At 41.7% G+C, this 72089-nt stretch overlaps 1 pseudogene; it reads left to right on the top strand.

Annotated features, from left to right (window-relative positions):
* Window positions 1-32727: 32727 nt before the first annotated feature.
* Window positions 32728-50046, top strand: LOC131924128 (zinc finger protein 780B-like; annotated as a pseudogene).
* Window positions 50047-72089: the final 22043 nt, after the last annotated feature.

Here is a 72089-nt window from a genome sequence, read left to right as displayed (position 1 = left end):
CAATCATCTGAGCAGTTTCATGTCTTGGGAAAAGGCCTCTTCCATCAGAGAACATATCTATAAATACTAAAAGATATTTGTAACCATAACCATATTTGCCAGGTTTTACCTCAGTGAAGTCCATCTCCCAGTGGGAACTGGGTTTGGTGCCTCTTAGTCTGGTTCCAGGATTTTTAGGTTGGTTTTCTGCATTGGTGAGTCAGCAAGCCAGGCATTTTCAGCTATTTGTTTGATATTTTGCCAAAGGTCAAAGATTTTTAAATGGGACTGCCTGATCAGGTCTTCTGTTTTTCAGGTGCCGAGGTGGGTAGAGCCATCAATGTGATGAAGGAGGGCTTCAGCCAGCTTCCCTGGCATGATGAGTTTCCACTGCTGGTCATCCATCAGCTCTCCTGCCATTGGGGCTGCCATGCCCATGGTAAGCACTGTATCATGTACAAGTTGTCAGGGGTATAGGATAGATTCCCAGGGAGGTCAGGATTCCCAGTAGTGTCAGGGCCAAGACATCTGTCATCTGCTCTGAGTCTTCCTTTGCTGCCCAATCTGCCCTCTGGTTCCCTCTAGCTGTTGTGATATCAGTTTTTTGATGCCCAGGACAATGGATAATGGTCAATTTGGTTGGCAGCCATAAGGCTGCCAGCAGGTCTAAAATCCCCTGTTTGTTTTTGATGTCTTTCTTTCAGTAGTAATGAGCCCGAACTCTTGTTAGATGGCCCTGTTAGATGGGCTGTGGCAAAGGCACAGCAGCTGTCCCTGTACATGTTTAGCCTCTTTCCTTTTGCCATCTCCAGCACTTTAGTCAAGGTTATTAGTTCAGTTCTCTGGGAGGACATCCCAGATGGGAGGGCTGTTGCCCAAACAGTGTCCTCCTGTCAGCACAGCTGCCCCTGCATACATTTGGCCATCTTGTATAAAGCTGCCCCATCTATATACCAGGTGAGCTTGGCATCCAGCAAGGGCTGGTCTCATATGTCTTTTCTCAGTCCATGTACCTGGCTCAGGATTCCTACACAGTTATGTAGTGGGGTGTCCAGATCTGGATTGGGGAGCAGGGATGTAGGATTGAAGGCAATACTTGGAAGAAATCAGATGCAAGGGGGGTTAAGGAGGAGGCTTTGGTAGTGAGCCTTGTGAGCATTACTCAGCCATTGATCAAGTGGTTGTTTGGGCATTCCTTCAATGGTGTGATGGGTGGCTCTGAGGAGCTCTTGGCCCAAAGTTAACTTATCAGCATCTTTAACCAACAGGACAGTGGCTGCAATGATCCTTAGGCATGGGGGGCCACCCGTCTGCTGCTAGGTCAAGTCTCTTTGACAGGTAGGCCAATGGCCTGCTCCAAGGCCCTAAAGTCTGAGTCAGGACCCCTTTGGCTATGTCTTTCCTTTCATCTACATAGAGATGAAAGGGTTTGGTGATAACTGGCAATCCCAGTTATTATTAAAGTCTCATTAAAGTCCTTGTCCTCAGCCTCAGTTCATTGAATCCGCTGGCTTTCTTTGTTTGCCTCATACAGTGACTTAGCCAGCTCAGCAAATCCGGGGATCCAGAGGCAACAGAAGCCAGCTGACCCAAGGAGTTCTCTAACTTCCCTCCTGGAATTTTGAGCACAGTCTCTTTACGGGTTTCAGAGTGCCAACGCTGTCCCCACCTTGAGTATATATCCCAGATAAGTCACTTTAGTTTGGCAAATTTGGACCTTTTTAGCTGATGCACGGTACTCTAGGGTTCCCAAGGCAGTAAGCAAATTGCCAGTGCTTACCTTGCAGTCTTCGTCAATGTCCGCTGCTATCAGGAGATTGTCCATATACTGTAGGGGAGTGACCTGTGATGTCCCCTTTGGTACTATCTGAGGTCCTCATGTAGGGCCTCGTCAAAGATGGTTGGGGAGTTTTTGAACCCTTGGGGCAACCTAGTCCAAGTCAGTTGTCCATTGTATCTTTTTACATGGTCATGCCATTCAAAGACAAACAAGGACTGGGTATTTGGAGCTAAGGGCAGGCTGAAGAAAGCATCTTTGAGATCCAATACCATATACCAGGCCTGGATGGGAGGAAGTGAGCTCAAAAGGGTGTAAGGATTTGGCATGGTGGGATGAACATCCATAACCCTGCGATTGACCTCCCTGAGGTCCTGCATGGGCTGGTAATCATTTGAGTTTGGCTTTTTAATAGGGAGCATGGGAGTATTCCAGGTTGACGGGTAAGGGACCAAAATTCCTAGTTCCATGAGGTACCTTTTGTGAGGGGTGATTCCTTCTTTGCCTCCCAGGACATGGGTTATTGCCACACCCAGGCGGGGTGGCATCAGGCTTGAGCTCAGTGAGCACTGGAGCTCAATGTTTCACCAAGCCCATTCCCCCAGTCTCTGAAAATGCCTCTGGATACTGGGCTAGCCATGTGGCCATGTCCTGAGGGGCAGGTGACAACTCCTGGTGTAATCTCTATTCATCTTCAAGCTGGAGGGTGAGGATTTGGATCAGCTGTCCTTCTTAATTTGTAATTTAGACTTCATTCTTAATGAATGTGATCTGACCTCCAATCTTAGTGAATAATTCTCTTCCTAATAAGGGGTAGGGGCAGTGAGGTATGAACAGGAATGAGTGGGATACCCAGCCCATTCTGAGATCCATTGTTCTTTGGGTAGTCCATGAATATTGGCTCATACCTGTGGCTCTGTGCACCGAGGACTTTTTCTGAGAGAGGTTCCCTTGGGGTTTGGTTAAGATAGAATGTTGAACTCCAGCATCTACTATGAAATCTGTAAGCTTCCTGTCCACTCTGAGAGTTACCCTGGGCTCGAGGAGGGAGTCTGAACCCAGTCTCCCCTAGTTACTGAGGTTGCCTGATTCTGCAACCAACACATATTATGAAATGTGTCCTGGATCATAGTACTTTTGTTTAGACTTTCTGGGGCCCAATGGCCTACTTCCTTGCAATAAGCACACTGGTCATTCTGCAGCCTGGGGTGCTCCCTTGAGCGGGGGCCCTTACCTTGGCATCTGGCTAGGTGTCTCAGTGTGCACTTCTTTTCATCTGGATCTAGATTACGAAGTGGAGCAGGGTAAATTACAAAATGAAAAAATTGAGGAGAAAATGAGCACCAGGAAGTGGATAAACAGATTAAGAAATGAAATAAAGGGAGTGGTGACCTCAGGGTAAGATCCTGACCAGCTGTTTCCAACTTGTGAAAAGGAACTAAAGACAAGCTTAGAGCCCATTGTGATAGGGGCACACCTTTAATCCCAGCATTGGGAAGGCAGAGGCTGACAGATCTGAGTTTGAGGCCAGCCTTGTCTACAGAGCAAGTTCAAGGACAGCCAAGTTGAGGTAGTGAAGGAAAACAGAAATCTGGTGAAGATGCAATTAAACAAGGGGGCCATGTTGCAGCCCCAGGAAACAATAGAACTTGGCAGCTTTGGCCATGTGGTTCTGGATTTAGAGTTAAAGACAGAAAAGGAGTTATGGAATAAAGATGCTGAGGCCAGGCATGTGTCAGGGTGTCCCTGAATGGAGGCCTAGTAAAGAGGCCATTTTGTGAAGATGTTAAGTTAAAGCCTGGATTGCCTTGGAGAATTCAAGATGGTGGAGATGCCAGAGCCATGGGATACCTGCTGAGGAAAGCTGCTAAAAGGGAGTAGAACCAGGCCAAGAAAAGGAAGTGTGTTGTAGTCAACAAAGCTGAACAGAGTTGGAGATAGGGAGAGCACTTTGACATCAGACATGGAGCTGCAGTGTTTTGAGTTTGTCCAGCTGGTTTTCATTCTTGTTTTTGTCCAGTATTTCCTCACTATGCTCCCTTCCCTGCATTTTGGAATGGTAATGTATATCCTGTACTATTATATGTTAGAAGTATGTGATCTGCTTTTTGATTTTGATTTTTACAGGGAGATTACAGTGAATAGATTGTCATATGTCTCAGAAGAAACATTGAACTTTGTACTCTGAAACAATTTTGAGAGTGTGACAGGCTATTGTAGTGGGTAGCCATTCCAGCTTTGACCTGGAAGCTCCAACCCCCATTGAGGCTCCAGTAATGGTCATGCCTACAAGGCAGGGCTGAGAGAGGATGCTGAAGACCCGGGTTCCAGATGCTTGGGCTCTCTTAGTGCCTGGACCCTGGGCGCTGAAGGTAGACCGAGCAGAGTTCTCCAGAGAACACCACTGGACTGTGCCATGCCTTTCCCAGACTCTGTAAACTATCCATTCACACAAAATAAACCTCCCTTTTAACTATGTGGAGTGGCCTTAATAATTTCACCAATATCTGGCGCTCATGTGGGGCAAATTCCAAAGGCCTGGGTGGCTCCCACCCTCAGCTTCCTCCCCGGCTGGTGGGTACCTGAAGCTGCAGGGTACTACAGCTTCTTAAAACCAGGAAAAACCTACATGGTTTCATTCCTGAAAAGGAGCTAATCCGGTCTCAGTTCTACATCAAGTTTAGCCCCCATACCAGCCAAACCCCAGAGTGAGGCATTCCCCCTCCTCCCTGAGTGCTGGCTCCCCACTCTAGCCTGAGTCTTCCACAGTTTCACCTAGTTAAAATAGACAAGCACCCTACTTAGGCACAGAGAGGGCTTGGAGCCGTGCCTGCTGGCAGACCTCCTATCTGCAGAGGCAGAGAGGGGCTTAGAGCGGCCTGGAACTTTCCACGCCCTGAAGCTCCAGGGAATCATCAAAACAACTGCCTAACCCCAGCCCCCTGCCTGTGCTCACTCTGCGGCCAGCCAAGGCATTCAACAGGACCTGCTTTGGAGCTATACCAATGCCTCCTGCTGACTGAAAAGTGCTACTATACTGTCCGGTCCTGTGGGCCAGGTTATTTGATGAGACCCGAGGAGGCACCTCCTGAAAGATCAATGGGGGCGAGAGAGAAAGGAGACCAGGCGCATAAAGGAAGACAAAGTCAGTCTGAGTTGCGTCAAGGTCTCGTTTATTGACTGGGTGTTGAGGCTTATAAACAGGGCTTCAGGCAGGGTGGGGGAGCAGGGGAAGCACGGAGAGAAGAATGGAAAATTCCTAAGGGAGGGTGAGGTCGCTTTGGTCCCAGGCCCCTGCAGCTGGCTGATTAGCACGTACTCCAGGAAGTTGTATAGCCCGCGGTTAGGCCAGGAACTTCCTGCTTTTGTAAGGCTTGATAAAATTCAGGACACAGCTGTCCGGAGTTGGTCCCCAACACTATACCCCCCAAAACCACGGAAAGGTAAGATAGGCAAACAAGCATCTTATCAAGTAAAAGTACTTGATAATTTTACACCTTAAATTTGACTAACAAATTTTGAGTAATTCTTGTAATATGGCCGACAACATTACCTCACAAGAATTTAAAAACCCTTTGCAGTATGATGAATGACATTTTCCTGGAACTATATGACCTTCCTAAGGCATATCTGGCCTGTACTATTTTGGCATTCATTGTAATAATTCACACAGTGTTCAAACACTGGTTTAATAATAAGAACAAAGATGAGTCATTATTGGGACTGATACAGGCTTTAAAAGATAGCAATGAAGGCTTACATAAAAAGATTCTCTCTCTGGAATCTGCTAACCAGGATTTACATAAAAATATTCTTTCTCTGGAATCTGCTAACCAGAATTTACAAAACAGGCTTGTACCAAAAATTGATTTTATTGATAATAAATATGAATATTTAATGGATAGAACACTAACTCTCCAGAGTGAAGTTGTGGCTACTCAGACACTATATAAGGAAGAAAGATTATCATTAATTGATAAGATAAGGTCCATGGAATCATGTGTTTCAGAAGAACATAAAAACTTCCATGATTCCATGAGAAATCTGGAATCCCTTGCAAGAGAGGAGGTTTACTCCCTAGAATAGACTCTAGGTGCTCATTTGCAAGCCCTGGAGGAAACTCTCAATAAACATGACAAGGGACCTAATAAGCAGAAGGGCAAGACCATAGAGGTTGTAACATCTCCAAATGGCTTTCATACAATGGCTTATCCTGTTATCACCCATGAGAAGCCAGCAGATGACACACACCTGGAGCCATATATGACATATACATTACAACCTATTTCAATAAGGGACTTTAAAAATATAAAGGAAGCAGTAGTTACATATGGGATACACTCCACATACGTAAGACAGATGTTAAATTCGTGGCCTACCTCACATAGAGTCATTCCAGATGACTGGCATCAGTTAATTTCAGCTGTTCTAGAATATAGCCAGTAGTTACAGTGGAAAAGCTGGTTGAGAGAAGAGGCAAAAAAATTTAGAACAACAAGGTAAACTCAGAGGTTTTGTGATCTCCCAAGATCAAATACTTGGTGAAGGATGTTTCACTGACAGGAATGTACAAGCCACTTATGATGAGCATACAATATCCCTATGCCATACAGCAGCTCTAAATGCTTGGGGAAAAAATCCAGAACCTGGAAAACCAACTGAGGTATACACAAAGATATTTCAGGGACCTCACGAACCCTTCACCGATTTTTTACAAAGGCTGAACACAGCTATAACAAAAGCTGTGTCAGATAAAGAATTAAGAAAAGTATTAATTGAGTCCTTGGCATTCGACAATGCTAATGCAGAATGCAAAAGAATACTTACACCATTAAAGATCAGATCAGCTCCTTTGGAAGAATGGATTCAATATACTAATGGTGTTGAGCCTCTTAACTACAGTAATGAGGCTTAGATAGGAGAGACAAATCCCAGAGGTGAAAGAAGGCCCCGTGGTACCAAATGTTTTAAATGTGGTACACCAGGTCATATAAGTAAAAACTGTACATGGGGGTACTTCTAGAAGTAATACTCCTAGGAATAGCCTAAACAGGAGACTCCATCCACCTCCTGGATTATGTAGAAGATGTGGCAAAGGCCAACATTGGACCAGTGAGTGCAGATCAAAAATAGATATACGAGGCAACCCTTTATTGGTGGGAAACGCCTCAGGGGGCCTCTTGCAGGCCCCCAAATCAAACGTGGTACAAACATTCCCAACCACTGTGGAAGAAATTCCTCTCCAGGACAACTGAATAAACCAATGCCTAATGTAAAAACCGATACTGCAATGGATGACAAAAGAGCTCTGATAGATGAATCACAGTTTACAAAGAACACAATAAAGCAAATATTTTGGCAGACTTCCATAAATGAACAAAGACCAAAGCTTAGAATTCGAATGAATGGCCTGGTTCTGGAAGGCCTGGTAGACACAGGTGCAGATGTGACTATAATTACACCAAAATCATGGCATCCAAATTGGCCTCTTCAAGAGGTAGATGTCCAACTTTTAGGGATTGGCACCCTATCTCAGATAAAACGGAGTTCGAGATGGGTTAAATGCATAGGGCCAGAAGGACAGAGAGGAAGGCTAAAGCCATATGTAGCAAATGTAGCAGTAAATCTTTGGGGCCGAGATCTATTACAACAGTGGAATACCCAGATTAAAATTCCTACACTCTCAAAAAAGGAATACAGATCAATGCATGTTTCTAGGAATAATATCATAACATGCTATAAAAAACAGTCACCAACCACTCAGGCTGTACACAAGCAGAGCACAATTACTGTTGAACTCTCAGAAGTACCAACTGCCTTACCTTTAAAATGGCTAACTAATAAACCTGTCTGGGTTGGACAATGGCCTTTGACAAAAAGGAAGCTACAAGCTTTAGAACAGCTGGTTCAAGAACAGTTAAATGCTCAACACATTGAAGAATCTACCAGCCCTTGGAATTCTCCTGTATTTGTTATTTAAAAAAAGTCTGGTAATTGGAGAATGCTGACAGATCTAAGAGCTATTAATAAAGTAATTCAGCTGATGGGCTCCCTACAGACTGGAATGCCCTTGCCCTCTCTACTACCCAAAGAATGGCCTATAATAGTTACTGACTTAAAAGACTGTTTCTTTACTATAGCCTTACAAGAAAATGATAGAGAAAAATTTGCCTTCACAGTACCTAATTATAACAATTTCCAGCCAGCCAAGAGATATCAATGGAAGGTCCTCCCACAGGGAATGTTAAACAGCCCTACCTTGTGCCAATACTTTGTGCAAAAACCATTGGAGATAATTCGTGTAAAGTTCCCACAATCCATAATTTATCACTATATGGATGATATCCTATTAGCTGATCCAAAGTCAGACACATTAGAAAGCATGTTTGAAGAAGTAAAAAAAGTTTTGCCACACTGGAGACTGCAAATTGCTCCTGAAAAAATACAAAGAGGAGATTCTATTAACTACTTAGGATATAAGATAGAGCTATAAAAAATTAGACCCCAAAAGGTACAACTAAGGAGAGATTGATTGAAGACTCTTAATGATTTTCAAAAGTTGTTAGGAAGCATTTCCAACTTACTGGGTATCATGGGAATACCCAAAGATGCACTGCAAAATTTGGCTAATACTCTAGAAGGGGACAAAGAATTAAATAGGCCAAGAGAATTATCAGCCGAAGCAGAGAAGGAATTGGCTCTAGTAGAAAAGACAATTCAATAAGCACATGTGGATCATGTGGATCCACAACTTAAATGCATTCTTGTCATATTCCCCTCCATACATTCCCCCACAGGTATTTTGATGCAGAGGGAAGATATTATATTGGAATGGATATTCCTACCACGTAAACCAAATAAGAAATTAAAGACTCATATAGAAAAGATCTCTGATTTGATTCAAAAAGGAAAATTAAGACTTTGCCAGTTGACAGGAATAGACCCAGTAGAAACTGTAGTATCTTTAACTAATGAGGAAACTTCATCATTATGGAAAGATAATGAATACTGGCAGAGAGCCTGCAGTAACTTTTTGGGAAAGATTAATAACCATTATCCCAAAAGCAAAAGAATAGAATTCATAAAGAAGACTGAATGGGTCCTTCCTCACATTGTATGACAAAAGCCAATTTCTGGAGTCCTCACATTCTATACTGATACAAATAAATCAGGGAAAGCAGGATACAAATCAGGAGACTTAAGTAAAGTGGTACAAAGTCCATACAGCTCTGTACAAAAGATAGAACTGTATGCCATTCTAATGGTACTGATGGACTTCACAGAACCCCTCAATATAGTCATTGACTCTCAATATGCAGATAGAGTTGTTTTACATATTGAAACTGCTGAATTTATTCCTGATAATACAGAATTAACTTCATTATTCATACAATTGCAGGAAATCATCAGAAAAAGGGAACATCCTATATATATAACACATATCAGATCCCATACAGGTCTGCCAGGACCTCTAGCACAAGGTAATGATGAAACTGATCAGTTACTAATAGGTAATGTGCTAGAAGCCTCAGAATTTCATAAGAAACACCATGTAAATAACAAAGGTTTGAAGAAGGATTTCTCCATCACTTGGCAACAAGCTAAGGATATTGTGAAAAAAATGTCCTACTTGTTCCTTCTATAACCAAACTCCATTACCTGCAAGGAGCAATCCAAAAGGTATACAAAGAAATGAAATTTGGCAGATGGATGTGTTTCATTTTGCAGAATTTGGAAGATTAAAGTATGTACACCATACCATTGACACCTATTCAGGATTTCAGTGGGCAACTCCTATGAGTTCTGAAAAGGCTGATTCTGTGATTACCCATCTATTAGAAGTTATGGCCATCATGAGAATACCTGTACAAATTAAGACAGACAATGCCCCAGCACATGTCTCCAACAAAATGAGACAGTTCTTTGCTTATTACAATATAAAGCATGTTACAGGTATACCACACAATCCCACAGGCCAAGCAGTCATAGAAAGATCCAATCGAACTTTAAAGGATATGCTAAATAAACAGCATCAGGTAACAATGACTCCTAGAAATATATTGCATGGTGCTTTATTAACCTTGAATTTTCTCAGTGCTGATGAGAAAGGAACAACAGCTGCAGAGAGATATTGGACGACAGACAAAACTCCTGAGCTAAACCAACCAGTTTATTTCAAGGATGTGCTGACCTCAGAATGGAAACCTGGATATGTCCTACATTGGGGAAGGGTTTTGCTTTTGTTTCTGCAGGAGAATAAAAGCTCTGGATACCAACAAAATTAATAAAAATTCGATTCAAACAGGAGAAACCCCTTGATGAGGAGAAGTAAAATCTCATCCACCAATGTGACATCTCTACAAGTTGTAAGAAAAATTTAATAATCAAAGTTTGGGGTAGGGTTCTGTTTTTGTCTTTCCAGGATAATGGAAATACCCTTCTTCCAGAAATCATAAGGCCTTGGATATCCGGATGTTTACAGCAGTAAGAAAGAGTCTATTGTTACCAATCTACACAGGGTAAAATCTCACTGTCTAACATCTATATCTCTATCAATCTAGAAAAGTTGTGGTTCCAATTCAATTATAAACCAAGCTGGCTTTGGAGATGGAATTGGCTCATTCCTTCTCTAAACCCAAGCATACTGCTAAAAGAAAAAGTTGAGAGATTCTTCAGTCCCATATCACAAGAGCCCTCTGGTGTGGGACAGAAGGAAACCAATAAAAAGGGACCATTGTCTTCAAGATCCTAATTCTCTCCATGCTTACTCTTGAATTCTTGGAATCCTTTCTTACATGTTATGTCATCTTTAAATCCAACTTTTCCATTTTGATAAAAAATAAGTTTTTCCAATAGCAATCTTCAAAGTCTCCAGAAGGAAGATGGGGCCCCAACAACAACTCTATCCAATCCAGAATGATGTCATAGTAATCATCATCATACTACACTTCTTGCCAGAATTTCAGACAATCTTACCCATTACTCTGAGACTTGCTGCGGAATCTACAGTTAGTCTAATTGAGATTTAACTATCTGAGCTTTCTTACAGTACCCAACAGAGACATCATCATCCCCAAAACAGCAGGAAGCAGTTCTAAGAAAACGACGCCCCTTCTCCCTTAGGTTTCATAATTCTCAGGGTTATGGATGATAGTTATAGGGTTAGGGGAGGAAGAAACTATTAAACTCAGTATTCTCCTTAAGAAAAGAAAAAATGTCTCAAAAAAAGAGGAAAAGAAGAAATGGAATTGATAGGTATAAGATATTATGGTAGATTAGTGTATACACTAGTAAACAAATTTAGTAAAATAGCAGCCTTAGATAATTTGCATTGTAATTTGCACTGTTATGAATTCTTATATGTTGATACAAATATAAACTATTTTTATATTCCTGTTTAAGATAATTTGTATATTGATACAAAGACAGAACTATATTTGTTATGATGTACACATATTTTTACTCTTATTTGAAATACTTGTATATTGATACAAATGTAAATTTATATCTGTCATACTGTATGTATGTTCTACTTCTGTTTAAGATATTCTGTATACTGATATATTTAAGATTATTGTCATATTGCATATTGCACTATACATTCCTACCTCTGTTATAAATATCTTGTGTATTGTCACAATTTTGAAGTCATCATCCTTTACCGTACATTCACTTATAGACTGTTTACCTTGTTTACATGAAGCCTTAGTCCTTAGGTTATTTAGGTAGATAAGACTTATAGATTTATAGTTACCTATGCTTGTCATCTCTATAGTTATGCTAGTAAGGTTATCCAGATTTACAGATACATAGGTCAGATGGACAGGTTATCTTCAAACACTTCATAGACCTAGAGAATATGGCATTTAAATAACTTAGAATTCTGTTGACGTGAGACACAATTGCTCCTGGCAGCACCAATTTGATCCTGACAAAAAGTTGGGCTTCTAAGACATTTCCATTTTGAAGTTTGTCTTCTTGATACAAAATGGCCTATTGGGCAAAGAACTGCCTTTGCCTCAACTCCTGACAATATGAGTGCTATCCTTCTGGACAAGCAGGACACAAAGAAAAGTGACTTCTGAACTCTGCCAAGACAGGTAAGATGATCTTTCAGAATTCCTGCTTCTGAAAGTGGTCTGTCATATACTCTAGGCCTGTAGCCAATTTGAATGCACCAACAATGCTGAGAAACATTAGGTGACTGTCCAGGCTGCCAGCTGTCTCTGTCTACTCTTGTAAGATTCCTGAAAGTTGCTTGTATCCATCTTCCATTTCTCAGGTACCATTATATTCCTTCTCAGGTCTTTGATGAGACTGAAGACTAGCAGTTATAGTTACAACTTAGTGTATATATATATATATATATATATATATATATATATATATATATATTATCTTAGATAGAATATATTAAGTATTAGATTAAGGTTCTTTAGGATAGGACACCTTTTGGAATGATCTTTGTAACATGCCATTTACCCATGCTCTAGACTTGCCTGGATTTTAGTATGTGTTTCTTGCTTGATATTGTTTGCATTGATTGTAGTTCCATCTTATCTAGGTCATTATCCCTTATTATTCCTGGACAATATTTCATAACCATTCCTTTGTATATAGTCTTGTATTAGGTTAGAACTTTCTTATTTAGACAAAAGGGGGAGATGTAGTGGGTAGCCATTCCAGCTTTGACCTGGAAGCTCTAACTCCCATTGAGGCTTTGGTAATGGTCACGCCTACAAGACAGGGCTGAGAGAGGATGCTGAAGACCCAAGTTCTAGATGCTTGGGCTCTCTTAGTGCCTGGACCCTGGACGCTGGAGGTAGACCGAGCAGAGTTCTCCAGAGAACACCACTGGACTGTGCCACGCTTTTCCCAGACTGTGTAAACTATCCATTTACTTGTAAGTTACCCCACAAAATAAACCTCCCTTTTAACTACGTGGAGTGGCATTAATAATTTCACCAATAGGCTATGGGAACTTTTGAAGTTGGACTGAATGCATTTTTTGCAAATATTATGTGACCATATAATATTGGGGCCCAGAGAGTTAAATGTAGTGGTTTGATAGAATATGGCCCCCTAGACAGGGAGTGGCATTTTTAGGAGGTGTGTGCCACTGTGAAGAAAGTGTGTCACTGTGGGGGTGAGCTTTGAAGTCTTTTTTGCTCAAGCTTCCCTCAGTGTGACAGTCAGTCAACTTCTTGTCACCTGCAGATATAGGACTTTCAGCTATTCCAGCACCATGTCTTCCTGCATGCCACCAAGGTCCCTGACATGATGATAATGGACTGAACCTCTGAAACTGTAAGTGAGCCACCCCAATTAAATGTTTTCTTTATACGAGTTGCCATGGTCATGGTGTCTCTTCCCAGCAATAAAAACCTTAGCTAAAAACTGTTATAGATATAAATGGGAGAGTTATGAGATCACTTTGCTTGGGTTCATGGAAATAAAACTGATAACGTAAATGAAAAAAAAAAAACCTTAGCTAAGACAGGATGTTACATTGATCTGAATCAGAATTGACAATAACATGACATTCCCAGAGCATGGACTACAAGGGATCTTCACAAATGTCCTTGACATTTTCATTCTTGACATTCATCGAACTTTTACATATAAGTGAATGACAAGTCTTATTGAAATCTAGCTGAGGCTCAGCATTCATCGACATCTGGGGCATATTTCCACACTTTCTGCAGCATCATCCAGGAAAGGGCCAACAGAAGCAAAAGATCTTAATATTTATTTTAGATATTCTGGGCCTGGGATATGGCTCAGCAGCTAAAGAGTATGGCTGCCATACCTGACTACCTGAGTTGGATCCCCAGCCCCACCTGGTGGAAGAAAAGCTGTGACTCCCACAAGCTGTCTTCTGATAGCCAAATGCATATCATGGTGTATACAAGCCACACATACAAATAAACATAATAAAATAATTAAGATATTCTGTGCACCAGCCCTACAATTATTCCTATATGTTTTGAGTTCAAGGCAGACAAGTCTCAATATGGAGAAGGGTAATGGACTAACCAATGAACTATCTGTAATTGATACCTGCTGCCAAAGGAAAAATTAATTTTCTCCAGTGTAGTCTTACCGGGTATATCAACCTTGTATCACAGCAGGCCACATTCCTAGGAGTAGCTGGCCCAAACAAAATGAATTCAATAATATTTTTGTGAATTTTTGTTTCATTTTGCAATGTTTTGGCATTTCTTTTGACTGGTCTTCTGTTTGTGTACAGCTGCATGCACACCACTCCCCACACATATGCAAACATACACACTACACACCTATGAAAATGAAAAAGAAGAAGGCCCACAGAGAAAACCTTGTCTCTAAAACATACCAAACCAACCAACCAACCAACCAAAAAACAAACAAACAAACAAAACCCCCAAAACCAAAAACAAACCCACATAAGATCCATAGAAAAGAATGGAAGTCAGTCTTCATTGTGGAGAGGGGTGGCTCACTCACTCACACAAAATGGATCTAGAAGAGGGTGGCTGTGAAGTGTGGATCCATACAGAAGGTGGGAGGGGGGCAGGAGGCATTTCTCAACACATGGTTACAACCTCCCTTCATGACTACAGGTTCCATCTACCCAGAGTCTGACATAAGTGACTTTATTTTGGTCTGACAATGCTCACAGGTGTGATTTTATCCTTTGGAGTATAAAATAAAATTATATTCCCCAAAGGGATGATGCAAACATTATATAATTTCAGTTATCTTAGTACTCACAGATTTTCAAGTTTCTAGTATTTTAGATAATGCGTTTGTGATATTTTCAACTTTGCAGGACCTAGAATCACCTAGAAGATGAGCCTCTAGCCGTGACTATGAGGGATCACTGAGATAATTTAACCTCTAGCCATGACTGTGAGGGATCCTTGAGATAAGATAACCTTAGCCATGGCTGGGAGGGATCACTGTGATAAGTTAGTCTCTGAACATGTCTATAAGGGCTTATCTATGGAAGGTTAATTTAGATGAGGAGACATATCTTGAAAGTCGGATTCTAGACTACATAAAAACTAGAAAGCTAGTTGAAAATGAGCATGTTACCCTCTTGCTACTGCAGATGCAGTGTGACCAGCAGCCCCAAGCTCCCATCACAACGACTTCCTTTTGCTGTGATGGGGTGAACCCTAGAACCCAGAGAAAAACAAAAAATTTCTTCCTTCAGTTGTTATTTTCAGCTATTTTGTGGTAGGAACAAGAGAATTAGTGCAGGGAGCCTCAAGTAGAGGCTTTGTGGTACAGTGCAGGCAGGGGCCAGCAGGGGCCTCAAGTAGCTTAGAGCATGCCTGAGCCGGGTGGGGGCTGGTGGAGAACTGCCCCTCCAGGGTCACAGTTGAGGAGTAGTAGTAGCCTATAGGTCCCAGGGCCCAGCCTCTCTTATGTACTTGAGAATCTGGGTTTAATAACAATCTTTTGTCTCTATGCTGTTAGGTCCTCTTCCATCTCCCATGATGATGGGCGGGGCTCCTAAGACCTGCCCTGGGTCTAAAACCTGATCAAGGTTTGGTTCCAAGAACAGAATGGAATGTCACTGCCTATGATTGCTAAGCTACCACAGCTATGTTATAAGGCTAACCAACAGTTTCTTGTCTGTGGTACAGTGCTGATGTACATTTAGAGTTATTCTTGTAATGGTATATGCATGTATTTCTAGTCTCCTTGCCTTTTCTAAATTTGTTAAGTTTAAGCTATTTAATCTAGATATTTTGTTTTGGTTTCTTTACTGAACCCATATTAGATACCAGAAAAGCTTCAATTTAAAAATAATTGTTTTTAAGGCTGCTTATTGTAGACTGTTAAAGAACATTAAATAGTCAGTCATAAATAATAAAGTTTTTTAATTGTAGTCAGGCTAAGTACTGATGTAATTAATTAAAGGGATAAGATTTACTCAGTCCCTTGCATATGTTTTCAGAGTTGAGCTTAAAATAAGTAACTAGAAATAAAATTTGTCTATTTGGATATACCTGCACAGCCCTCATACTTCAGAGATCTGTAGAATATGGCATTTAAATGTTGATCTAAAAGCTTATTATAATACACAGACTTCCAGATCCTAGCAGTGACCCAAGGTCTCCAAAGATTACATACAAGACACCACAACGTCTCTGCTTGGACTATGGCAATGCTGACCACAGGGTAAGATGCTCCAATGCAATGCCTGCAGCCAGGACCCAGTCCAGACTGTGGACAAGCAGCAGGACACTGGAATTGATTGCACCCTTTTGCCTGGACAAAGTAAGATCAGTCTTCCATGTCCCTATTCCACAGGAAAAAACTCTGCCGTATGGGCCTGATGTTGGAAGAAGATGATGCTGTTCTGACTGGTGCCTCCAATGCTATGAGACCTGGGAATGGACTGATCCCTGTCATTTGTAGAACTGGAAGCTGCTTGGTCTGCACTCAGATATAGTTTATCCTTCTCAGATCTCTGATAGTACTGATAGCTTGGCTAGCTATAACTTTGTCAGCTTGGCAGCTTCAGACAACCAGATCTTTCTGCAAGGCTATTATAGCCAGCTGGTTAGCTCATTTTTAAGAGAATGTTCTAAGATACAAAAATTTAGATAAATCATAAAAACTTAACTATGGGTCTAAGAAAGGTCTGAGGATATGAAATCTTATAAGCTTTGAGGATCTCAAAAATTATTTAGATTATGAAAAATGATTCAGATTGCTCTCCCTTTCTATGATATAACAGTTCAGATCTTAACATTTAATAGAGTTCTGATAAACTAGTAGAGCAATGACTACTTACTGTTCAGTCACAAGCTCAACATTTTAGGATTTATTTTAGTTGTAATCTATAACCCCAGAAGTGTTTGTCATCAGGCCAAAAATCTCTGCCCAATTTATACCTGGCTCTCTGGACAGAAGGAAAATGCACATGCTTTTAACCCAAATCTGTAGTTCTTGTTGGGACTCAAAGGTGTGAGTCCACTTCTGCTGTTTTGCAGATACCCATCACCTGCTTTGTCTATGATATGGATGTCAGTACAGATTGGTAATACTAATGTATCTAAAATGTTTATGTCATTTTGTAAGATAGTTTGTGTAGACCTCAGAAGATTAAAAGAGTCATAAAACTTGGATCCACTTCACAGAGGTTGGAAGGACTGCAGATACGTACAGTATTGAGGATTATGGGGGTCCAGCCCCTTAATAGTCCCCTCCCAGGGTCTGGGAAGAATCTACAACCAGCTGATAATTAATCTTTGATGAAAAGAAATGAATCTATGTATATGAGACTTCTTAGTCTCTTGTATAATATTAGAGGGACCAGCCTTAATATTATACATCCCAGGGGCTCAGGAGAAAGAACTACTAACAGCGAGGACTATTTTCAGGAAATAGAATCTCAGCACACCGAGCTCTATAGTCCACTTGCTCTAATTCCTCTGGCATAACATCCTTTATACCCAGCTTCAGTTCTGTTCTCATGTCTAACTCCTTTCTTGGCTGATTTCTCTCTATATTTATCTACTGCTTCCTCTAAGTTCTATCTTAATTCTCTTGTCTTAACTCTGCCTCATCTAGGTCCTTTTCATCTTGTTCTTACCCAGCTAGTACTTCCCCATCTGACTCTTCCTCATCTTCCATCTCGTTCCTCTGGTGCTCTTCTCTAGCCCTTCAATCTAAATCTTCCCCATCTCAGTTTGTTCATCTCAAGTTCTTACCCGTCTAGTTCTTCCATTCTCTTTTCTCTTCTCCATCTCTCCATGCCCTGGAAGTCCTGGTATATAAAGCCAGGCTTCCAGGGTCAAACGGAGGGGTGATAAGAATCACATAGGGAGGCAATAACCATTAATTATCATTTGCAACCCCAAAGGGAAGTGACCAATGGGGAAATGAATTAACTAAAGGCTAAATTCGGGTAATATCTAAGAAGAGGGAATCTTATGTACTCAACTATAGTCTTAAACGTGATTAGTAGAAAATGTTAAGAATCTATAAGTTGCTAGGTCAATGGAAGAAAATAAAACTGTCTTCTTTTTTCCTGTGGCTCCTATCTGTCCAAGCTATCTGCTGTTTTTCTGCAGGGTGGGGGAAAGTGTGCTCAGTCACTAGGCAACCTGTGTACAGCTAGATGCCTCTGGTGTAGGGAGATCTGGAACCAGAGGTAAGATTTGGGAAAGGAGGAAGTAAAGCTTAATTGGCATATCCACCAGGCCTTCTCAAATGGGTAGCCTGGATGCTTAAGTCTGTTCTAGAAAGTACAGATGTATCTCTGATAAGGTACTTTCCTCCATCTGGGGATGGACCTGGCCGGATGCTGCCAATGATGATAATTACAGGGAGGCTTGAACTGGGGTTTGGGCTGAGCATAGCTGTCAGCACAGAAGGTTATATAAATATTCCTAGAAGTGGTTAGGTAAGGAGTTAGCGGTCTATAAAGTTAGTAAGGCTGTAAGAAAGGAGGGTCCGAGCTGAATTTTGTAAAGCTATTACTTAACGTCCACCTGACTTAGGTGGTGTCTCCTTGTGGAATTTACCTTAAATCAGGAGACTTGCATGTGGACTGTTATTACTGCTAGTCCTTGAAAGTGGCCAAGAGAGATATCTGATTCCAGAGAAAGCCTTTCCTGGGGCTGTTCTCCAAATACCTGGAATGTGTATGTCCAGAGAGTGATCAGTCCAAACTGTTAGCCCTTCTTGGGGAAAAGTCAATTGGGAAAACTATGAAGGCACACATGACTTTCATAACAGAATACAGCTGATAGATAACAAGCCAAGTAACACCAAAAACTCCTTGGGATTTGGCTTCCTCTGGAGGAATTCCCTGATCCCTCCAGGTAGTGACTTTGCCATAACCAGCTGAGTTCTTAGGATATATTCCTGCGGCCCCAGCATTAGTCCATACACTTTATTATTCTGTGTCAGTTCTCTCTCTCTACAAGCTTCTATTCTGCCCTCATTTTTAGCTCCTTTCTTGCCCGATTTCTCTCTACATTTATCTGCTGTCCCCTCTAGGTTCTATCTTAATTCCTTCATCTTTGTTTTTCCCCTTTAAGATTCTTATCCATCTAGTTCTTTCCCATATCAGCTCCTCTCCCATCTCCTTCTCTCTCATCTTTTCTTCCTCATCTTGTTCTTCCCCATCTGGCTCTTCCTCATCTTCCATCTCGTTCCTCTAGTACTCTCTTCTATCCCTTCAGTCTAGTTTTTCTCGATCTCAGTTCATTCCTCTCCAGTTCTTACCCATCTAGTTCTTCCATTTTCTTTTCTCCTCTCCATCTCCTTATTCTCTCAGTTCTCCTAAGTCTCCCAGAATCCAGTTATAAACCTAAGCAATAGCAATCCCCTGGTCGAGCAAGGTCACCAGGCTTGAATTCTATGGGGTCATAAAGGCAGGTAAGATTTTCCTCAGGCAGTGACCACCAGGCTTTCTTTTACACCCCAAAATGGGAGTGGTAAAGAGGAGGTCAACTGAGAGCTAATGACCAGTTAGTATATGAAAAACAGGGATCTATGTGCTCAGGCCAGAAGTGGTTAGGTAAGAAGTTAGGGGTCTATAAAGTTAGTAAGGCTCTAAGAAAGGAGAGTCCAGGCTAAATTGTGTAAAGCTATTACTTAATGTCCACCTGGCCTAGGTGGTGTCTCCTTGTGGAATTTACCTTAAATCAGGGGACTAGCATGTGGTGGTCTGGACTGTTATTACTGTTAGTCCTTGAATGTGGCTAAGGGAGATATCTGATTCCAGTGCTGAAAGGGGAGAAATGGATGGGCTGAGGGGAAGGAAGCCTTTCCTGAGGCTGTTCTCCAAATATCTTGAACATACATGTCCAAAGAGTGATCAGTTCACACTGTTAGCAATTCTTAGGGAAAAATCAATTGGGAAAAGTATGCAGGCACACATGATTTCCACAACAGAAGACAGCTGATATATAACAAGACAAATAACATCAAAAGCTCCCTGGAATTTGGCTTCCTCTGAAGGAATTCCTTGATCCCTTCAGGTAGTGGTTTTGCCATAACCAGCTGAGTTCTTATTATATATATATATTCCTGCCGCCTGTAGCAGTACAGCTTGAATTTTCCCCACTTGTCTATTCCGAAGGATGATATTTTTCTCTCTCCTGGTCTTGGAACTCCAGCCCTTCCCAGTTACTAAGAAGGTGGGCCTAAGGGTTCCAAATAAGTTGATAAATTTTAACTTCTGTTCCTAGTTTAAGTTTATCTCAACAGATTTCCACTTGGCTGGCAGACACCTCCAAGCTTCAGTTGCTGACTACACTGCTTTGGACGACTATGAGCTCTGGACTTGATAAAAGCTGACATGGACTGGCCCAGCCAATGTGATTGTTCCCTGTCTCTGCAGATTCAGATAGCCACATGCTTCTGACAGATGCCCCATTGCCCAGCCTTTGACTAGCCTTTCAGACTTTTAGGGGCCCTGACAATGGTGCCCCAATGCCAGCTTGATGCATTTCCAGAAGAGAATACATCATCCCATGTTCCCTGTTCAGAAAAGGCTGAAATGCTGGGTCAAAAGGAAACTTCGTAGCATAGAGGCAAGATGGCCAACTATAATGCCCATTGACATACCAGGAAAATAGGTTCAGAGGTGTCAATAGATTTGACAAATAATAAAATAAATTTATTAACTGAAATGGTTCTGCAATAAGATAAGACACTTGACCTTATTTGAGCAGAACCAAAGAGGTATTATATAAGATCATAATCTGGTTGTACTCAAAGATCAGAACTACAGGGCCTTAAAAATGGCAATAGATACAGATGTTGCTACCCTAGAAAAATCTGTTAGCTAATGGTTCTCAGGAGAGGTAGGACTCATGATTGAGTTCTGTCATTGGTACTTGGAAGAGGGGAATGTGGAGGGCCCCAAAACAGCTTGACCATACAGCAGCCATGACAGGCTTAGGGGCCTAGATACAGCTTCTGTGAAAGGCTTACTGGCAGGCAACACACAGAGCCAGGAAAAGCCTTAAGCTGATACTACCCAGGGATCCACCCAGGGATGAGGAAGTACCTCACATCCCAAACATTCCAACCATTAGATAATTGGCCAGATGTCCTTGAGTCTAGCACACACCTATTTTTGTTTTACAGATACCCCTAGATAATTGTCAGCCAATCAGGGTGTCCTGGACCCTGGAAATTCCCTCACCTCAACCTCTGCTATGATAAAAACTCTGCCCTAGAGCTCGGGGCTCTCTGCTCTCACCACTGCATCGGACAGACAGAGGGACCAAGCTCAGAGCTTGAAGATAATAAAGGCTCTTCGCTTTTACATGCAGGATGCGGTCTCTGTGGTGGTCTTTTGGGGGTCCCCGTGATCTGGGCATAACAGTCCTAGCTGAACTCCTCCTACCTGACCTCCATCTCACAGACATCCACCCGGCTTTGCCTCCCCATTGCCTGGAATGAAAGGCATGTGCTACCACATTAGCCAAGATTATTTTCACTAGATGAATTGCCCTCCTAATTATCACTGGCAATGTTCTTTGTCCCCCATCTGCCTCAATTTTAGTCTACTTGAGTCTTTTGACTATTGTGAAGATGGTCACTTTAATCTTAAACATATTTTCTGTAGTTAACATGAGTGGTTGGGTCTGACTTGTTTTTGAATCTAATCTGACAATTTATACTTTAGGCGTTTAGGGCCATTTATAACTCATTTAATACGATTAGTGGTTCTTAGGTATGTCATTGTCTTGAAATTTGTTTCCTATCACGTTCTGGAATGAACAAAAATTTTGTGTAAATATATGAAACAACAAAAGTGACCTTGAAAGTTCAACAGTGTCGTGTTACCACAAAAGTAGATTTTTCCTACAAACACGAAGCGTTCTTTTGTACTTGTTTACGATACCTTCACATGTTAATCATTCATCCTTCAACACAGACACAGTTCTGTTGTCACATACCGATGTGGCCCTCAGTAACACTTTCCTATCTCGGTAACAGGGACAGTGAACCAATCCTGGACGGGTCCAGAACTTCTTACTCTCCGAAATCTCTGATGCAACCTGCCCATCCTCTCCACGTTTAAAAAAACCAATTCTTTAGTTTCATCTGTTGAAATGTATCATAGGACCTACCATCGCACAGCGAGGTGGAATCCTTCTGCAGTGGGTCTCAGGCAAAGCGTAATCAAAGCAATTATCTGATTTTATTCTAATTTGCACTTTAAACTCCTGCTCGTCCGTACACCCAGTAAGAGGGAAAAAAAGTTACTGAGGAACCTGGAAGTAACTTTTGATCACACCAGGAGCCTCCTGTTTAAGCGCGCATTCCTGTGGGAACTCCCAAAAAACCACTGGGCGGAGCGCCCAATGAGCTGGCCCAAATGCATGCTGGGATTTCTCCTCGAGAAGCTAGGCTTCCTGTACTTCTGGACGCCGGAACTACATTTCCCATGAGGCACCGCGCTGGACAAAAGCCTCACATTCCGGTGTCCTGGCTGAGGTATCGCGGATGGTCAGTGCTTTCTGGTGTGAGTAAGAAATTGTAACTGGCCTAATTCTCCACTGAGTGAGGCGGAGCCAGCGGGCTGGGTGTGGGTGTGGACGGTGGGGTGGGGTGAGTGGATGGGGAAGTGTGTGAGTGTGTAGGGACGGTGGTGCGGGCGCGCGGGCTACACCTCGAGCACTCTGCATTGTCTGGGTCACTGTGCTAGTCGCTTTCTGCTCCTGCTTTCTCTCACGGCCACAGGGGCTGAAGCAGAGGACCAGGCTTCAGTAAGGAGAGGTCAGGGACGGAGTCTGAGGGAAGCGTTCCCTGAGGTCCAGACTTGAGCTTGGGGCGAGCATTTGAGGCCGGAAGCGCCTCCGAGGGTCGCCTAGGAGGGCAGCTGCTTGTTGAGTCCAGAACTTTCTCAGAGCTCTAGCCATCGTGAGTGTTGTGGGAAGTGAAGGAGAGTGCTCACTCGGATGCACAGCCTGGGGTCTCGTGCTTGCTCGGGCTCCCGAGTCTGCCGTTATTCAAATGAGGGTCTGGAGAAGAATGCGAACATTACTGCTACACATCTAAGATTGGAGAGTGAGTTTGCCTTTCGTTCGGTTTGAGAAACGAGGTTGTAGTTTTAGAATATAGAATTGTCAGTAAGAGAAGGAGGAATATGTAACTTGATACCTCCACCACTGTGACCCTTAACTTACATTGTCCCCTCCCTTTCCACTTAATATTCACATAATCGTTTCAGAGATCCTTGATGTCTTCTCTCTACAATCACTCCATTTGCCCAAGATGTTATAGATAGGAACCTCCAGAGGTTAGTGTTAGGGCTTTCAAACCCCGATTTGGTAAATTGATTAGTATTCTGATGGCATCACACATTAGGTGACTTTTTATTTATTTATATTATTTATTTTTATTTTATTTATTTTAATTTTAAATTTTTTTTTTCTGGAGCTGAGGACCGAACCCAGGGCCTTGCGCTTGCTAGGCAAGCACTCTACCACTGAGCTAAATCCCCAACCCCTATTTTTATTTTTTTTAAAGATTTTATTTATTTATTATGTATACAGTGTTCAGCCTGCAGGCCAGAAGAGGGCACCAGATCTAATTATGGATGGTTGTGAGCTACCATGTGGGTGCTGGGAATTGAACTCAGGACCTCTGGAAAAATAACCAGTGCTCTTAACCAGTGCTCTTAACCTCTGAGCCATCTCTCCAGCCCGTGACTTTTTATTTTTAAAGGTCTTCTTTTCAAAGCGGGAAAGAATAGAAGTGATAGGCGATTTCTGTTCACTAATGAGGATTTTGGGAGTGGGAAAGTGATAGCTCTATATTTGACATCTTTGAGAGTCAATTTTAGTAATTTTCAGGGTGTCTGTGTGTGGAAACGGGTAATATTGGCCAGATCCAGACGTACAATGATGTGGTTGAATGTGGAGATGTGGATCTGTAGTGTCTGGGTTGGAGTATAAGTTCTGTCTTTTCCCGGATTTCTAGCCTTGTCATGTACCTCAGAATGACTGTAGTAAAGCCTGTTAGTGCAGTGCCAGCCATATAGTAAGGGCCTGACGTGTTTTAGCTGTTGCTTTGGATTCATTCTCTTCAGCTCTCTGTAATACAAGGGTGTGTTAGAAATAATATGATTACTGGTTGTATTTTTAAGAAAATGACTCAAGAAAAGAAAAAGGTAGACTTTATGGTATACCCTTTATTCTCAGCACTTGAGAGACAGAAACAAAAGAATTTCTGTATGTTCATGATCAGCTTAGTCCACACAATAAGTTCCAAGCTAGCTGGGGGACACAGTGAGACCCTGCCTCAAAACAGTGAAACGAAAATGAATGTACTAATTGTTAGTTTTTCAGCTGCGTTGTGTTCTTACCCTGCAAGGAAATGCCACGAAACACGACAGAATCCGCTAACAAGAGTTTTATTAAAGGTAAAGGGACAGAGAGTGAACAGGCCTGAGGGAAACACGTGTGTGGAGAAGAAGGAACTGGGAACATGGCGCCAGATTTTAAAGGCTGGGCGTGGACAGATCAGCGTCATTACTACACGCAAGCGCGTAGATCTCATGGCCACGTTGCGCACTCACGTGGCTAGTGGAACGTCACAGATCTTGGTCACGCGAGATGCCCTGACCCAGAAATGGCTATCCTGACCTGGGCCTGGCTAGGCGGAAGTGTCCGCCAGGCATATGCGAACACGCCTGACCGTGGGGGCGTGTTGTAAACCTTTCATTCTTGACTCTTCCTTTTTAAAAAAGAAAAAAAATTGTGGTTGACTGGGTATGGGGGCGACGTTTCTCTCAAAGACTGCTTCCAGCTGAATAGTGGGCGTTGGTTGGCTCTTGGGGGGCAGGGGGATGAGAGGGTATCTTGTGAAGTCCTGGGATGATGGTGGGCAGGTCCTGGAATGAAGTTCTGCCGTCCCCTTGTTCTGCAGCTGTCCATCCGTGCTGTGGCTGGGAACCTTCTGTTTGACAAGATACTGTTGACATAGAAAAGGCTTAGAGAAAAAGAATCATTATTATTTTATTTTGGAGTTTGCATTTGTCTGAGGTAGATCTGGCCTGTCCAGATAGAGACATGTGATATTTACCTGAGGTAGATCTGGCCTTAGTACTCTGCTTAATTTTTATCTGAGACAAGCCTTATTAGAGGTAGTTTATTTAAGGCACCTGTTTCCCTTATTAGGTTAGCATTTAGGAAACGCAGGTGATCAGTTGTTGAGTATTGAAGAATGATAGATTATTGTATTACATTATTCCTTACCGCCTGGATATTTCTGATGGTCCTTTTGCCTCCGGCTCTGTGTGGCCCTGGTTGGGAAATGAAGGGATGATACCTTATTCCTCTGGAATTGGTGACAAGGCAGTGGATCCTGGTGTCCTCTGGAGCTTGAGAGTGAGAGGCCCTGTTTGTTTCACTGTATATGAAGAGAGATTTTTCTGGGATGGAGGTGAGCTAAAAGGTTTTAGATGAGACAGGTGGACCCAGTGAGGAAAGCCCTCGAGTTTAGCAGCTGTAGGAGTTACAAGAATTACCTTGAAGGGTCCTTGCCACTTAGGGGAAAGGGGTGAAGGGCACTGGCCTGGAGGAAAGAGAAGAACCTGATCCCCAATGTGTATTGGAGGTGGACGATTATTGTCACACGACTGAGGTAATGAACAGTCTGCGTAGCTCCATAGGATAGAACTTAGGTGACATAAAAGGGGAGTTAACAGGCTATCTGGAACAGTTGGAGGGTTGGATAACAGTTGTTAGAACTGGCCTTCCATACATTAGTTCAAACGGAGAGATTGAAAGAGGCTTCTTAGGAAGAGCCCTGAGCCTGAGGAGAGCTAGAGGCAATAATCTTACCCAGTCGAGATGAAGTTCCTGTGACATCTTAGTAAGAATAGTTTTTGAAGACCAGTTGGTACGCTCCACCTTTCCTGAGGATTGAGGGTGGTATGGGATATGAAAATTCCAGGGAATATTTAACGCCTTAGCTAGTGTCTGAGAAATCTGAGAAGTGAATTCTGGGCCATTGTCAGACTGGAGAGAAGCAGGGACTCCGAACCGAGGAATAATTTCTCGGAGAAGGAGGTCTGCAACTGTCTGAGCCCGCTTATTAGAAACCGGATATGCCTCCACCCAATTTGAAAATGAGTCCACCATCACGAGGAGATACTTAACTTTCCTGACGGTGGGCATATGGGTAAAGCCAGTCAGTCCCTGGAAGGGAACCTCTAGCCTGGTGGGTGGGAAAAGGCTGACTCCTGTACTTGGTATTGGGATCTGTTTTTTGGCAGATCTCACAAGAGGCAGTAATAGTTCTTAAGAACTGTAAGTCCTCAGAGGTGGGCTGCAGGTGAGCTTTTACGAATTGAGACAGAGCAAGATTATTAGGATAAAAGAGCTGGTATAGATAGGAAAGAATTTGTCTAGTGTTTGGAGTTCCCTGTGAGGGTGTAGGCTGTACTGTATGGATTCCCTGTGGTGGGTGAGGTGAGACTCGGCCCTGGAGGGCCGCTGTTCTGGCTGCCTGGTCAGCCCGGTTGTTTCCCCTAGAGATGATGGAGCTATCGGTCTGATGAGACTGGCAGTGAACAATTCCTATAGCCCTGGGGAGGTGGGAAGCCTTCAGCATGGCCATTATTTGGCCTGAGTTAGATATGGATCCCCCTTTTGCTGTAAGAAGGCCACGCTCCCTCCAAATAGCAGTGTGGGACAGGAGGATATGAAAAGCATATATCGGGATCTAAAGAGCCGCTTGGCGGCCATTTTTTGTTGTTTTCTAAAGCATACTTTGGCCATTTTTTAGAACATAGACGAGTTAGCTTAGGAATCTTTATGTAAGGCATTAAACTGAGAGGTTTTAAAGCTTCAACAAGACAGCCTAACGGAGAGGAAGGACTAACAGGGTTGGAAGCCTTGTTTCCCATGTCTGCAGCAGAGAGGCAGAAAAAAATACAAAAGAAAAAAACAAACGTGATCCGGAGCCAAGGCCCCAGGCGTCCCCAAGGCCAGGGACGGATACCGGGCACAAGCCGCTCCTTGGCTCGTCAGCCACAGAAGCGGGGACCCCTGCCACGTGAGGAAAGGATTCCCTGGGAAGCCAGACAGCGTCTGCAGCTTTGTCAAGTCGGATGAACGTGTTGGCCCCACGTGGCCCCCAGGACGCACCCAACGGCGGTGGTCCCAACGCGAGAAATATCTCAGGCTGCAGACGTGGGAGAGGGCTAGAAATCTCAGGCCTGCGATAGGGACCGACTGTAGCCAATGAAGACCGTGGCCAGGGGTTCCCCCGGATCAACGGTCGTTCTCACAGATTCAGGAAACTGTTTACGCTGGCTGAAAAATGGGGGGACTCACCAATTGGAGAAAGCGGTGTTGCATGGAATTTTTGCGGTCAGGCGAAATGGAGAGCGGTCTGTCGCATACGGAGCAGAGTTTCGCAGTCCCTGGTTTACGGGTTTCCAGGCGCAGGGTGCCTGGAAGCGCCCGCTCAGTTTCGGCACCAAAAATGTTAGTTTTTCGGCTGCGCTGTGTTCTTACCCTGCAAGGAAATGCCACGAAACACGACAGAATCTGCTAACAAGAGTTTTATTAAAGGTAAAGGGACAGAGAGTGAACAGGCCTGCGGGAAACACGTGTGTGGAGAAGAAGGAACTGGGAACATGGCGCCAGATTTTAAAGGCTGGGCGTGGACAGATCAGCGTCATTACTACACGCAAGCGCGTAGATCTCATGGCCACGTTGCGCACTCACGTGGCTAGTGGAACGTCACAGATCTTGGTCACGCGAGATGCCCTGACCCAGAAATGGCTATCCTGACCTGGGCCTGGCTAGGCGGAAGTGTCCGCCAGGCATATGCGAACACGCCTGACCGTGGGGGCGTGTTGTAAACCTTTCACTAATGTAGAAGATTTTTTTTTTTTTTTTTTTTTTTAGATCAAATTTTTGGTATTGTGTGCAACATGATAATTTGGAATCTTTATGTCCTTTAGAATGACTAAATCTACGTGTCACATTTTTTAGTGAGCACACTTAATGTCTACTCTCTGAGCCTTTAAGAACTATTAATCGCCGGGCATTGGTGGTGCACGCCTTTAATCCCAGCACTAAGGAGGCAGAAGCAGGTGGATCTCTGTGAGTTCGAGGCCAGCCTGGTCTACCAAGTGAGTTCCAGGAAAGGCGCAAAGCTACACAGAGAAACCCTGTCTCAAAAAAAAAAAAAATGCAAAAACTATTAATCATAGTCACTGTGTTGCATGATGTATCTGGAACTTGTAGAGCTGAACTTGTATAGTTCTTGATCAGCATCTTTACAACTCCCTTATAGATCTACATTTCCCACTCTCAACCATGATGTTGCACATCCCCCCTTAGCCACTCACACCTCCATTATCTCAGCCACTCACACTCCATTACCTCAGCCACTCACACCTCCATTACCTCAGCCACTCACACTCCCATTACCTCAGCCACTCACACTCCCATTACCTCAGCCACTCACACCTCTATTACCTCAGCCACTCACACTCCCATTAATTACCTCAGCCACTCACATCTCCATTACCTCAGCCACTCACACCTCCCTTACCTCAGCCACTCATACCTTCCTTACTTCTGCCAATCACACCCCCATTTCCTCAGCCACTCACACCTCCATTACCTCAGCCACTCACACCTCCATTACCTCAGCCACTCACACCCCCATTACCCACCATTTTACTTGTTCCTGAGAGGTGAGGTGGTGGGTGTTTGTCTTTTTGTTAAAGATTAATTATTTTCATTTTAAATTCTGTGTGTGGGGTTATACGTACATGAGCACAGGTACCCTCGGAGACCAGATGTAAAGGATCCACTGGAGCTGGAGTTACAGGCATTGTGAGCTGTCAGGGAATTGAACTCCTGACCTCTGGAAAAGCCATACCAGCTCTTAGCCTCTGAGCCATCTCTCCAGCCCCACCTTTTGTCTTTTTGTCTTTAGCTTATTTCCCTTGTTTTCCTCCATGTTCACCCATATTGTAGTGAACAGTTGGATATTGTTGCACTGTGTCTGTGAACCTCATTCTGGATTTGCTTTGTCCATTCATCCTTTGGTAGGATGGCATATCACAGATATGTAAATTATTCTGGAATAAATGTGAGAGTATCTCTGAGGTACTGATTTGATTACCCTTGTATGTCTCTACTCAGTAGTGGGATTGATGGATCATGTGACAGTTCTATTTGTTTTTATTTATTTATTTATTTTTGGTTTTTCGAGACAGGGTTTCTCTGTGTAGCTTTGCGCCTTCCCTAGAACTCACTTGGTAGCCCAGGCTGGCCTCGAACTCACAGAGATCCGCCTGGCTCTGCCACCACCGCCTGGCTGACAGTTCTATTTGTAATTTTTGAGATTCCACTATATTGTTTCCAACAGTGACTATATTAATTAACATTTTCTCCAGTGGTTTTTCCTCCACATTCTCTAAATTGTGTTTTCTTTCTGATAATGGACACTGTTTTTAAAAAGATTTGTTTCTTTTTCTTTTCTTTTTTTTTTTTTTTTTTAATTTGTGAGTGTTTTGCCTACATGAATGTATTTGCACCATGTCCATGCCTGCTGCCTGAGGAGGCCGGAAGAGGGTGTGAAATTCCCTGAAATTGGAGATAGGGATGTTTGTGAGCCACCATGTAGGTGCTGGAAATGGAACTCAGGTTCTGTACAAGAGCATAAAGTACTCTCAAAATACTGGGCTATCTCTCCAGCCCCCCTGGTAATTGACAGTCCTATCAGGCATGAGGAAGCCTCTCATTGTGATTTTAATGTGTATCTCTCTGATGCTTATTTTTCATGTACCTCTAATCGGCTACATTGATGTTCCATGTGGGGAAATGTCTGTGTGTTTTCCTTTTTCCTTATTAGCATGTTGTTGCTTGAGAATTTCTCTCCAGCTCCCGCCACCAAGTCCCGCCAGTCCCAGAGCCCACTTATAAAATAAACACACAGACTCTTACATTATTTAAACTGCTTGGCCATTAGCTCAGGCCTGTTATTGTCTAGCTCTTACTCTTATATTTAGCCCATTTCTATTAATCTTTACTTTGCCACGTGGCTCATGGCTTACCGGTACTTTACATCTTCCTTGTCCTGATGGCGGCTGGCCGTGTCTCTCTCTCCGCCTTCCACTTCCCAGAATTCTTTTCCTTGTCCCGCCTATACTTCCTGCCTAGCCAATGGCCAATCAGTGATTTATTTACTGACCAATCAGCAACACACTTGACATACAGACCATCCCACAGCAGCATGTGTCCTTGTCACTGAATTTTCTGCATTCCTTGTAAAGTCGCTGTGCAGGAAGAGTTTAGATGTTAACTCCATGTCAGATATGTAGTTTACAAATCTTCTCTCCCATTCTCTAGATCATCCTTCTACTCTTGATTGTTTCCTCTGGTGTGTAAAGTTTTTAATTTGATGTAAATCCCATTTGTCCATTTCCTTTTGTTGCTTGTGTTTTTATCCAAAATGTCCCGTGTCATTGAGGCTTTTTTGTTTATTTTTTTCTAGTAGTATCAGTTTAAGTCCTTAAATTTTAATCTGTTTTGAGTTGACTTTGCATGTGGTGTGACTGAAGGTCTAGTGTCATTCTACTGCATGTTAAAATTGAGTTTGGCCAGTGCCACTGATTGCAAAGGTTAATGAGGAACCCGTGGGCCAAGCTGGTCTAGGACACTGAAGAAGCCTCTTGCATCTGCCTCTCCAGTGTTGGCAGTATAGACCTATGCTACCACATCTAGAAGGACTTCCTGCACTTTCATTTATGGCTTTTGGGATCACAAGCTTTATGAAACAAAGGCAGTCATAAATGTCATGAGGTCACACACTGAACTATCACAGATACGTGGGCTGGGGTGATGGCTCAGTGGGTACAGTGCTTGCAAGCATGAAACTATGCAATGCCAGATGCAACAATGCATGTCTCTAATCCCAGCCCTCCTACTGCAAGATGGAAGGGAGAGACAAGAGAATCCCTGAAAGGCTAGCTAGCCTGGTGTATGCAGAGGCAGGAGGGAAGGAAAGATAAAGAAAGAGAGAAAGAAAGAAAGAAAGAAAGAAAGAAAGAAAGAAAGAAAGAAAGAAAGAAAGAAAGAAAGAATATTTGTATATGAATTTTCTGGGGAGACAAAATGTATAATTTCTTAAGATTATCAGATATATATTTGAAAGTTGGGCATGGTTGTGTATGCCTGTAATCCCTGCATGAGAGATGGAGAAAAGAACATTAGGTGTTCAGGGCCAGTCTAGTATAGGCAAAAAAGTAATTAAACAAACAATCCCAAAGTGTATTGAACCAAGGCTTAGCTAGACCTGTTGGGTAGAGCACTGGTTCCCCATTTAGTGATGACCTGCTCCCTAGGCCAACATTGTAGGGAGTTCTGAGGATGTATGTGCTACTCAGATCTTGAGTAGAGGTTGATACTGCTGAAGGTTGTACAGAGCACAACATAGTCCTCCCATACACCTCAAAACAGAATAAGTATGTCAGCAGTGTTGAGGTTTAGAAACCCAGTGCTAGACTCAAGACTTAGAACACATAGAATGAATTTAACATGATGTTATAAAAAATATTGGTATATTTTGGAAATTATTGAAAGAGGGAAATAAATTATTCCTCCTGTTACAGCATGTTTTGTAACTAATTATAAAGGATCATAGTTTAGATGCAGGAGCAGCCAGATCTCTTGAGTTCCAGGCCAGCCTGGTCTACCATTCAAGTTCCAGGACAGCCAGGACTGCACAGAGAAACCCCGTCTCAAAAAACACAAAAACAAAACAGAATCGTCTTTGTGTAGACTCCTGTCTGCTTCTAATTTGTGTGTGGGATGCTATGAGCAGTGGGAGAGGAGTGTGTGAGTGGGGATGCTTGAGATATAAAAGTAGTCGATGAAATCATGCTGACCTAAGTCAGTCTGGGAACATCGAGTCACAATCTATTGAAAGGCTTTCTTTTTGTTCCCCAGGGGAGGATCCCGAAGAAGAATGGCCAGCTCTAGTTCTCAGAACATGGTCTGTGTAAGTTGACCTTTGTCTCTTTACATAGGGTGACTTTCAGGTTAGGTGAGTCTTTGCTGTCTTCCTCTTGTGAAGCTTCCCAAGGACCTGAAATCCTCCAGCCCAGTCTGCCCCATTACAGTGAGGGTTGGAAGACCAGAGCACCTCCTGTCTGTGGCTCTTTCCTGCTGGTTCTGGAGTTTTCTTTGAATGCATTCCTGCACATCTGCTTTCTGCTTGGTCTGTGGTCAGGGAGGACTGTCGTTGCAGAGGAGGTGACAGTCCACAGGGAAGCAGGGTCTTTGGGGGTTTCAGAACGTTGAGGTGATGGTCTCCTTTGACTGCACTGGGACTCCTGATTGACATCTTTGGTGTTTTCAGGCTGATGACACAGGGTTTGAGAGTGAATGGCCTCGGTGCATGTGTGTGATGAGATGACCTGCCTGAGGGGCTTTAAGAGAGAGTTCATTGATGAGAGGGAAAGGTCATCAGGCTGTGATTGGGAGGGGCTGTGGTCTCCAGAGTCCAGGAAGACCTGAGACACACTGCTCACCTTGAAAGTTTTTGTTTTTTGTTTTTAAGGAAAACCCCTTAAACCTAATATGCCAGTAATATGAACCCTTACATAGTTTACGGACTCTTACATAGTTGCAAAAATCATTCTTGTGACAAAAAAAAAAATCTTATTGATATCATCTGATACCATAATAAACTCAACCACTCACACTATTTCTTAGTAGTTTACACTGAAACCAGGTGACATTTCTCTCTTCTGGGCTATAACTTGAAGGGTGTGGATGGAATGGAAATACACATTTATTAGATGTGTAGAGTGGGTACCATCATCCTTTACTGGGGGAGGGTGTGCAGTCAGGTACTTTGAACATTTCCATGTCTTCTTCCTGTGCTTGAGTCCTTTCACCTCCGATTTTCCATCTTGAACACTTCCCCAATTTAACTATAATTTGTGTTTGTGGTTTCAGGGGTCAGTGACATTCAGAGATGTGGCTGTTGTCTTCTCTCGGGGGGAGTGGGCCTACCTGGATGCTTCTCAGAAGGTCTTATACAGGGACATAATGTTGGAGACCTACAGCAACCTCGTCACAGTGGGTAAGGCCATCCATCTGTCCCCATGAAAGGGGGATGTGCTCTCTACACTGTTGGCTTTCCTCACTCTGAATGAAAAGACAGGGCTATCTTTCCTGTGGTAGCTGAAGCTGGTCTTGGTGGCCATGCCTGTCATTCCTTTACTCATAAGGCTAAGGCAGGAATATTGTTGTGAGTTCAAGGTCACTCTCAGGTACATAGAGAATTCAAGGCCAACAGGGTGAGGCCGTTTTTTCAAACAAAACAAACAAACAAAATGCAATAAGTAAGCAAATAAATAAGTTAGTAAATATAATTAGGGAGTAGAGAGACAGCTTGGTGGTCTGCTCTTGCAGAGTACCTGGGTTAATTCTTACCACAGGAAGGTGACTGACAGCCATCTGTAACTCCATTTCCATAGGGATCTGATGCCTTCTTTTGTCCTCTATGTGCACATACATGCATGTGGTGCATACTTGTAGACAGATCTCACATAAAAGAAATTTAAGTCAATAGAATTTTAAAGAGGTAGCTGAGTTCCTCACCCTTCCCAAAGGAATATTGTGAGATTTCCTTGGTTGAAAACAGGAGCTTCATGAAGCACCTGCTTTTAGTCCACACCTTGGAGATCCTCTCAATGAGCTCTGGGTTCAGGGAGAGATTCTGTCTCAAAAACCAAAGTGGGGAGCAAACGAAGAAGAAACTTCACACTGCTCTCTGATCTGTACACAGACACACATGCATGCTTATACACACTTGTGCACACACCCTCATAAAAACATAAATACACTGTACATACATGCATACACAACTAAACAAAAGAGCCTTTATGATTTACTTACTAATGAATCAATAGAATTAATTCAAAACAGAAGTGGACACAGTGGACACATTCTGTTTCCCTTAACAAACACTTCCTGTACCTACTTTGTTGTGGAAGTTTGAGGCTGTGAATTTTTCATTGAGCAAATCTGTAAAAATGAGGTCCAAATATGAAAGAAGGCAACATAATTAACAAAATGATAACAGTTTTCATGGCTGGTAATATAACTCAGTGGTAGAGCATTTACACAGCATACTCAAGGTCCTAGTTCAATCCCCAGCATTAGAAAATAAATAAATGGAAATTTAAAAAAATGATATTGTGTTACTGTAGGTCAGACAGTATTCCAAGTACTTGAATATACTACTTAGTCTTAGTATCAGCCCCATCCAATAGATATCAGCAAAATTATTATTGTTGTTGTTGTTATTATTTGGTTTTTTGATGTCAGGTCTCATGTAGCATAGGCTGGCTTTGGAGTTCTTATGAAACTAAGGCTGGCCTTGAACTTCTCATCTGCCTGCTTCCACTTCTCAGGTGTTGCGATTTCATGTGTGTGCCACCATGCCCAGGTTTTATATGGGAAAATTGCACATGGAATCTTAGGAGAATTTTTAACGGCATTGTTAGTGAGCTGCAGAGATGGAGTTTACACTAGACAGTGTAGCATAAGGGTTCATGTTCTCCCCCACTATATGTACTTCCCCTTAAATGACAAGCCCCTGTCTGCATTTAAATGACATTAAACCCTTTTCTGAAACAGCTGGTTTGTCACCCAGCTGGTTCTTCTCTGTCTTCTCTAAAATCTTTCCTCAGGATTATTTAGGCTTTTTTTTTTTAAATCTCTTTTTGCATTTCAAGGGTCTTGTTATGGCTGGCTGCCTGGCTCATTCCCCACCTACTGGGCTGACAGGCATGGTTCACCATGCCAACCTGTATAGACCTTCATAATAAATAAGTCTGTATTTTTAAAAGTCTACACAGGCAACTCATGGTGGCACACACAATTAATCCTAGCATTTGAGAGGCAGAGGCAGGCAGATCATGTAAGTTCTAGGACATGCTGGTTATCATATCAAGTTCCAGGTCATCCTGGAATAACAAGAGAGACTGAGTCTCAAAAAAAGAAAAGTCTCCACGTGTCATTTCTTCTTTCTTTTAAGTGGGAAGTTCCATTTCCAAACCCGATCTGATCACCTTATTAGAGCAGAAGAGAGAGCCCTGGATGGTTGTGAAGAAACAAACAGACAAGCCCAGCCCAGGTGAGTAAGAGGAAGGTGTATCTTGAATTATAATTGGTATTAATAATAAAAACCTGGAGTCAGATATCAGGGTGAAAGCTGGAAGATCAGAGAAGCAGAGCAGCCAGCCACTAGAAAGACTTCTTACCTCTAGGAATGCTGAGACTGAAAGGGGCCAAGCTCCTGTCTCCACCCTATCTTATCACTTCCTCTTTCTACCCAACCATATCACTTCCTGTTTCCTCCTCCCAAGTGCTAGGATTAAAGGCCTGTGCCTCCCAAGTACTGGGATCAAAGGCATGAGATCCCAAGTGCTGGGATTAAAGGTGTGTGCCACCACTGCCTCACCTGTAATGGCCAGCTCCGCACTCTGATCTCCAGGCAAGCATTATTTGTTAGAGCACAAACACAATATCACCACAGGAAGACAGGGCTCCAGAATTGCCAGGCACAGCATGTGGTCGGAGAGTCGCCTCGTGCCTGACACTGGGTTGACTTACTTTCTTCAAATCGCTAACGCCTGTGGAAGAACATGCCTGAGACCTGGGAAGGAAGTTAAGGTCATAGCAAAGGCTGTCACAGGGGCTTCTAGTTTATGAGTCACTAAGTTGTCCTCACCTTTTTCCCTCTTATTGGAGTAGTTACTCTCTTTCTACCATTTTAAATGTATTGTATTACTGGTTTTGTGTGTGTGTGTGTGTGTGTGTATGTATACACATGTATGCAGGTACCCAAAGAGGCCATAAAAGAGTGTCAGATCCCCTGGGGCTGGAGTTACAGGTGGCTGCTGGTACTAGAACCCAGGTCCTCAGGAAGAGCAGTCAGTGTCCTTAACCGCTGACCCAATGATAAGACAATTTGAACACCAGTGAATTCAGGAGCACAGTGAGGCATAGCAAATATTTTAATTGTATATCTTCATAGTCACTCTAATCAACATGTGATGGTGTGACCTATGCTTCTAACTGCAGCACTGGGGAAGTGGAAAAGGCTGATCCCTTGTCTTGTTGACAATTTAGCCTAGTTTGCCTGTCAAGCTCCAGGCAATGAGAGACCCTGACTCAAAAAGAATAGGTAGAGAAGTCAATAAAACAACATGTGAGTGCACACACAACACAGCCTTTTACCCAGCTTGGCATGGGGGCTGTGATGGCTCTTCTTGATTGTCAACCTGACTACATCTGAACTAACTAAAACCCAAGCAGCTGGGTACACCTGTGAGAGATTTTTCTTAATTAGGTCATTTGAAGTGGGAAGTACCACCTTTAATTCATCTTTTGAGGTATAGATCCACCTTAAATCTGGGCTCCACCATCTGATAGCAGCCTGTAAATAGCATGTGAAAGAAGAAAGCTCTTTCATTTTGTCTGCTTCCTTTACTCTGCTGGCAAGTCCATTCCTTCACTGGCATGAGAGCCTACTTCTTCAGATTCCAGCTTGTATTGAAGACCAGCTGAGACATCCAGTCTCATGGAGTGAACAACCCCTGGATTCTTAGACTTTGTGTTGTTAGACAAGCATTGTTGGCCTGGTTGGATGACAGCCTGTAAGCCACGCTCATAAATCCCATATATATATAGAATGAACAGTTCTCTTCCTCCAGAGAACCCTGTGTAATACAGGAGATATATCTGTAATAACAGAGTTTGGGAGGTAGAAGCAGGAAGATCAGAACTTCAAGATTATCCTCAGCTACGTATTGAGTTTGAGGCCAGCCTTAGCTACATGAGACCATATCAAAACATGGGCTGGAGAGATGGTGCAGTGGTTAAGAGCACTTGCTGATCTTACAGAGGATCCAGGTTTCGCTCCCAATACCTAATGGATTTTCAACACCCAATGGAGGCTTTCAGCCACCTATAAGTCCAATTCCACAGCTCTCTTTTGGCTTCCTTGGGTACCAGGCATGCAAATGATATACATACATATTTGCAGGCGCTCACAGAAACACATAAAGTAAAATAAATGAATCATTCAAAATAAACCAAAAAAAATGCAGGCAACAACAAAATCTTTTTAAATAAAGCATCAAAAAGAACTACAGTCATCTAAATATACTAATTGATAACATTTGGTGTCGTGTGCTGTGTCTATGTCAACAACTACATTTTAAACATTTTCTCTTGACCTATTTGATGGTAAGTCACTAATATGACACTTGATTCTAAGTATTTCATGTATCCATTGGTAGGATATTATCCACTAACAACCTTCCATCAATCCTCGTTAATGTAAACAACTATTACTATTATCCTAAGAAAATTACGGTCTCACGAGGATGCTCACAAGTTCAGTTTTTGCTATGGGTTTTCCCATTTTGATGAACATTTTTGGTTTGACTTTAGTTTTGTGGACATTTCAGCATCAGACTTTTTGAATGTATTCACTATTAGGTTTCCTTAATCTTCTTCCCCCCTCCTTTTATTGAGAATAGATTTTTTTTTCACCAATAATGTATCCTTTCTATGGCTTCCCCTCCTTCTATATCTTCCCTATTTTCCCTTGCCCCTCTCATCTAGATCCACTCCCTTTCTGCCTCTTTTAGGAAACAAACAGGCTTCTAAGGGATAATAATAAAATAAAATAAGCTGAAACCAAACTCCCACATTGGAACTGGACAAAAAAACCAAAGTGAAATCACCCAAGAGAAAGCACAAGAATTAGAAACTCACTTGGTTGCACACTCATAAGTCCCATATAAACACTAAACTGGAGGCCATAATCAACTTTTGCACAAAGGACCTGGTACAGGTTGGGTAGTGCAAGTCCTGTGCATGCTGCCTCAGTCTCCTTGAAATCATAAATGCTTTGATCATGTTGATTAAGAGGCCATTGGTATCTTCCATCTCTCTGGCTTTTACACTGTTTCTTTCCATCTCCTCTTCCACGAAGTTCCCTGGGCATTATGGGGAGGGATTTGATGGAAACATCCCTTTTAGTGCTGAGCATCTCAAGGTCTCATTCTCTGCATAGTGTCTGGCTGTGGGTCTCTGCATTTGTTCCCAGCTGCTGCATGAGGAAGCTTCTCTGATGATGGCTGAGCCAGACACTGATCTATTAAGTATAGCAGGATGCCATTAGGACCCATTTTATTACTTCATTTTTCTTTTTGATTTTTAACACAGTAGTATTTGGTTTTACCCTAGATACCCTGGCTGTCTACTCTCAGGTCTTGGTCACTCATCCAGTGTCAGGAATGTTGCACAAATCCTAATTGGTCTTATAATAAAAACCTGGAGCCAGATATTGGGGTAAATGCTGAAAGATCAGAGGAAACAAGCCACAGCCACTTCTCACCTTGCCAACTCCTCAGCAGAAAGGGGAGAGTTCCTGTCTCCTCCCACCTTATATGCCTTTCTCTGCCCGGCCATATCCTTCCTGTCTCAACCTTCCTAGTACTGGTATTAAACGGCGTGTGTGCTTACCAAATACTGGGGGCAAAGGCATGAGATCCCAAGTGCTGAGATTAAAGGTGTGTGCCACCACTGCCTATCCTCTATGTTTAATGTAGTGGCTGGCACTGTCCTCTGATCTTCAGGCAAATTTTTGTTGGTTAGAGTACAAACAAAAATATCACCACATTTCTCCCTTTTTGTCTAAAATTATAAAAGATTATAACTAATATAAGAAAAAGTGTGCACAGTAAGTACAATACATATATACAATATATACAGTCAAGAATTACATTAACAATGTCCAGCTCATTAACATTTGACAGATTCCAAGAAAATAGTCCATTATTTATCCTATTTTGGTGAGTCCAAAGTGTTGTACCTGATTCACTTTCTATCCTAACTTGTATTATCAATTGAAAACTATCTTTTGATGTCTTTCAAACTTATACACTTTACACCTCTTTAGTGAGTTTCTTTTCTGAATTTGTTAACAAGGAAAACTATAACTGTCTAGTCTTCAACTCCCTCAGAGACCTGAGAAGGAAATAATATTACCTGAGTAAGTGGGAAGTGCAATCAAGCAACTTCCAAAAAATTTAAAAAATGACAGAAACATCTGGCTGCCTGGACAGTCACCCAAGGTTCCTCTGCAACCTTGGGGCATCTGTCTTCATCGTACAGACCTAGCATATCTAACAGACTTATCTGTGAAGCAGGATTTTCTGAAGGACTGTCCTCCCTTGTCTTGGCAAGGTTCAGCAGTCCATTTGTGTCCTACTTGTCCCATTTGCACAGCATATTGTCAGCAGTCAAGGTAAGGGCCTTTCCTTGCCCAATGGCTAACTTTTGCCACAAAGAAAGTAAACTTCATGTGGCATTTCTTCCATGCCCATCATCTTCTCTGAGGTAGATTGGTGCTGCCAGGAACAGGCATGTCTCATTGTCATTAAAAAAAAAAAAATAGAACCTGTTATTAAAACATCTTAAATGTCATATTCAGTAGATCTCTGAAGTTTTGGAAGACTATTTGTCTATCTAAAATATATCTGGCCTTGAAAACATACCTAACCTGACTACAAGTTTGATTGTAATAGGTGACCACTAACCTGCATTTCTTTATAGTCTATTTAGTATATAATAGTAACTTTCAAGGAGTAGAAATTTGTATTACATTGTTAAAGGAAATGTATAGGTACAATACCTTGAACAAGATTAGAAATGTATGTACAGTATGTTCTAACAAAAATAATCTCAACTTTGTGTCAATATACACAATTTGTATACAATATACAAAAATCCAATCCAATGTAAAATATTTAAAGCTAGTAGTTGCGTTTGAAAAGTAGATTCAGTAATCTACCTTTTTAATCTTATCATATCCATATCCTCACTTTCTTTTCAGAGTAAATTCAATAATCTACCCTTTGTCCTATCATTTCTATATCTTTTTTTCAGAGTAGATTTAGTAATCTACCTTTTATCTCATATCTATATTTTTTTTCTTTTCAAAACAAGGACCCTGAATCTAAATTTGTTTAGCTTTTTTCCTGGCCATTACCAGTAACAACTTGTAATCAATAACCCTAAACAATGACTAATATCCATAACCCATTGAATGACCAAAAACCAACCACCCCACCTCTTGGGAATATGGATGCTGTGTTCTTAAATTTACTTCCTACTGTCTGGGGGCGATGGCATCTTTAGGGGATCCTGAAAAGAAAAATTTGGGTTACTTGTCAAGTCCTGGGAGAGGTAACTATATCATTTGTTGTCCAGTCTCTGCATAATGGGAAATCACAGTGTTTGTCTGAATTCCTGGCTAGAGTAGTCTATGAGGTTGTATCATCTCAGCTAGCTACCTCGAAATTGTCCTGAGCTGTTTGTAGTCCAAAGCCAATCTTTGGGTAGTGTTTGTCAACTTAATGGCGTTATCATAGTTGAATCACATCATCTTTTTGGAGACTTCAGAGGTTGCATTAGGTCAGATTATTCCTTTTCTTGGTAATTTTTTCCAGATAGTTCTTCCTTCGTCTTTGGATTTTTTTATTTTGTTTTTTTTTTTTTTTTTTTCTGGTTTTTCGAGGCAGGGTTTCTCTGTGTAGTTTTGCGCCTTTCCTGGAACTCACTTGGTAGCCCAGGCTGGCCTCGAACTCACAGAGATCCGCCTGGCTCTGCCTCCCGAGTGCTGGGATTAAAGGTGTGCGCCACCACCACCCGGCCTCGTCTTTGGATTTTTATTTGATCAAAGGTCTGTAAATTCCTCAAGATGATTGTTTTTATTATCCTGAAAAGACAAAAACAAAACCCTTCCCAACCCTAACTTTGGGGAGTTTCCCTTTTGGCAAGTTATATTTGATGAAAGGAAAAGCAATTTATTAGTTTTATAAGTTAATTTAGATTGAGTGGTCACTCTGTTTAATGAACTATCACTTCTTTTAATCAAGTGGTCTCTCTTGTTCAAATATAATCTTTTAGTTGCTCTGGGGAGGAGTTTCCTCCATGATGATAGGAAACAACTGAACCAAATTTGACATGGGGTCCCACAAAAGGCTCTTCAAGGCATTTCCCAATGGCAAAGGATTGCCTTGACTGTCCCTTATTGAACTACATTCATTAGTCCAATGTCTGCCTTTGCCACATCTTCTGCATACTCGAGAAGGGAGGGGTGTTCTGTTGGGATTATTAGCGAAAACATTGTTTTTAGGAACACCCTGTTCACAGTCCCTTTTTAGGTGCCTTGTTTACCTCAATTGAAACACCTACCATTTCGATTTTTCTTCAAACTTCTGGATATCACCTCTTCCAAGCGTCATGATGGTTATGAGATTCAATATTGATTGTATCTTGGATCCATTCCTCTAGGGGTGCTGATCTTGCCTTTAATGGCCTAATTACCCTCTTGCATTGTACATTAGCATTTTCAAAAGCCAGAGATTCAATCATTATTTGTCTAGCTTCTGAATTTGGTATCATTCTATTTACTGCTGAGGTCAGTCTTTGTAAGAAATCAGTGAAAGTTTCTTTTGAGCCCTGTTTAACTTTGTAAATGACTCAGTTTTCTCTCCTACTTCTTCAATTCTGTCCCAAGCATTCAAATCTGCTGCATGGCATAAAGCCAGGGTGTGGTCATCATTTAAAGATTGCCTTTCTACATTAGCATAAACTATCTCCCTGATAGTTGGTCTTGGGAGATTTCAATACCTCTACCCTACTTTTTGTTCAGTGGTCGTAGCCTCATCCTTTCACAAAGTCCTCCATTGTAATTGGGGACCAGCCTCCAAGACTGCTGTAACCAAATCTCTCCAGTCTTGAGGGATAATTCTATTACAAGTTGACCATGAGTTTAACATCTGCTTCATAAAAAGGTGAGTGCATGCCATATGAGACTATCACTTCCTTGAATCTCCTAACATTTGCACAGGAGTCCGTTCAGTTCTTACACAGTCTGGGGGATATGTGTCATTTAGCAATCCCTGTAAGGTTACTGGATAAATTAAGATTGGCTTTTTGAAAGCCTTATACTTTTTGTTTGTTTGTTTGCTGTTTTGGTTTTTCGAGACAGGGTTTCTCTGTGTAGTTTTGCGCCTTTTTTGGAACTCAATTTTTAGACCAGGCTGGCCTCAAACTCACAGAGATCCTCCTGCCTCTGCCTCCCGAGTGCGGGGATTAAAGGCATGCGCCACCACCGCCTGGTGCCTTAGACTGTTTATCTGTAACCTTATAATGCAATGTTGAGATTGGTTCTCCTTTAAATCCTCTGAGTATGAATATCTCTATAATGTGTGTTAATGAGTTTTTCTAAAACATTCATCTTGGCACTCATATTAACCAACTTTTTTAATGATAAAAGAGACATGATCAAACAAATAATACTTATAATTGAAATTACATAAATCCAACCTACATTAATTATCCTCTCATTTAATTGTTCCGTTTTCAAACTATCATGCTATCAAACAGAGACCAAACGCCCTCCATTGTAATAGTGTTTCCCATTTTTCAGTATGGGAAAAAACTCTGTTTGTTTTTTAACTAATTCCCCCTTTTAAGAAATCCCAGTTGACTCTCCAGATCTGCTGACAATAACGATTCAGATGACAGTGAAGTGAGGCAGCTACCTAGTGTGGCAACAGCCTGAGGAGGGGGTCCAGGGAAAGCCACAAGCCACTGGGACAGGGAAGAAGCCAAAGAGCCAGCTGTCTGCACTGGAGAATGTTCAAAAACAAATAACTCTTGTGGCTTTTGCAGGCAAAGGTCTGTGGAGTCTCCTGTAGAAAGGCTATGACAGAAAAAAATCTAAGACTCCTTCAGAGGGCTTGGGGAAGAAAAGGAAAATCTAGCAGCGGGGTAGTGGCTCTGGCTGTGTGCACCTTTCACCTGAGCTGGTGGTGGCTGTAAAGTCACAGGCAAGTGGCTTTTGTGTGAATTCATGCCCTAAAAGTTTTATGCCAAATATAACACGAATCATAATTGGTCTTATAATAACCTGGAGCCAGATATTGGGGTATATGCTGAAAGATCAGAGAGACAAAAGGAGCAAGCCACAGCCACTTCTTATCTCACCAACTCCTCAGCTGAAAGGGGAAGATCCTGTCTCCATGAATCCTCAGACTGAATGACCCTGAGTCCTCAGCCAAAATGGGAGAGTTTCTGTCTCTTCCTGCCTTATATGCCTTTCTGTGCCCAGCCATATCACTTCCTGTCTCAACCTTCCTAGTACTGGTATTAATGGTGTGTGTGCGTCCCAAATACTGGGAGCAAAGGCAAGAGAGCCCAAGTGCTGAGATTAAATAAAGGTGTATGCCACCACTCCCTAGCCTCTATGTTTAATCTAATTTCTGGCACTGTCCTCTGATCTTCAGGCAAATTTTATTGGTTAGAGTACAAACAAAATAGCACCACATAGGAATGGGTTTCATCTCATAGATCTCATTCAGTAACCACAAGCCTTGTGCCACCATGGCTGTAGCATATCTTGCTGGGAGGACAAGCAAGGGTTTTTGTGGGCTTGGTCCAGGGGTTTGTGGGTGGCTTGGTGTTTGTGTTTCTCTTTTACTAGTGTGTAGAGTACCTTCCTGTACCAAAGACACTGGAACATTGGGGTGTAGGCTGAATGTCAGCAACAGTTTGACTTATCCATGTTCAATGAGCTGTGTAGGTGTTACCTTCAGCTATGCGGCATTGTCATCAGTTTTTGCACAACAGCCTGTAGTCTTGGCAACTGCCTTCTTTTGGGGCTTCTATAGCACCCTTTGGCCAACAATTCAATTAGATGTAATTCAGCCTCAGGGCTGGAGATTTCATTTGGTGACAAGAGATGATCAGTTGGAGCACTGTCTCCCCCATTATCTGGCAATTTGTTAGATTGCCTACATATATGCATATATTTTAGGAAGCTTCTACTATATTGGGTTTCCATACTGGTCCTCAAATCCCCCTTAATTTTAGCTATCTCTTCCCATATTTCCTTTACTAGTGCCCCCTTTTCCTCCCCTTCCCTGCTGGGGATGTCTTTCTGTTTGCTGTGAATGTGTTGCTCTGATTGATTGATAAATAAAACACTGATTGGCCAGTAGCCAGGCAGGAAGTATAGTATAGGCAGGATAAGCACAGAGGAGAATTCTGGGAAGTGGAAGGCTGAGTGAGGAGATGCTGCCAGCCGCCACCATAAGAAGCAAGATGCAAAGTACTGGTAAGCCACAAGCCACGTGGCAACTTACAGATTAATAGAAATGGGTTAATTAAAGATATAAGAACTAGATAGCAAGAAGCCTGAGCCATTAGGCCGAACAGTTTAAATAATATAAGCGTCTGTGTGTTTGTTTGGGTCTGAGCAGTAGAAGCCGGGTGGACACAGAATAACTCCAGCTATACTTCCCAACTTAACTTCTCATTCTAGTCCCCCTATCCAACCAAAGCTATTGTATTTCTCTTTCCTAACAAGATCTATGTGACCCCTAGTTTCTTACTTTATACCTAACCTCTGTGGTCTACAGGTTGTAGGTTATCGTTGATTTAACAGCTAGTATCTTTATATATGTGATTACATACCATATTTGTCTTTATGGGTCTAGAATACTTTACTCTGATAACTTTCTGGTTCCATCATTTACCTACAAAGTTCATGACTTCAATTTTTTTGTGTGCCTGTCCTGGGTCTTGCTCTGTAGACCAGGTTGGCCTCAAACTCATACAGATCTGCCTAGTTCTGCCTCCCGAGTGCTGGTATTAAAGGCATACGCCACCGCTGCCTGGCTCAAATTATTTTTTTAACAGGTGAGTAATACTCCTTGTACCACATTTTCGTTATGCATTCTTCTGTTAAGGGACATCTATCTTATTTCCAATTCCTGACTATTATGACTAGAGCATCAATGAACATGTTTGAGCAAGTGTCTCTGGTAGGATGAAGGATCCTTTGGGTATATGCTCAAGAGTGATATAGTTGCTTCTTGAGGTAGATTGATTCTCACCTTCCTGAGGAACCATCACAAAGATTTCCACAGTAGCTGTACCAGTTTGCACACCCACCAACAGTGGACGAGTGTTCCCATTAGTCTACATACTTGCAAGCATGAACAGTCACTTGTTTTACGAATTACCATTCTGATGGGTGTAAGATGAAAGCTCAAAGTAGTTTTGATTTACATTTCCCTGATGGCTAAGGATGTTGAACATTTCTTTAAGTGTTTTTCAGCCATTTGAATTTTCTTTTGAGAATTTTGTTTAGATCTGTACTCCACTTTCTAATTGGGTTATTTACTTGATCTCTAGTTATTTGAGTTCTTTATGTATTTTGGATATTAGCCATCAATTGGTAAATTGGTAAAATCGTTTCCCATTTTGTAGGCTGCCACTTTGTGTGAATGACAGTGTCCTTTGATGTGCAGAAGCTTTTCACTTTCATAAAGTCCCATTTACTAATTGTTATTAATTAATAAATCTCTATGCCTGTGCTAATAGTGTTCTGTTCAGAAAGTCTTTTCCTGTGCTGATGAGTTCAAGGCCATCCCCCACTTTTCTGTCAGGTTCAGTGTATGTGGTTTTATAGTAAGGTCTTTGTTCCACTTGAAGCTTTATGCAGGTTGGTAGGTATGGATCTATTTGAATTCTTGTACATGCAGGTGTCCAGTTTGACCAGCACTTGTTCAAGATGTTTTCTCTTTTCAAGTTCGTATTTCTGGCTACTTTCTCAACAATCAGGTGTCCATAGGTGTGTGAATTTGTGTCTAGGTCTTCAATTTGATTCTCTTGATCAATGTGTCAGTTTTTGTGTCAATACCATGCTATTTTTATTACTATATCTCAATAGTACAACTTGAGATTGGGGATGTTGATACCTCCTGAAGTTCTAAGAGGCAAATTCATAGCACTGTGTACCTACATAAAAAAATAATTGGAGAGAGCTCATACTAGCAATGTAATACCACGACTGAAAGCCCTAGAAGCAAAAATAGAAAAAGAAAGAAAAAAATTATGCCAAAAAGGAGCAGATAGCAGAAATAATTAAACTCAGGTCTAAAATAAATAAAATAGAAACAACAAAGGAAATACATATTGGTTCTTTGAGAAAATCAGTAAGATTTACCAACCCTTAACCAAAGTAACTGAAAGGCAAAGGGAGAAGATCCAAATTAACAAAATTAGAGATGGAAAGGAGGACATAATAGACACCAAGGAAACCCAGAGAATTTTATTTCCAGATTTCCCTCAGTTTGGGTTTTCTTAATTGATTCTATTTCTACTTCCAGGTTTTGATCTGTTTTGTTCGTTTCCTTCCATAATTTGTTTGTGTTTTCATAGATTTCTTTAAGGGATTTTTTTTCATTTCCTCTTTAAAGTGTATCATATTCATAAAGGCAGAACCTGGTGGCCAGGTCCATTTTGATATGTTAAATAGGCACCTCATCCTTTTGTCCCAGGTTTGAAACCTAACACACAGGAGAAAAGAACTAAGGTGCTCCACTAGGATCTGCTTAGTGCCCTAGGAATGAGGTCAGAAAGTGGAGAGGCTACAGCGGATGGTCTGCTACAGAGCTGGGGATGGGACTGGGGATTGAAGGAATGGAGGGAGAGGTGAAGATCTGCAGTTAGTCTACCTGTTTCACTGACCAGAGTGCCTTTTGGGTTTCCAGGGAATCTCTGTTCCAGTTGTGGGTTGGGATAAAGCAGTGAATGGAGAAAAGGAAGTTTGGAGGTGTGAATCTGTGTGATCATCTAGAGATGGGAGCAAGGATGAAGGGCAGGCCACAGCAGGTAGTTTGCTGCAGATCTAGGCATGAGACTAGGGGAATGGATTTGGAGGTGAAGGGGGAATAGGTAAAGATCTGCAATGAGCGTACCTGTTTCCCTGGCCAGAGATCCTTAGTTTTCTGTAAAATTCTAATGTATTTTTCCCCCTTTCTTTCTGTTTTCTTTTTTAGCTTGTTCTTATTTTTTTCAGACAGGGTCTCATTGTCTAGTCCCAGCTTGCCTGGAACTCATGAAGTTGTTACCTCTGCCTTTTTGTTTCTGGGATTACATTTGTATACTACCACTACCAAAGATTTTTGCCCCCTCACCCCCTCCCTTTTTTTTTTTTTTCAGAATTCCAAATCCAGGCCAGTTTTCTTTTTCTTTTTTGTTTTTTGAGACAGGATTTCTCAGTGCAACTCTGGCTGTTCTGGAACTCTATAGACCAGGCTAGCCTTGAACTTAGATGAAAGGTTTCTGTACCCTGATATTAAGCTTCTCCACTGACACAGTAATCCAGATCAAACCAAATCAAACCGAATTAAGAATTAAAAGTCCAGGTTTAATGAGTAAAATGCTCCTGGATGATTGTTTCGGCCTCCAGAGAGGAGACAGGAGAAGAGACCTAAAAACCACATGGCCATTCTCTAAGGGGCAGTTTAAAAACCCTGTAGGTGTGATCTTGAGCATTTCTGGGAGATGAGAGGCCTTTTGGCTGGTTTTCTGAGACAGAGCAGGGTTTGAAAAAACAGAGATGGGGAAGGAAGGACTGAGGTGGAATTTCTGTCTGAACATTAGAGATCCTCCTTCCTCTGCCTCCTGAGTGCTGGAATTAAAGATGTGCCAACTACTGCTTCTCCAGGCCAGTTTCCTTAAAGGATGACAGATAAATTATGTATTTGTATAGTATAGATCTTTTTTCTCAGATTTGGTTAAAAAACTTTCACCATAGGGTATGTATTTTAAATAATATGTAAAGAAGCACATCAGATTTTTTTCAGTATGGTTTGTTTTAATCTTGTAAAGCAGGTAGGTGTACCTCCTGTTTCCAACCTGTTCCACTTACTTAAACTTGCATTACTGTTGCTTTCTTTGCTTGCTCCTGTTCAGCTTCTCACAAAATCCTTTGGAGTCTGGCCATTCATTAATGGATGGTGTGTGTGTGTGTGTGTGTGTGTGTGTGTGTGTGTGTGTGTGTGTGTTTACAGGAAAATAAAAGTCTTCCTTTCTCTGTTTCTTTCAGATTTGGAGTCAGATTATAAAGTTCAAAAAACATCTCCAGACAATCGTATTTCTAATACAAATTTACCCAAAGAGAGCGTAAAGCATATAAGTAAAACTTTTGACCTCCAAGGCTCCAGTTTTAGTAATGGACCCAACTGTATTACATCCAAGGCACTACAGAGTAATCAAGAAGGAGATGCTAATCAAAAGATTACAAACAAGGAAAAACTACCTACTGACACCTGCCAGACTCCTACTCATAATACAAAAAAAACATATGAATGTACTGAGTGTGGGAAACACTTTGGTTGTATTTCAGATCTTATTCAGCATCAGAGTATTCATACTGTCGAGAAACCCCATGAATGTAAGGAATGTGGGAAAGCCTTCAGACTCCAGCAACAGCTTAGAAGACATCAGAAGTCTCACAGTGCTGAGAGACCTTTTGAATGTGATGAATGTGGAAAGGCTTTTCAACTTCCCAGCATGCTTAAGTACCACAAAACCATTCATTCAAGTGTAAAACCATTTGAATGTGAGGAATGTGGGAAGTCCTTCAAGCTAGTCTCCCACCTTGTTGAACATAGGAGTGTTCATGCTGGTGTGAAACCCTATGAATGTAAGGATTGTGGGAAAGCCTTCAGACTCCAGCAACAGCTTAGAAGACATCAGAAGTCTCACAGTGCTAAGAGACCTTTTGAATGTGATGAATGTGGAAAGGCTTTTCATCTTCCCAGCCTGCTTAAGTACCACAAAACCATGCATACAAATATAAAACCATTTAAATGTGAGGAATGTGGGAAGTCCTTCAAGCTAGTCTCCCGCCTTGTTGAACATAGGAGTGTTCATGCTGGTGTGAAACCCTATGAATGTAAGGAATGTGGGAAAGCCTTCAGACTCCAACAACAGCTTAGAAGACATCAGAAGTCTCACAGTGGTGAGAAACCTTTTGAATGTGAGAAATGTGGGAAAGCCTTCAGACTTCCCCACCAACTAAAAGGACATCAGAAATCTCATAGTGGTGAGAGACCTTTTGAATGTGAGAAATGTGGGAAGTCCTTTAAGCGAGTCTCCCACCTTGTTGAACATAGGATTATTCATGCTGGTGTGAAACCATATGAGTGTAATGAGTGTGGAAAAGCCTTTAAACGTCGCTCAAACTTCTTGCAACATCAGAAAATTCATACTGCTGAGAGACCCTTTCAGTGTAAGGAGTGTGGAAAGGCCTTCACTGTTCTTGCAGAGCTCACTAAGCACCAGGACATTCATACTGGAGAGAAATCATTTGAATGTCAGCAGTGTGGGAAGATATTCAGTTGTGGTTCATTGCTTTTGCAGCACCAGAAAATTCATACTGGTGAGAAACCCCTTGAATGTAATGTATGTGGGAAGACTTTTAGGCTTCAGTCATACCTTTCTGAGCATCAGAAAATTCACACTGATGAGAAAACTTTCAAGTGCAAGCTGTGTGGGTCAGCCTTCAGACAAAAGTCCCAACTTAGTGAACATCAGAGAATCCATACTGATGAGAAACCATATCAATGCAAGGAATGTGGAAAATACTTTAGTCGACGTTCAAATTTAACTGGGCATCAGTGTATTCACACTGGAAAAAAAACCCTTTATTTGTAAGGAATGTGGGAAAGTCTTTAGGGTTAATATACATCTCATTTGCCATCAGAGATTTCATGATGGTGAAAGACCCTTTGAATGTAAAGAATGTGGAAAGGCTTTTCATATTCCCAGCCAGCTTAATTACCACAAAAACATTCTTCATACAGGTCAAAAAACCATTTGAATGTGAGGAATGTGGGAAGTCCTTCAATCGAGTCTCCAGCCTTGTTGAACATAGGATTAGTCATACTGGTGTAAAATTATATGAATGTAGTCAGTGTGGGAAAGCCTTTAATCATTGATCAAACCTTAGTCAACATCAGAAAATTCATTCTGGTTTGAGACCCTTTCAGTGTAAGGAATGTGGAAAGGCCTTCATTGTTCTGGCAAAGCTCACTCAGCACCAGAACATTCATACTGGAGAGAAATTTTAATGTGAGCACTGTGGGTCAGCCTTCACACCTCAGTACCAGCTTACTCAACATCAGCTAATTCATACTTGTGAGAAGCTCTTTTAATGCAAGGAATGTGGGGGACCCTTTTGATATTATTACCAATTTTATACTGGTAAAGATCCTTATAAATGTAAAGAATGTGGGAAGTACCTTACTTGTGATAGATACCGTAAAGCACATCAAGGAATTCACACTAGTGAGAAGAAACTTTACCAATGTTAAGAATTTGGTTGGAAGCCCTTCAGTCAAATGAAAGTTTGTTTGACACATAAGATTCATATTGGAAAGAATCCTTATAGATGCAAGGAATGTGGAAAAGCCTTTAGCAGTAATTCTGAGCTACCTGTATATCAGAATTCATAATGGTGAGAAATCCTATGAAAGTCAGAAATGTGGGAAAATGTTTAGATTTAGTTCAGCCTTCACTGCACAGCAGAGAAGACATACTGGCATGAAGCCCTAACTCTATAAAGAATGTGGAAAGACCGTTAAGTAGAGCTCAGTCCTTAACATAAAGGAAACCATGCTGGTGTGAAACCCTATGAATGCAAGGCATGTAGGAATGTTTATTGAATTAGCTCAGCTCCTAAATCCCATCAGAGCCCAGTAGGCTTGAAACTCTGTGAATGTAAAGAATGTGAGAAAGCCTTTATTGTAAATGGTAAGCTTACAAGACATTGAAAATCCATAATCATCAGTTCTATGCATGTAAGAAGGTACACAAGCCTTTGTATGGAAGTTTTACTGAACATCAGAGGACTCATGGTCAAGACTGTTCTGAAAAGAATGTGGGAAGAATAATCTGCCCTAAGATTTGGTCAACATCAGAGTATTCATATATTCTTGATGCCAAGATCCCTTATAGAATCAGTGTGGAAAGTATGTTGTTCCAAGGAGGTATTCTGTTGAGAATGTCTTTGAATGTCAGAAATAATAGGGAAGACATCATGTTCTTGATTTACTTTCATCTTGTTAATTTTATAAACTTAATATATCAATCACTTCTCAGCCAACTTAGGGAGAGCAGTTATTGGAACTAGGTTTATTTGTAGCATCTTCCTTGTCACTATTAACATCCTATGGCTTCTGTTAATGGCCAGCACAATATCTGCCAAAGTCATGAGGACAAGGTTTTAATTGATATAAAATCCTTGAAAGAGTATTTGCTTCATGCCCTCATTATGTAAAGTAGCTTTTAAAGTGTTCTTGTTTTTATAGGCATTACTGTAACTGATATGAAAGGCAAATCATACTGCAGATACCATAGAAAATCCTCATGCATTTCTCCACTATAAATTTAAAATAACTTCATTCTGTATACATCTAATGCATGAAAAGGTACATGAAAGGACTTTCATTGAGAATCCATTCTTTAAGTATTTGTGTGGAGTTGTTAAATACACAACTGTTAATGAATAAGTACTTTTTTTAAAGGGGTTAAACACAGAAATTTCAAAAGGTGAAACCCTATAATGTATGCTCTCTGCCCAGACATTAAGATAAGCTATACATTTGTGACAGGGCAAGACAGTGCAGAGGCTCCTCCATCTCATATTCTTGCTGAGGCCATTTTAAGTTTGAGCAGAATTTGATGGAGAATCTTGTGAAAAATTCCCCAACTATAGTCTAGGAGCCAGAGGTCAAGATCATCTAGCTACCTTATCCTGGCTTCTGTTTAACTGTGTGCTTGGGCAAAGGCTCCCTTTCCAGCAGCTGAGCAAGATAATAGGATGTAGTTTTTTTCTTTTAATAGCCCTTTGCTCTGAATGCTTGGGGCTACACTTCGATCCCAAATACCTGAGTGATGTTCCAGCAAACTGGAATAATGACTTTCAGTTGGCTATAAACTCTTATCTGAATGGTCTTCTCTGGTGACCTTCTGGTAAAGCATTAACAAAAATAGCCAAAATTGAAACTACTTATAAAAATACATGTGTGAAATTTTTTATATATATGGAAAAGTTGGAAGACTCAACAACAGACTTCTATGTCCCACCCAGATTCAAAATTGTCAACAGTTTACTATGTTGATTCTGTTTTTCTGTGTATATGGGTATTTGGGGCTGTACCATTAAGAATACCTTTTAAAACCTGATGGTGGTGGTACACACCTTTAATCTAACCAGCACTCAGGAGGCAGAGACAGGTGGATCTCTGTAAGTTCAAGTCCAGAGTGATGTACATAGCTAGTTCCAGACAGCTAAGGTGGGTACACAGAGAAACCCTTTCTGAATTTTTAAAAGAAAAAAAAATATGCTTTAGAGTTAGGTGTGTGTGATAGTATATGTCTGAATCTCAGTACTAGGAATGTGAGGCAGGACAATCAAGAGTTGGAGGCAAGTTTAGCTACATTGTGACTTCAAGTCCAACTTTGGCTGTCTAGAGACCCTTTTTTAAAAAACAAAGTTTTAGACTTTCCATTTTATAATTTACCACAGCAGCTAAGATGGAGTGTCATCTCTGCTACAGAACCATATTATTAAAGAAATGACCCAGACACTCTTGTTTGGGTAGACACTCCCCACCCCACCCCCTGCCCCAACCACAGGCTGTGCTTACCCAAAGACCAGGTAGGCCAGCCACCCCATGGATCTTCCTCACTTTCTCAGTCTCCTTGGGTAGACATCATCTGCCCAACCACAGGTAATGCCTGCCAGAAGACCTTTCTGACTCTCTAGCACTCAGCATATCAATCCTCAGTTGTCCCTCAACCCTCATTGCTGTGTTCCAGCTCCCAACTCTGGCAGACACCCCCTGTCTAAAGCACAGGCCATATCTCCCAGAAGATCAGGTAGCTGCCCACCCATGGACATCCACTCTCAGTGAACCCACCTAGGACCCAACCCTCAACCCCTTCCCCTCCTTGTTGCCATATCCCAGCTTCCAGCTTAGGTGGAGACTTCCTGCTTGGACCATAGGATACACTACCAGAACTCCATCTAGGCAACCGACCCACTGACCTACATTCTCTTGGTGCCCTACCCTAAACACTGGCCCCCAATTCTCCCTCCCTTGTCTCTGTGTACTAGCCTCCAACTGGGGCAGAGACTGGTGCTGGGTCAGAGGCCACGTAGGCTTCCAGAACTCCAAGTAGCTTTCTCTGCCTGCAGAATTCCTAGACTCTTGGTTCCTCCCCTTCACTATCCCCAAACCCCCTCCCCTCATCACTGTGTCCCAGTCCCCAACTTGGGCCCAAGACCTCTTGCTCAACAAGAAACCATATTAGCAACCAGACGACTAGAGAGGAAACAAACCAAAGAACAAAACACCCATCCAACAAAGACAAACCCAAACCTAGATCTATAATCACACCAAACTCAGATGCTTAGATGCCAGCATAAGAACACAATCAACAACTGGGTCAGTGTCACCATCAGAACCCAGCCATCCTAATACAGTAGGCACTGAATATTCCAACACATTTGAAACATGAGAAAAAGGACTCAAATCCAACTTCATGAAGATGATAGAGGTTCTAAAAGAAGTGATTAAATTCCTTAAAGAAATCAAGGAAAAGACACACAGATAATTGGAGGAAATGAATAAATCCCTTCAAGAAAGCTAAGAAAAACAAACAGTTGAACCCAACAAACAAAAACTTTTTAAGACCTGAAAAAAGAAATAGCAATAAAGAAAACAAAACTAAAGGAATTCTGAAAATTGAAAATCTAGGTAAATGAACTGGAACTACAGTTGTAATCATCACCAACAAAATACAAGAGATGGAAGAGAGAATCTCGGGCATTGAAATATGATAGAAGAAATAGATACATTGCTCAAAGAAAGTGTTACCTATAAAAAGTTCCTGAAACAGAAATCCAGGAAGTCTGGGACAGTAAAAAAAAAAAAAAAAAAAAAAAAAAAAAAAAAAAAAAAAAAAAAAAAAATCTAAGAATAATAGAAATAGAAGGAGAAGAACCCCAACTCAAAGGCCTAGAAAATATTTTCAAGAAAATTGTAGGAGAAAACTTCCCTAACCTAAAGAGGGAGATGACTATAAAAGCACAAGAAGCATACAGAACACCAAATGGCTTGGGTCTGAAAAGGAAGTTCCCTTGTCATATAATAATCAAAACCAAAACATACAGAAGAAAATATTAAAAGCTGAAGGGAGAAAGAACAAGTAACATATAAAGGTAGGCCTATTAGAATTACACCTTACCTTTTAGTGGAGACTCTAATAAAAGCTAGAAGGGTCTGTGCAGTCTGTCCTGCAGACTCTAAGAGACCACAGATATCGGCGGAGACTATTATACCCAGGAAATGATCCAGAGTTTTAAGAAACTCAGAAATTTGTCATTAGCTTTCAAACTCTGCTTTTTACAAATTTATGTATCCTAAGGAGAATCCAATATAGATAAAGATTAGGCCTTGCTCTGTCCTTTATTTAATTTTCAGTGTTGATTGAAGCTAGGTCCTTGTGTATGGCAGATAGGAGCTCAATCACCAAACTACATAACAAGCCTTTAGCCACTGTTGCCTTCTATCTAAGGAATTTAAGGTTCAGATGACTCATTTTGGATAAGAATACATTAAAGATTGTGTATCTTTTAACATATCCAGAAGCGCTTAGGTGGCAGCTACCACATTATTTAAGAAATTAAACTTGTTCATTTGGGTAAGGTGGTGGCTGCCAGAGGTTCACTAAAAGGTCTAGCTTGTTGTGGATATGTAATCTACATGGAGATACTATTACATTCAAATTTTTATAGTTATGGATACTTAAATACTGGGTCAAATGTAAGTAAAAACCAAAATGCTGAATGAAGAACATAATAATGTCAACAGAATTCAAGTTGTGTGGTATAACTGATGGTACAAAATTAATACCATTCAATGAAAGCAGGGAACAAGACTATTTTGAATGGACCCTTGTTTTTGTTGTCATTTTAACCCCAAATATAAGCACTGTCCCTGGCATATGAGTAATTGACAAAGTTGGAAAAAGTTAAGCATTCAAGTCAAGAAGCTACAGAAGAAACCCTAAACCAGTATAAAGATGGCATCAGCAGTAAATGAAAATTAATAGGAGATAGTTTCATATTTTAAGACATACTTATTTTATGTATATGCATGTCTTACCTGCATGTTTTCAGACATTTTATTTTATGTATATGAGTATCTTGCCTGCATGTGCACTTTCTGTGTGCCCTGGTGCCTCAGGGTGCCAGAAGAGGGTGTCAGATGCCACTGGAACTGGAGTTAGGACAGTTGTGAGTCACCAGGTGAGTGATGGAGACTGAATTTGAGTCTAATGTAAGAAAATACAGCTTGTGTTCTTAATTGTTGAGCCATCTCTCCAGCCCTGATGATGATAATTGTAATGTCTAAAGAGAGAAATATTTCTTCAAGATTACAAATATACACAATTTTCCTCCATTTATTTTTTCTAGAGTTATTTGAATTTGGTATTTTACTAGATTCTAAAATATATTGTTACAATGCCATCTCAAAAATTTACCTCCATTTTGTTAATGCCTATCTTGAATGATACCTTCATGTGAATGATCTTTTTGGGATAGGTTGCTCTATTTCTAGTTCATTGTGGTGAAGAGAGTTGTCTAGTAGAAAATTCAGTAATGGGTAATGTCTTAGGGTTTCTATTGCTATGAAGAGACACCATAACCACAGCAACTCTTATAAAGGAAAACATTTAATTAGGGCTGGCTTACAGTTTCAGAGTTTCAGTCCATTATCATCATGGTGAGAAGCATGGCAGTATGCAGGCAGACCTGGTGCTGGAGAAGGGGCTGATAGTCCTACATCCAAATACACAGTGCTTGCTTAAGCACTTGAGACCTCAAAGCCGACCCCCTAGTGACACACTTCCTCCAACTAAACTACACCCACTCCAGCAAGGCCCAATAGTGCCATTCCCTATGAGTTGATGGTGGTCATTTTCTTTCAAACCACCATGGGTAACAATCACCTTGCAAGATACTGTATGATTATGCTTGTGTTGTATAGAAACATAGATACACTTGTGTATTTTACATGGTGCTGTGTGGTCATGTGTGTACAATGTGGTTGTGTGTGTTTCCACAGTGTCAAGAGTTATTGAATGAGCAATAAATTTACAACTGGTGTCAGTCTTGCTGGTTACAGTTTGTCAAGTGTGGGCAACCAGTTCCCACATTTATTTAACCCAGGGACTCTTGAAGAATGAGGGATAAGAGACTTAGGTAGAAATAAAGAGGGGAGAGAAACAGAAATGCTCAATAAAATGTTCAATGCAGGATAGCCTCTGGTGGGCCTGGATATTTATCCACCAGACCAGAACTTTATTCCAAAGGCCTTTTTATAACAATGCCAAGGGGAGGGACAAAAGATCTCTCCCTAAGCTCGCATTAGGACAGGTGTACTTCCCTAATCAGACCTTTCACCTGACTCTGTCCCTGAGTGAGTTGTGTCCATCTGCCTGTGCATACAGTGGCTTATTGCCAGAGGAAAAAATGCTTCAGGGCTTCACTTTCCCAGGTAAGTGAGGGAAACCAAAAGCACTTGAAACAAAGCTTTTTAGAAAGGTCCTTTCTCTGATAGAAAAGAGAACTTTTCTCCCAGATAGTTCTCCATCCTGTCCTAGCTCAGCTCCTCCACCAGATAGTGTCCCTGATGCCTCAGTGCAGCTTTACTGCCTTCTCCTTGCAGTAAAGACCTCCAGTAGACCCTTCCCCAGGTCTCATACCACCTCTGTTGTGGCTTCACCTTGGGGGAGGCTGTCCCTGCTTCAGCTTTCTGCCTGCACTTGCTTGCTAGGCTCTAACTGTAGGGAACTTCTGGCTGCTGTTTTTCTCTAGCTTAGAGAGACAGGACTTAGCAGAGAGGATTTGCCATATTCTAAGAAGTTTCTTGTTTCTAAAGCCTTTACAGGTGATTCTCCCATACTGATGTCTCCAGGTGAATCTATATCCTTACAGAAAGAGAATCTCTGAGAAGCAAAGACCTGGAAGGCTTTTTAGTTTTTCAGAGAGAGGTTAAGTTTTTCCCCAGAAAACTTTCAGTTTTTGAGAGAGAAAGACCACCAAGTTTTCCCCAAAACTTCTGTTCTCTGAACTTTGGCTTCATGGCTAGAAGGAAACTAATTCTGTTGATATGATGTTTCCATACAGTGGCAGTGCTAGCAGAGTGAAAGTTTTATTTCATCCTAATTTGCCTCAGGGAAAATTCTTTCCTCTGCCAATTGGGACCAAAAGCTTCCCACAGGAATCTTTTTCTTCCTGTTAAGCTCTTTGATAGATATTTCCTCTGATTCTTCCTCAGGATTTTGCATTCATATCCTCATAGTTAGAAAATTAAGGGCATAGTTTGTCTAGTTGCTTATCTTAAAGTTTTTTCTTTCTTCTAACCCAATATTTCTGTATACTACCTTAATCTAAATTTCTTCCTACACTATTTTTCCTATATTCGACTTTGCATTTTTCCTTAATTTTTATAGATAGAAATTAAGAGAGAGAGAGAGAGAGAGAAAAAAAAAAAACCTAGATAGAAAGAAACCTATGTTGCAGCCTTGTGGCATTTCACCGCCTAACCTACACACCTGAGAATAACATACCATCACCTTCATATTTCAATTCCTTATTGGCATGCCTCTCACTCGTGGTGCCCCCTCATTCCTTTGGCCAAGTCCTTGTTTTTTTTGTTTTGTTTTGTTTTTTTTTTTTGTTTTTTTTGCCTTTGTCTTTGTCCCTGTTCACTGGCACAATCTGTGGGAGACCAGATCCCACATTTATTTACCCCAGGGACTCTTGAGGAATGAGGGATAAGAAACTTAGGTAGAACTAAAGAGGGGAGAGAAACAGATAGAAATGCACGATAGCCTCGGGAGGGCCTCGGGAGGGCCTGGATCCTTATCTGCTAGCCCAGAACTTTATTCCAAAGGGCTTTTAATAACAATGCCAAGATGAGGGGCAAAAGACCTCCCCCTTTCTAGATACAGCCAAGTGTAGACCCTTACAAACACCTGGTAGTCAGGCCCATGGTCCAATCAACCTCTTAATGCAGTCCTGCTGGGAAAAGCCACTAGGAAACCTAGGTGGGCTCCAACAATCAAGTAATACCAATTTTGCTTGATAGCTATTTGCTGACTATCACAGGTTCTTTTATTCCAATCTTAATTACGAATATGAAGTCTTCTATTGCACGTTAGTATGTCACGGTAATGTGCAAATGTGCAGGTTACAAAATATCTGGGTTTTGGATTTTTCAGAGTTCAATGTGGCTGTGCTGAAGTCCAGACACAGCTGACAGAGGCCTGTGGAAGAGTCTAGAGAGACCAGGAAAACACTACAAACTACAGGTATTCAGGAGTAGAGATGTGGTGGTGGTGGTTTGAAAGAAAATAGCTGGCCTCCATAGGTTTATAAGGAGTGGCACTATTAGGTGTGCCTTTGTTGGAGGAAGTGGTCACTGGGGGTGGGCTTTGAGATCTCAGAGGCTCAAGCTATTCCTAGTGTGGCTGTCACTTTTTGCAGATGTAGAACTCTCAGCTCCTACTCTAGCACTGTACCACCCACCATGATGGTAATGGACTAAATCTCTGAACTGTAAGCCAGCCCCAATTAAATGTTTTCCTTTGTAAGAGTTGCTGTGGTCATGGTGTCTCTTCACAGCAATAAAACCCTGCCAGAGTCCAGCTCCAATGGGGTTTAGGTCCTGAGGAGGAGATATGGAGTTGGCATGAGAAATATGCAGACAAACACTCACTCTCTATGGCTAAGAGATGACCTTTTTTTTATTTATCATTCTAATGAAACCATTATTTGCAGTAGGACATGTAAAACATGAGTTCTACATAATCAATTTTCAAGAACCTTCAAGATTATATTGCAATGTTCCCCAAGCTTCTACCCACTTCTTCCTTCCATGTCAGGGGAAAAAAGGTTATTCAGAGGTCATCAATTCTATACTTTAAGAGCACCACCCCTCCCAGCAGGTCAGGCAGGAAACAGCTGGCCCCAGAGGTTAGCAAGTAACTAAGTATTTTTATACAAACTAAAATATTCTGGCTGGTCATCCTTTGTGGTTACAAGGTACCAGACATTGAGTCTTAAGAAACAAATCTAAAAGTTACTTTCATTCTTCAAAAAGCCTGATGTAGTGCTGGCACTATGTAGCATAATAATCAAGTTTTCTAGGTTTAATTATAAGTATGCTTTCACCATGTCCTTTTGATCTTATGCCAACTATTTTAGGCAAAAAATGTAGACTTTAAGCTTTGTTCTGAGTAGTTAGATATTCTCAAGTTCCCTATAGCTATTATACAGTAAGTTCTAATATGACCTGTAAAATATTTCCTGGGATCAGTGCCTCTCAAAATACAATCAACAGGACACATTAAGTATTCTTTAGTGAGTTCAGATAAAGTAATTTCTTCTACAGCAGTTCCAGTAGTCATGAAATTATGCTGAGTAGGCCTGAAAGAAACATAGGAACTTTTATCTATTCTCATAATATTCTCCATGAGTTTCATCTTTTCACACATTCTCCAGGGGAATTGTTCTCCATTTCCCTGTACTCATCCTCTCATTATTCTCCTGTGCCCAAATCACCCTGGGTAGCAACAGCAACAAGACCAAGAAAGGGGAGACCCAGAACCAGACATCATTCTGGGGAATCACAGGAGATAGAGTGGAATTTTCTTGCAGAATCTTTGTCATACAGCAGGGAGCTCAACAGGACTCCACCATACAATGAGCCATCTGCTCTACACTCCTGGGCTGATCCCAGATTCATGGCTCCCACCACAACCCCAAGACAGATGTCAAATGCAAGTCCAGATGGCAACTCACCCAAGGGTCAGCCTGCAGTGAGCTGTGTCAAGGAAAAGAAACTTCACCCAACCTAGAGTCGGGTGCTAGAGGCAGGTGTTTTTCATTGTGGTGATTTTCCTGAGAACGAGGCACATGATGAGTGACAAGGTGGCTAGTGAGTATGTCTGCCACATTTTGGTCTTGGGATGGTCCTTTAATGGTCCCAGGTGAAGTGGTCCCATCTTGCACAACTGGTAAGCTCGTGTGTCTGACATGATAGATTTTCAGGTGTCATTTTGGTATAAATGAATTATCATTTTGTGCCTCCTGGTGTGCTTTCAGGTGGTTGTTCACTTGTATCAGGAAGGTGTAGAGTCATTTCTTCATGGCACAACTCAAGGTAGAGTAACTTGAGTCAGAGTTCCTACTTCCTAAGATAGAACCATTCCATGGTAGGCATAGCCAGAAAGCTGATACTATACAATTCAGAGTAACCATAAGCCAGCCAGTTGTTCTCCACATGTGCTCATCAGGTTTGGGGTGTGAGGGACCTGTGTTTTTCATTCTCAGGACCACATTCCATGTCAGTGAATCTTTTGCACCAGTTATGGTCTCTAGGTTTCTGTTTTGGTTACTTTACATCAATCATAGTGAAAACAATCTCCTTGGTTCCCCAGCGAATACTGTTATTTTTCCAGGAGTCCCCCCCCCCCACCGTGCGCGCATATTCATTACACTCTGCTTGCGAGGTTACAGAATTGATAATATTTAACAGTTGGCCATGGCTATCTGGAACTGATTAAATTTATTCCTCTAAGTTTCTGCTGTGTAGCCAGCAGACTAAGAGATAATTTGGTAATTCTAGAACCCTTTCTTTTCTTTTCTTTTCTTTTCTTTTCTTTTCTTTTCTTTTTTGAGATGATAGACTGCTAAAAATATTTCATGGAAAATTCATTATATGACAATGTGGTAGTTTGAATGTATTTGGCCCCCATAAACTCATAGGGAATGGCACTATTAGGAGGTGTGGCTTTGTTGGAGTGGGTATGGCCTTGTTGGAGGAAACGTGTCACTGTGAGGGTGGGCTTTGAGGTTTCCTATGCTCAGAAGCCCTCCCAGTGAGTCAGTCTACTTCCTGTTGCCTCTGAGTCAAGATGTAGGACTCTCAGCTCCAGCACCACATCTGTCTGAATACCAACATACTCCCCACCATGATGATAATGAACTGAAACTCTGAAACTGTGAGTAAGTGCCTCAATTAAACTTTTTTGTTCATAAGTGTTGCCATGGTCATGGTGTCTCTTTATAGCAATAAAAACCTAAACAAGGCAGACAATTGACTTTGGCAGAAAATTCTGAATTTAAAAAAAATTGAAATAAGTTGGACAGTGGTGGTACACAACTTTAATCCCAGCACTCTGGAGGCAGAGCCAGGTGGCTCTTGGTGAGTTCAAGGCCAGTCTTGTCTACAAAGTGAGTTCCAGGACAGCCGGAGCTATAACACAGAGAAACCCTGTGTGGGAAAAAAAAATTAACAATAGCATTGTAAAGCTGTTACTGATATAAAAACCCTTTCTTAGCATTTAATTTTATTGAAGTAAAAATGTAATTTATGCTGAATCTTCTATCTTAATATTCAGTATTCATCCATGAACTAGTTGGAGCAAAAGCCCCATTTATTTATTTAAAAATGCATTTTCCTTCTTTTTATAAAATTTTTAATGAAATTTTTAAAATTTATTTTACATACCATCCACAGTTTCCCCTCCCTCCTCTCATTCCATTCCCTCCCCCACCTCCTTTTTACCACTCCCCATCCATTCTTCAGAAAAGGTAAGGCCTCCCATTGGAGTCAACAAAGCATGGCATATCAAGTTGAGGCAGGACCAAGCTCCCCCACCATGCATTAAGGTTGAGCAAGGCATCCCACCATAGGGAATAGTTCCAAAAAGCCAGATCATGTACCTGGGACAGATCTTCTTCCCACTGCTAGGGGCTACAAACAGATGAAGCTACACAACTATCACCCACATGCAGAGGGCTTAGGTTGGTCCCATGCAGGCTCCCTACTGGTAGTCTAGAGTCTGTGAGCTCCCACGAGCTTGGGTCAGCTGTCTCTGTGGGTTTCCCTGTCATGATCTTGACATCCCCCCCCCCCCATACACACTTGCTCATATAATCCCTCTCTTAAGCTTGACTCTCAGAGCTCGGCCCAGTACTTGGCTGTGAATCTCTGTATCTGCTTACATCAGTTACTGGATAAAGGCTCTATGATGACAATTAGTGTAGTCACCAATTTGATTACAGGAGAAGGCCAGTTCAGGCATACTCTCCATTATGCTAGGAGTCTTAGCTGGGGTCATCCTTGTAGATTCCTGGGAGTTTCCCTGACACCAGGTTTCTTCCTAAACCCATAATGGCCTCCTCTGTCAAGTTATCTCTTTCATTGCTCTCCCTCTCCATCCCTCCCCCAACTCAGCCATTCCAATCCATCATGTTTCCATCTCTCTATTCCCTCCCCCACTCCCAGTTTACCCAGGACATCTCATCTATTTCCTCTTCTCAGGGTGATCCATGCATTCCTTTTAGGATCCTTCTTGTTACCTAGCTGTGGATTGTAGCCTGGTAATCATTTGCTTTACATCTAATATCCACTTATGAGTGAGTACATACTGTGTTTGTCTTTCTAGGTCTGGGTTACCTCACTCAGGATGATTTTTTCCTAGTTCCATCTATTTGCCTGCAAATCATAGTGTCATTTTTTTTATGGCTGAGTAATACTGCATTGTGTACCTCAATTTCTTTATTTATTCTGGGGCTCAGATGGGAAGAGGAGGGCACAGGATGTGCCTTGGGATTTAGGGCCTAGGGATTGAAGCAGTTTGGCTGGGAGACCAGTCACTCACCTCTTCCAGTTGGTGCACTGGGTGCTTTGTGCCTCTAGGGGATGCTGATGTTGCAGAGGATGTTTGGCCAGGGGGAGGATGATGGGTTTGGTGGGCTTGGGTGGCAGAGTGGGTCTTGTAGGGTAGAGAGTCCACTGGGTGGTGATGGTGGTGGAACAGCCTGCCTGCAGGATTCTTACCGCTGGTGGGCTGCTGGGGCTGAGCTTTTTCTTTTTCTTTTTTTTAAAAACTGATTGTATAGCTTTATAGACACATTTTTATTAGTGTATGGTAACTAAACATAATAATGAATGTCATTATGGCATTTTTTTTCTGCAAACATTTTATCTAAGGCTCTATTCATATGAAAATTTCTCTGGAAGAAGAAATACTTTCAGCCATCATCAGTTATTTTTACATAAAAGCAAATCAATTTTTTTATTCTCTCATGTATTACGTCCCAGCCACAGTTTCCCATTCCCTCCCTCTCTCCATTCTCTCCCCTCCTCTCCTCTCTCCCGCAGACCCACTCCCTCTGCCCCCCCCCCCCAGAAAAGAGCAGGCTTCCTGTGGGCATCCACCAAACACAACATAGCAAGCCACAGTAAGACCAGGCACATACCATCACATTAAAGCTGGACGAGGCAACCCATTAGGAACAGAAGGGTCACACAAATAGGCAAAAGAGTCAGAGACAGCCCCCACCCCCACTGTTAGGAATCCCACAAGATTACAAGATACTCAGCTGTAACATGTATGCAGAAGACCTAGGTCAGACCCCTACAGGCTTCCTGATTTCTGTAAGCCCTCATGTGTCCTGGTCAGTTGATTCTGTGGGCTGTGTTCTTATGGTGTCCATGCACCCTCTGGTTACCCCAATCCTTCCTCTCCCTACTCTGCATGACTCCCAAGCTCCATCTAGTGTTTGGCTGTGGGATTCTGCATCTGCTCCCATCAATTGCTGGATGAAGCCTCTTTGGTCTCTTTGATTAGGATTCCACTAGGTTCGGTTCCAGAACACTCTGCAGGCAAGAAACACTGCAGGTTGAAGGTTTTGTGGTTGGGTTGATGTCCTCATTACTCCACTTGAGACCTTGCCTGGTTACAGAAGATGGCTAGTTCAGGCTCTGTGTCCTCCATTGCTAGGAGTCTTTGCCAGGGTTACTCTCGTAGATTCCATGGAGTTTCTATTGTACTAGGTCTCCACCCTGACTCTGAAATGTCCCTCAATTTTAGTCATTTCTCCCCTCCCCCACCTGATCTCTCCTGTTCCCAATCCCACGTACCCCCAGTCCACCTATGAAATCTATTCTATTTCCCCTTCCTAGAGAGATCCTTGTGTCCTCACTTAAACTCTCCTTTCTTCTTAGCCTCTCTGGTCGGTGGACCATAGCATGATTATCTTTTACTTTATACATAATATCCACTTATAAGTGAATAATACCGTGTTTGTCTTTCTGGGTGTGGGTTTTCTCACTCAGGATGATTTTTTTTTTCTAGTTCCATCCATTTGCCTTCAAATTTCTTGGTTCCTTGTTTTAACAGCTGAGTAATACTCCATTGTATAAGTGTACCACATACCACCAAGTATGTGGTCAGTTTTGGAGGATGTTCCATGAGGTTCTCAGAAGAAGGAATGTTCTTTGGTGTTTGTGAGAAATGTTCTGTAGATATCTGTTATGTCTGTTTCATTCATAACATGAGTTAGCTCCATTATTTCTGTTTCATTTTTGTCTGGATTACCTGTCCATTGATGAGAGTGGAGTGTTGAAGTCTCCCAGTATTAATGTGTGAGGTAAAATCCTTAGTATTTGTAAACTTCAGATTAAAAGTATTAAAACAAATAAACAAACAAAACAACCCAAACCAACTCCAGGAAGAGAGCTGAGGGAACTATCATCGGCACCTGCAGAGTGGCCAGAGGGGCTGTTTTTACTTTTGATTTTGCCTGAATGGGGAAAATACCTTTTGCCTTTGTTTTAAAACCAATTTTAAGGTTTAACCATCCAGTTTATATTCATTCAAGAAATTAGCCATTTCTTCATCATGAGTAATAGCCTCCTTATCTTCCTTAAGGATTTTAATAGCACTTTGAATCAATGCCCAAGTCACCCCAAATTTGAACAGGGATCTTTCTTCTTTGTTTATATGCTTTTCAATATTCTTTTGGACTCTGTCCCATAGTTCTTTATCTAAAGGTCCTTCTTGGGCTGGAGAGATGGCTCAGAGGTTAAGATCACTGCTTGCTCTTCCAAAGGTCCTGAGTTCAATTCCCAGCAACCACATGGTGGCTTACAACCATCTGTAATGAGATCTAGTGTCCTCTTTTGGCATGCGGGCATATGTGCAGACAGACAGAACACTGTATACATAATAAATAAATCTTACAAAAAAAATAAAGGTCTTTCTTATGGAAACCAGGGATTATAAGCATAAACAGTACACAAACAATCTAATAGTTGTGATTTTGATACTTGTGTTCCTCCTTTCTTTAAGAAATGATACACAAGTTCAACATACGGCAAAGCTTCCCCTGGTCTCTGCCCCACTGTGCTCATGGACCTCCTTCTGTGAGGTTCCCCATTCTCTTATTTCATAGCCAACTTCAGGTCCTGTTCAGGCACCACTTGTTTACACCACTGTAGTTGTCAGTGTGAAACAGAGGTCAGAGCCTAAAAATGAAGCAGACCAAAGTCTCACACAATTTCTAGTTTTATTCAGGGCAATAGACAATTAATACTCTGAGGGTTAAGAAGAATCACATGAGCTCAATCTCTATACAATCACAAGGGCAAGCCACACATGACAAAATCATGTTCTTCCATAGAGACATGGTTTAATAGCAACAACAAAACTGATTGGGAGACAAGACCTTTTGCATAAACTAAAAGCCACCTTCACCTTCTTGATTGATGAGACATTGTAAGGTACCAGGGTTTTCAGAAATAGCAAGTCCTCTATACAACAATAGAAAGGGGGTACTGAGCCCCTAATATGGACTGAGACTGAACATAGGAGTTTGAGACTTTAAAAACAGGTCTGAGTTTGACTCCTGCCCAATCACTTCCAGATATCTCAAAACCTTCTCATCTGTCCATGAAATAAAGGCATCACACAAGGGTCTTTAAGCCAAATTTAGGGGGCACAGAACATATCCTGTGACATACCAGTTCTAGTGATTGGACCCTGTAGCTACAGGATGGCCCACCTGTGTAACAGCAGTGGCAGCTACTGTTAGTCTATTGAAAACAAAACCAGAAAACCACAAACAACCAAGTTAACTCTGGGTCAGGATCTTATAACCACAGCACCCCAAGCAGTCAAGGCCCTCCTCTGAGGAGTGTCAGAACTCTGACTGTCATACCAGCATGACAAGTACTGGCCCTATTTCTGGAACACCCTCATGTCTGGCTTTAGAAACCCACTGTGCCAGGCAGTGGTGGCGCACGCCTTTAATCCCAGCACTTGGGAGGCAGAGCCAGGCGGATCTTTGTGAGTTCAAGGCCAGCCTGGTCTACAGAGCGAGATCCAGGAAAGGCTCCAAAGCCACACAGAGAAAACCTGTCTCGAAAAACCAAAAAAAGAAAAAGAAAAAAAAAGAAAGAAACCCACTGTCATCAATCCTGCTACCATCTTACTTGATGAAGACCCACAAGGTTCATCCATGACTTTCTTGAAATGACTTCTGAAAGATTTTAATGCAGTGCTCTACCCAGATGGGAGCAGTTTCATTGAAGATGAAACCAGGTATGTAGGGGCTGCAATAGTTACTTCAACTAAAATGATTAGGGCCCAAACCTTAGGGACAGGTGCCTCAGGCCAGAGAGCAAAACTGATTGATCTTACCCAGGCTCTCAGATGGGGAAAGGAAAGTCCACCAACATATAGACAGACAGTCATGATACCCTTCCAACCATGCATATCCATGATATTGTCTGTAGAGAAAGAGGGCTTCTTGGTGCTGGGGGGAAAGGACATTTAAAAACAGAGAATCTTGGCCTTCCTAGAGGATATTTGGCTTCCCCTATGAGTTGCTATCCTCCACTGCCAAGGGCATAAAAAATTCTGGCCTATGGGAAACAGGGAAAACCTGCTGTCTTAGAGTATCTATTGCTATGAAGAAACACCATGACCACAGCAACTCTTACAAAGGAAAACATTTAATTGAGGCTAGCTTATAGTTTCAGAGCTTTAGTCCATTATCATCGTGTGAGAAGCATGGCAGTATACAGGCAGACATGTTGCTGGAGAAAGAGCTGAGAGTTCTACATATTGATCCACTGGCAGCAGAAGGAGTGACTGTGTGCCACAGTGGGTGTAGCTTGAGCACAGGAGACCTCAAAGCCTGCCTCCACAGTGACACACTTCCTTCAGCAAGGCCACACCTCCTAATAGTGCCACTCCCTATCTGTGGGGACTATTCCTATTCAAACCACCACACCTGGGTACTCAGACTCTATGCTACATAAAGGGAACCTTGAGATAGATTTACTATCCAGAATAATCCACCCTCTCTTGGTCCCCAGACTTTTGGGTCCTAACCAAAATCTCCCACCTATACCAAAGCCTCAACAAACTCTCCCCTCTAAAGAAACTATACAACCAGAGTCACAGTCCAGAAAAGTTTGCCTTCCACTGTCCAGAAAGTTAAGGGTTCCCCATCTCTATTTTCTACTCTTGTCAAAGTCCACTGCTTAATCATTCCCAGCAGAAATCAGCCAGGATTGCTAGTTATGCTTAGACACCCCCCCCCCATTCCCCACACTACATAGGGGATCCTGAAAAGAAAAAATTTGGGGTTAATTGTCAAGTCCTAGGAGAGTTAGCTGTATCATTTGCCCAGTCTCTGCATAATGGAAAAGTGCAGGGCTTGTCTCAAGTCCTTTCTCAAGTAGTCTGTGAGCATGGATCACCTCAGCTAGCCATCTCAAAATTGTCCTTAGCAGTTTGTAGTCCAAAACCAATCTTTGGGTGTTTTTTGTCATCTTGGTGGTATTATCATCCTGATGGCATCATCATTGTGGGGTCACATCATCTTTTTGGAGACTTCAAAGTCAATGTTGGCATGGTCATGGTTCCCTGCAGAAAACTAATAGAGACTCAAACCCAAAGTTTTGTACAGGAAGCTAGATGAAGCTTTTTTTTCTAGAGTTAGTTTGTACTCTATATGACCATTAACATCATGACAAAAGTTTAAAATATATATATAAATCTTATAAATTTTGATATAAAATTCATACCTTAAGAAAAGTTTTAAAGAGTCAAAATAAAACCAAAGAATTATGAGGTTAATAGCAATAGAATAGTCCCTTACTTTGGTTTTTCTCCTGTTCCATGTCAGGCAGCTCTTCTGACTTGATACAGAGATTTTGCATTTTCTTTTTAACAAGCCTGCTTGGGTTTAGAAAAGGAGAGAGCCATGCTCCAACTCCAAAGCCAGCTTTAATTTTTAATTGAACTGGGTCAACATAAAGACCACTTGCATTATATGTAATATATAGAGAACAGCAGAAACAAACATTTAGGAAGACGTACAAAATTTTATCCTTTTAGATATGTGATATACCAATAGGCCAATTTAGTCTTTTTGAGGGGGGACACTTTTTCTGATGATTTGTCCTTTTTCTTCAGATGTCTCATTTGTCCAGTGTTCTTCAGATTTCTTAGCCTTCATTCTCCTGAAAGACAAAAACAAAACCCTTCCCCAACCCTAACTTTGGGAAGTTTCTGAATCTAATCTTTATCAATTTTGATTTATGATTTCTCCTGATTTTTTTTTTTTTTTTTTTGGTTTTTCGAGACAGGGTTTCTCTGTGTAGCTTTGCGCCTTTCCTGGAACTCACTTGGTAGCCCAGGCTGGCCTTGAACTTACAGAGATCCGCCTGGCTCTGCCTCCCGAGTGCTGGGATTAAAGGCATGCGCCACCACCGCCCGGCTTCTCTTGAATTCTTTGTTCTCTCTTCCATAGCTGTTCTATCAATCAGAGCAGTATGTTTTTTGTTTTTTGTTTTTTTTTAACAATAGGCATTAGATTCTTTAGTTGCTCTGAGAAGGAGTTTCTTCTACAATGACAGGAAAACTGAATGGAATTTTACATAGGGGCTTGTGAGAGGTCCCTCAGCATGTTTCCTGACAGCAAAGGCCAAGGATTACCTTGTCTGTCCCTTGTTGATCTGCATTTGTTTGTTCAGTGTTTACCTTTGCCACACCTTCTGCATAATCTAAAAGGGAGGGGTGTTCTGTTGCCATTGTTCCTTGAAGAAACATTGTTTCTAGGAATGCCTTGTTTATAAAAAGTCTCTTTTAGGTGACTTTGTTTCCCACATTTGAAACATCTGACATTACTATTTTTCTTCAAACCTCTGGAAATCACCTCTCCTATCCAAGCATCATCATGGTCATGAGATTCAATATTAATTGTATCTCGGATCCATTCCTCCAAGGGTGCTGATCTTGCCTTTAATGGCCTAATTATCTATTTGCATTGTGCATTAGCATTTTCAAAAGCCAGAGATTCAATTATTATCTGTCTAGCTTCTGAATTTGGTATCATTCTATTTACTGCTAGGACAGCCTTTGTAAGAAATACATGAAGGTTTCTTTTGGGCCCTGTATAACTTTTGTAAATGACTCTATTTTCTTTCCTGCTTCTTCAGTTCTGTCCCAAGCATTCAAGGCTGCCATTTGGCATAAAATTGGGGTGTGGTCATCATATAAAGATTGTCTTTGTATATCAGCATAATCACCTTCTCCAAGAAGTTGATCTTGGGAAATTTCCATACTTCTTGCCCTACATCATTGTTTAATAGTCTTAGCCTCATCTTTCCCCCAGGTCCTCCATTGTAACTGGGGACCAGCCTCTAAGACCACTGTGACAAAGTATTTCCAGTCTTGAGGAATGATTCTATTACAAGTTGACCGCGAGTTTAACATTTGCTTCACAAACAGAGAATGCATACCATATGACACTATAGCTTCTTTGAATCTCCTCAAATCTAACATTTGCACAGAAGTCCAATCAGCTTATACACAGCCTTGAGCATTTGGCGGTTCCTGTATGGTTACTGGATAGATCATGGTTGGCTCTTTGAAAGCCTTGGCCTGTTTCTCTGTAACTGTATAATGCAATACTGAGATTGGTTCACCTTTAAATTCCTCTGTCTGGGTCTGAATTTCTATGCTCTGTTTTAACAAGTTTTTCTAAAATTTTTATCTTGGCACTCACATTAACCAACTGTTTAAATGATAAAACAGAAATGATCAAACAAATAATATTAATAATTGATATTACATCAATCCCATCAACATTAATTATCTTCTCATTTAGTTGTTCCATTTTCAGACTGCCTAATGTATTATCAAACAGAGACCAAACACCCACTATTGTAAAAATGTTTCCCATTTTTTAATGTCAGGAAAAAAGTCTCTTTTAACTAGTTTATCCCTTTAAGAAATCTTAATTGACTCATCAACTCTGCCAACTGCATAGAGCAGTAGAAGCCCAAGTGGGTTTCAAGGCAGCTACCACACTACTACCTAGTGTGGTAGCTGCCTAAGAGGGGGATCCAGGGAGAGCCCACACCCCACCAGGAGAGAAGAAGTGAAAGATCCAGCCATCTGGATCCAGCTGGTTAGGGACTCCAGCCATGTGCAGCTCAGGACTGAGATGGGACCTGTAAGGCCACAGGCAAGTGGCTTTTCGTGATTTTGTGCCACAAACTTTGGACACTAGATGTAGCACAAATCTTTAAAGGTCTTACAATAAAAAACCCAGAGTCAGATATTGGGTTGAAAGCTGAAAGATCAGAGAAGCAGAACAGCTAGCCACTAGCTTACCTCTACAAAATCCTCAGCCTCTGAAAGACATTTAAGGAAATGTTCAACATACTTAGTCATCAAAGAAATGCAAGTTTGCACTCTGCTGGTGGGAGTGCAAACTTGTACAACCATTGTGGAAATCAGTATGGTGGTTTCTCAGAAAATTGGGAATCGATCTACCTCAAGACCCAGCCATACCACTCTTGGGCATATACCCAAGGAATGCTCAATCATACCACAAAGATACATGCTCAACTATGTTCATAGCAGCATTATTCATAATAGCCAGAACCTGGAAACAACCTAGATGCCCGTCAACTGAAGAATGGATTAAGAAAATGTGGTATATATACACAATGGAGTACTAATCAGCAGAGAAAATGACAGCATGAAATTTGCAGGCAAATGGATAGAACTAGAAAATATCCTGAGTGAGGTAACCCAAACCCAGAAGGACAAACATGGTATGTACTCACTCATAAGTGGATTCTAGATATAGAGTAAATAACAATCAGACTGCAACCCACAGAACCAGGGAGGCTACATAGCAGGGGGACCCTAGGATGACTGTGGCTTATAATAAGTTTTGGTTTTACTCAATCACTGGGCAAGCTTCAGTGAAACATTTCACTATTAGGATAAGAATTTGTAATGTATCAAGCTGATAATAGAAAAAAATAATAATAAAAGGCACTTGCCACCAAAAGAAATTCAAACAAACAAACAAACAAACAAACAAAATCCTCAGCCTCAAGAGAGTGAATTCCTGTTTCCTCATGCCTTACATACCTTTCTGTGTCCTGACATATTACTTTCTCGGATTAGAGGCATGTGTCACCACTGCCTGGTTCTGTTTCTCTCATGTAGCCCAGTGTGGCCTTGAACTCACAGAAATCCAGACGGATCTCTGCCTCCCAAGTGATAGGATTAAAAGTGTGTGCCACCACTGCCAGACCTCTATGTCTGATTTAGTGGCTGGTTCTGTCCTCTGATCCCCAGGTAAGCTTTATTGGGGTACATAATATATCACCACAGATGGATTACCCACACAAATGTATGTAACTGAGGGGCAATGGACTCCTTTTCTCTTTGCTTTTATCCTTGGACTCCTGTTGTCAACTAGTGACCATTGTATGCAACAGCAAATTTCTAGATTTAAAATAGAAAGATCCCATCACTTCAAGCAGTAAATATTTCTCTCTCGAATTTTAAGTGGGTCAAGTATTCACAAGTAGCTTATGTGGGTTGTTCTGGTTCAAAGACATTGTCCAGATCTCCAGACATCAGACAGCTTGACTGGTTCTGAAGGACCCCCACACAAGGATCTCAGTCCCACACATGGAAGATGGCTCTGGCTCTCAGCCAGAGGCCTCAGTTCTGCCCAGTGAAGCCTTCTCCTTTGCAGTGCAGTGGTGTGGTCTGATTCTCCTAGAGCAAGTGAACAGAGGAAGCTGAGGCTACCTAATTTTTATATAGAAATGTGTAATTTAAAAATGCAAGCTGGGTATGGTGTCTTTTACATTCATTAAATATACAAGGAAGTTTCTGTAACTTCCCAGGGCATGCTGGCCAAGTCTAGAAGTCTAATTAGGGGATTCCCCAGCCTCGGAGACCCACAGGTCAGTAGTGTGGGAACAGAGTGCTCAGGCTCACAGTACAGCATTGTGGTTCATGTCCACCTTGCAGGTGGTTCTTCCTCTCCATCAGGAGATGTCTTCAAGGTGGTGGGGGTGGGGTGGCTTTTTCCAGGCTTTTAGAGACTTTTATTTTTAGAAGATTTTTAATTTTTGTTAGTTGTTTCTCCCTCTCCCGCATATCCTCTGTGT

The sequence above is a fragment of the Peromyscus eremicus genome, chromosome 1, assembly GCF_949786415.1.
Source record: "Peromyscus eremicus chromosome 1, PerEre_H2_v1, whole genome shotgun sequence".
NCBI classification, from domain to species: domain Eukaryota; kingdom Metazoa; phylum Chordata; class Mammalia; order Rodentia; family Cricetidae; genus Peromyscus; species Peromyscus eremicus.
The sequence above is the reverse complement of the archived record's forward strand: the minus strand, read 5'-3'. Positions and strand labels throughout refer to the sequence as shown.